The sequence below is a fragment of the Ambystoma mexicanum genome, chromosome 4q (genome assembly GCF_040938575.1).
Source record: "Ambystoma mexicanum isolate Mex_15411 chromosome 4q, UKY_AmexF1_1, whole genome shotgun sequence".
In the NCBI taxonomy this organism is placed as follows: domain Eukaryota; kingdom Metazoa; phylum Chordata; class Amphibia; order Caudata; family Ambystomatidae; genus Ambystoma; species Ambystoma mexicanum.
In genome coordinates this window covers 434,403,713-434,475,801 of record NC_090928.1, presented here as the reverse complement: position 1 = coordinate 434,475,801, position 72,089 = coordinate 434,403,713, and the positions used below count along the sequence as shown (strand labels likewise).

Genomic DNA, 72,089 nt, shown 5'->3' with positions numbered 1-72,089 from the left:
GACATAAACCCTTGAATGCTGAAAACTGCCCTTTTTTAAAAAAGGGATAGAGTGGGTGACTGGATGGAACTTGCAGAACTAATGACATCAGTGCACTTCTGGTCAGCTGTACAAATTAATACATTTCATTAAGGGCATATTATTGGTTTCCACCACAGTTTTATAACATTCATATGAGCTTCCAATGGACTATTTCAAACTGATAATATCACCAGTAGAACTTGGGTGAATGTAAAACACAGCTTGTATCATATGCAGAAATCCTAAACAGCTTAATGGTGTTTACCCTATGTTTCAGGTGATGATCAGGAGTATTTGAAATGTAGAAATGTGTTGCTCATTACATAAAATGCTAAGATTGTAAATGTTTACTTCAATTTATTTAATTAAAAAATATTTCTACATGTAAAACAGTTGGGCAAAGGGGCACCCAGATTTGAACTAGGGATGTCACGATATTGATTTTTTTGACGGTATGATAACCTTCATTTGAAATGACGGTATACCGCGGTTATCGCAGTATAGCGCGCACGTGTGTATAAGCATTGTCTTAAATATTATTTTGACAGGAAGAGTCACATTTTCAACAAGACACCATACACAAACAAGAAAACATCACCAAGATGTTGTCTTAGTTCTTCTTACAAACATTTATTTTAGTTTTAACTCAACGGAGCAGGAGGTCCTATTTAACTTTGTAAACCAATACAACCTTTTTAGAAGTTTAATTAAAGAAGGAGGATGCCAAGACATGTGTGACACTAGGGTCTCAAAGTAGGATAGCTGGAAGGTTTTAAAAGTCAATCAACTGCAGGCATAGCTCTGGGCAATCACCCAGACCAGACTATCGTTTTTCAAGATCTACCTGCCATCACAAAAGGAAGAACGCCCAATTTGCAAATTCAATATGTTTTGTTCCTTCTGAACAATGATGGTCAGAGAAGGGGTGCCCAGGGGTTATGCCAAAACTTTTGGTTTGCTGAATTATGTTTTAGCTACACTACCAAGGTAAAACTGTCAAAAAGATCATATATCTGCTTACTCAAAGTCTGAAAAAATTCTAGGTATTAGAACGCAAGTCTGAGTGACCAGCAAACAAACCACTTCCGTTTTAGAAAAATAAAAAAAAATCACAAATTATGATGCATAAATACCAGCATGTTTACATGCTCTGTAGATAGTCTGCTCCTAAAAGGAGATAATATGTAGCCACTGCTACTGAATACACGTTCAGAAGGAACACTAGTTGCTGGGATGCATAGGTATTTTTGGGCTAGGTGTGACAGAATGGGTAATTCCTTTTGATGTTGTTTCCACCAAATGAGCGGATCCTCATTTCCCTGAAGGATTGGCAGAGCTTTGTAGTGTTTGACTTGAGCAATGATTGCTGCTTCTGGTTCAGAGTCTGCTGCCATAGAAGTGGACTGTTTCACACTTTCTGTGATTTCCCACAGTAAATCATGTAGACCTTTTCTGGGATTAACATCAATTGTTTTTTTGCTTGCTACTACTGGAGTTGGTGATGGAACGCCAAGGCTTTGCAGCTGCTGCTCACTCTGTTGTTCTTCACTACCTTGGGGGGTCCCATTTCTTGTGATGGTGGCAGTGGTAAAATCTGATTCCCGATCCTCACCTTCTTCCAGGCTGTGTTTTTCTTGTAAAGCATTTTCTTTTATTGCTTCTGTTGTATCAGACACATTACTGAGGAAGTGTTCTTTGAACCTTGGATCCAGGAATGAACAGATGTCAAGCAACAATCGTGTTTCAGGTGCCTCGTATCTACTGCTCAGGTCTGCTGCAATAGTTTCTTTCATTTCTCTCGCTAGTGGACGATCAGTGGGAGCACAAACCAGAACATTATTCAATATATGATTTAATATTGGTCTGATTGCTGATGCGGTGACACGTGTGCCACTAGCAAGGGAATCTGTGAACATGTGGACTGATCCAAGTACTAATGAAATGTCCTCAAGGTTCGTCATGTCATTTTGTTTTGGCATCAAATGCCAGAGATTTCTATCTGCCGCAAGAACTGCACACACCGCTTGCTGCTGCTCAGTGAAGCGCTCTATCATGTCGTATGTTGAGCCCCACCTTGTGACTACATCGTGAATCAGGGAATGTTTAGGAACGTTGAGATCAGTTTGTTTTAAGGTTAGCTCTCGTCTTTTCTTCCAGCTGCGGCTGAATGACTCAACCAGCCGTCTGCAACTTTTCACTGCTGTGTCAACGCGCTGAATTTTTAAACACTTTTGAATGCCTAAATTTAAGTTGTGGCCAAAGCAGCTTAAGTGTGGTACTTTAAGTACCTGTTGAAATGCTTTCTTCATGTTTGAGGCGTTATCTGTGCCAATACATGTAAGTCTATTAATGTCTACCTGCCATTGTTGTAACATGCCTTCAAATATTTCAGCTATGTGTTCTGCAGTATGGTCTTCAGGCACATACAGTGTCTCCAAGCAGTGAGACTGCATGACCCACTCTGATGAGATGTGGTGGAGTGTCAGGCTAATGTATGGCTCCCCTTTGCCACCATTGCTTGTCCAAAGATCTGTAGTTGCTGCAAACCACCTGGCTCTGCCAACAGCTTCCTGCACTTCATTTCTCAAAGCTGAATACAATTTTGGGATTTCTTTTCCAGAAAAAAATGTTCGCGATGGAAGTTCGTATTTAGGGTTCAGCTGGTTTACTAAATGCTTGAAACCTGGTCTTTCTACTATGTAATAGGGAACCATATCTTTTGCAATGAAGAAAGCAACAGCAGCATTCATTTGTTTTGCAGATTTAGAGGTACGGTCATATTTCTTTTGCTTCTCAAACATTTTTTCCATTGTATATTGAGTGAGGTTTTCTGGGGATTGGCGGCACCACTGCAAATGCAAATGCAAAAAAATTAACTCAAAAGTAAACTAAGGTAGGTAAGTTAAATTCATCTACATGTGGACAGCCCCACACACCAGCGCCAAGGCAGCAGCACCTCACCAGTTCAAGCTGGGCCTGTGTGATGCAGTGCACTGCACTAGTGCGCAATGCACATGTTAAGCTCCTAATCATGATGATTTTATTTGGTGATGAACGTTAAGTTTAAAACTAAAAATACCTTTGTACTGGATGATGCTTCTGTGGAGTCTGCTGCAGTAGTGAAAGTGGCAGGATGAGCAAGTTGTTTCCTTTTGATGGACGGCTGGGTTTCTAGAAAAAGGGCTGGATGATGCTCTCGATGATGCGTAAACATATTAGATGTGTTTCCACCCTTAGCTGAAATTTTTTTGGCACAGGCACGGCAAATGGGAAAGCCATCTTCTTTTATTTCTCCTCTGATTTTAGCGTAGCCAAAGTAGTTCCACACTGCTGAAGTTCTACGTTTCATGGGAGGGTACAGCAGCATTTCCTCACATGATGGGCCGGCGGTGTCGGTAGTGTCATGGTGTTCATCTACCTCTTCCATCATTGTTGGATTTGGTTGCTTTCACTACTTCGCCTAACAGTTGCTCTAGCTGCACTTGTATAAATCTGCCTCACTATTTGACCCTGAAATTGGAAATAAAATAGCCTTATTGACTTTTGATTCAGTCTGTGGCAGTGATTGTACAGTTACAGTACTATTCAACATCAACAAGTCACTAACTCTGATAGATTCAAGTTATTAGTCTAACTGTGAGGTCAATCCCCTCTCCTTTTAAGTAGAACCATACAAGTGCTTTTAGACTGACACACACCTAATGTGATGTCTGATGTGACATTTTACTTTACATGTCACAGACAGGAAATGGAATACATAAGGGTGAGACAAAGAAATACATACAGGTGGGTGGGCCCGGGGCCGCCGATTGAAGGCTCTTAAATAATCTGTGGCTACTGGCTATAATATAACGAGCCCCACCCACCAGCTGTATTTCTTTTGTCTCCATTATAATGTAAAAAAGAAAAGTGGAGATCCTTTTTTTGTTCCATTATAATGTCTACTCTACTCCAACAGGTGCGTGCCTCTGAATGCCATAGTCAGTCTAGTGACAAAGAAGGATTGGGAATTGGGATAGGCAAATGTGCATTTAGTGTTTCAGATCCCTGCTGGAAATCCATCTTGTGTCTTGAATCAAGAGTCAAAAGAGATGGCCACCCAGCATGGATGTGAAACACTACATGCCCAATTACCGATGGCCTGCGAAATGCCGTAGCTAAGAAGTGGCTGGAACAGATGATTGTTAAGCCAATGACTGAGGTGATAATACAGGAGGAAACTGACAGCCGCAGGGATCAAGCAAAGTCTGCAAACACAGCTATAAGTCGACTCCCAGAATGCAAAATAATGTCGACCTGAAAAATCTATTTAAGACCACTATACTTTCAGTGATTTGAAGAGATGTAATAAAATAAGTTGTGTAATAACAAACAGATATGCAGATTCTTTGCAACAAACCTCTACTATTTGGTGCATGTATACGATCATACGAGGTTAGGTTTTTAATTATTAACATATGACCCGTGAGGTAACTCGCTCACAAAGATCTTTTGTAGGACAGACTCATTTGGATGGGTAGTGGCATAGTAGTGCTGCACCAAACTTACCTTCTAACCACAATGTTAAATCATACCGGTTGGTAAGCCTGCAAGGGTCTTGGACCCTCGCAGATGTTAACACAGGGCAACAGGCCCAATCACAGAGTGTGGTTGGGGAACAAGGGGGGCAAATTGAAGGCAGGGGTGGACTGGACCAAAAGGGGCCCTGGAAATAATGTTCAAAGTGGCCCCATATTACACATTTTCAACAAGCCCAACCCTTTTCCCATGAGAAAATGTGGAAATAAAATATGTTATCACACAAAAGAGGCCCAGAGTGCAGAGGCCTACTGGAAAATCTCCAGAGTTCTCTATAGGCCAGTACACCCCTGATTGAAGGTACTGGGAATGAGTTGGAGGTTGGAATAGGAGTGAGTCTGCAAGTGCTAGAAGCGCGTTTGCAACGACAACAAAAAGTAGCCTACTTGTCCGGCATATAGTGGCAACACAATCAATAGGCCCACACAAGGCCCTTCTCCCGCTAGCAGTAGTCAGCTCATTTCTTCCTCTCTGCCCCACACATCTTACCTCAATTGTAACATGAGATGCGGAAGGCGGCGGCGCTCTGCTTTCCTACAGGCTCTCAGCCAATGCACTCTCCCCTCTGATGTACTACAAGAGGAAAATTAAATTCTTTCACCAAGGCTAGAAAAGAACAAATAGGCAGAATACATTTTACACCTTGCCCAATGAGTGTGTCCTGGTCCTTAAAACCTTCCCCTCCCAAACATGTTCCCTTCCCTCACTGCAATCTTGACATGTGGAGGACCCTTTTTTAAAATACTGGCTGGGCCCATCACTATACAGTCACACACGCATATCAGATTTCATTCTTTTATTGAATAGTACTGGTGTATTCATACATTACTGTAGCTGTAAATCAGTTCATGATATTGGAGTTTATATTTTAATCATCTAACAGAGGTAAAGTGCATACTTGCACCATTTAGTAATATACACGTGCATAATATATACCAACCAATTAATGATGCATGGGTGTATGCATAACGCAGTTCATATGCAAGTGTATGTATGTCCTTTCAAATGATATAGTTGCAACTATTCACACCAGGGTGCATGATATAGCAATCAAGAATATCTCCTAGATGAATTGTAGGGTGTATGCAAATATCAATTAGTAAGATCAGGGGGTTGCATACGAGGAGGTAAGTATATATTCTGTCCTTGTATCCAGAAGACTCGCCTGGTGCAAACATGCAGGTTTGGTTCATGTTTTGCTGTGCACCAACCCCCCTGCACAGAACTGTCGTGCACTCATTTGTGTATCGCTGGATTATATGCGGGCGAGGGCATTTCATCGAAAAAGGGCTAGGCCACCGGTTGAATAGCGCGCTCCCATTTACAACTGGCAGCTTCTCCATTTTTGTGCAATTTGCATTTTTAAAATGCAGAATATGTACATTTTCTAAGGAAAACAGTTCCTTCGTATTCAGTCCATAATAATGTGTTTGTGTGTGTGAGGGTTGCCTCCTTTAATTAACGAATGGACGCTCCGAGGGGCTAAATCAAGGATGTGCAGTAGAAGCAAGCTCACTACCACAAACCTACTCGAACAATCTTTCACATAGTGTCCCCCATCCATGACTAAGAAAATAAAGCAAAGTCTGCTGTGTGCAAATCATTTCAACATTCAACGTCGACTGGCATATATATATATATACTGTAATATATACTATATTTCTTCCAGAAGCGATGGCAACTGATAAGAAAAGATAATTGTTTAATTAGATAAGAGAGACATACATGTTTCCGCCTGGCATTGCGATTAGCAGAAAGCTAATTATGGGCGTTTTGTGATTAGAGGGATTATAAATTAGATATTAATCTGACTCCGGATTGATCCATTCATAGTTTCATCTTTTAGGAAAACACTTAATTGGAAGGCTGCTTGCGCCAGCAGGCGGAAGGTGCATTAATTAACCCCCATTTTGATCTGCTTGAGGTACAATGAAATACATTTCAAATGCGTTAGTTCAAATCAGCTGGTCATTGTTCTTTTGGTACTTCATCCAACTGCTAGGATCACAGTCAGAAAAGAGCAATATATTTGCAGTGAATTCTCACCCTAAGAGCAAATGTAACTTGCAATGTTAAAGTGTACAACCTTTGTATGTGTGCAGGGGCCACAATTGAAGCACTCGTGTTTACACCGTATTGCATGGAGCAACAGTAAACACAAGACGTGATGACGCTCCTTTCCCGTATAATGCGTTTAAACTGCATTTAGTGACCCGAACACATAATTTGAAGCAGAGAGAAGTCTCCACTATCAGATAGTAGGCCCCTAGAACTCCTGGTAGTGGTGTGGGCATAATGTGGCATGAAGGGCAAGGTGCGGGCGCCAGGGGCCAACTTGTTGCTCTTGCAATGGCTCTGCTTTGTACAGAGCTGGTCCTGACAACTTATCATGACAGCGCACATTTCCCTGCTTGATGCACACAAACGGGTTCAATTGTTTAAAAATATAGAGCTTCAAATTTTATGCATAAAAAACGCAATGCCCGTGTCAAAAAATAGCTACAAGCATTTGACTCTCACACAGTCTCTTCATGTCTCCTCTCCATCTTGTAAGTAGTACACTTCATTGGGCAGGAAATTAAGTTGTCCCTTATTAGGAGTGAAATAATCAAGCACTCTTAGCTTTTAGGCTCATATCATACTACATTCTCGACATATTGGCCTTTATTTATAAACTGTACAAGAATGGAACATGATCTATTTCAGCACATTTGTATGAAACAAGAGTGTGATGCAGTAGTTGGGTGAAGTAAGTGGGCACTGCAGTCGGTTGTCTGCAATGCTGGCTTTCCGATTCCCACACTCAGCAGTGATTCTGGATGCAGAATGCTCATGTGCACCAGAAGAAAAAACTTCTAGCTATGTGTGTCTGTATGGAACGTATATAGTACGATCCAAACCAGCACTCAATGGAGCATTGTGTAACAAAAGAAAATACAGAGAGAGAACGCTGGAAAGAACTGGGGAGGGCAGCCAGGGCAAGTAAGACGGTTTGGCCCGTGGTTCCAGTTTCACATGTAGGATCTTTCTGGAAAGTTAACTGCATGCACATGATTGATTGGTTTGAGGTTTTATAGTGTGCAACCTGTAAAGGCACTACATAATTATGAATAATACGTATGGCAGGCAGTGCTCACCTACTGTGTACTTAGGTATTGTAATGCATTGGGCGTGACGCACGTATACAAATGCATTTCAGAACAACCTTAGCACGATGCATGTTCCATATTTACCCACACCTACACATTCAAACGTGTGCGTTTTTACCTACACAAATGCTCTGCGCACGTGCCCATGAATGGCATGTATGCGTTGAGTTCTTCCCCATGGGGGGTGGGTTGCAGAGGGTGTGAGATCTGTGTTGGAGAGTTTGGAGACTCTCAGCCTCCGAACGCCTGGCTGTGAGAGTGGAAGTGGCAGAAGTGAGCGAGGCGCGTGCTATCGGGATCTGCAGAGCTTTAAAAGCACAGCGAGTGAGATTCAGTTTCGATTTCAATAAAGGATATATTGTGAATGCTAAGTGGGTATTTGTAAACGACTGGAGAGCTTTTAAAAGCACAGGGAGTGAGTGGGGTGCAGTTTCGATTTCAATAAAGGATATATTGTGAATGTGAATGCTAAGTGGGTATTTGTAAACGAGTGATTCCGTAATAGGTTACAAACACTTTTGTTTATAGGCGCGTTATAAATGCCATATCATATCATGCGCTCAGTAGCATTTCACCCTCATCTGCCAACAGGTAGATTATCGCGCACCATGCACATTCATTCAGGCTCACAATAACACAGAGAATAAAAACACATTTAATTTGCACTAACACGTGTTAAGGGCACATTCATCACTTGGGCCTAGATTTCAACAAAGGGGGAGAAGCAGGAAAGAAGGCCATGAGACGGGAGGGAAGAAAAAGAGGATAGAGGACCTGGTGTGGGGGCTGCTTACCTTCTTGGAACCTTTGAAATCTGGCACAGCACGTAGCTTTCGGAAGTGTGACAGCAGGGTTTATATGGAGCATAAACGGAGCCTCAACTGTCTCTGACAGTGACACGTGCATTGATTCCGGAATGTTCCAGCCCAGGAAAACTCCACCTCCTCCAGGCTCACTGGAGCCAGCCCAGCCCAGCCTTGGCCCGGGCCCGGGCAAACTCCACCTCCTCCAGGCTCACTGTTGCCAGCCCAGCCTGGGCAAACTCCACCTCCTCTACTCCCAGGCTTGCTGAAGCCAGCCCAGCCTAGCCTAGCCTGGGCCCGGGCCTGGGCAAACTCCACCTCCTCCAGGCTCACTGTTGCCAGCCCAGCATGGGCAAACTCCACCTCCTCCAGATTCACTGTGAACAACACAGCCAGCCCAGCCCTATATGCAATTTGCAATGCATCAGCCGAGCCAAGCCTGGGCCTGGGCAAACTCCACCTCCTCCAGGTTCACTGTGAACAACACAGCCAGCCCAGCCCTATATGCAATTTGCAATGCATTCATTGAAGTGCAGACTTGCAAAACAAAAACAACAGTTCAATCGGTTTACCGTTACAAACAAGGTAACGGTTATTTACACAAAATGAAATTGACAACGGTTTTTGTACCGGTATACCGTTACAACCCTAATTTGAACTAGGGACCTCTTGACCTGCAGTGAAATGCTCTACCCCTGAGCTATAGCCCCATTTCTCAAATGTTCACCTTTATTTATTCAGAAATATGTACAAAGTGGAAGCAACATGCAATCACCATCAAAGCAATGCATTTTCAGCCACCAAACCCTCCTTATAAGTATAAGGGGTACAAATGATGACCTTAATCTGCCTTGGTAAAATACAGTGAGGTTTCCATTGCAAGAATTCATACATTTTGTATCACATGTAGATCTTGGAACATGGAAAAAAAACTTTTGTCAAATGCACAAATTCTGCAAAACGTAACTGCTTCTCTACAGCAGTTTGTTGATTTTGTGCTAAGAGCATAGTTAAACCCAATTGTTCATTGTTTTGTATATGAAATGATGATATATCCTATTGTTTCTTACAGTGCATTGGGTTGAAAAACAGTAGAACATGATCTGTTGAAGAGGGTATATGGGTATGAAACAGGGACTTCTTGAACTACACTCCTACGCTCTACCACTGACATAAACCCTTGAATGTTGAAAACTGCCCTTTTTTAAAAAGGTGATAGAGTGGGTGACTGTATGGAACTTGTAGAACTAATGACATCAGTGCACTTCTGGTCAGCTGTACAAATTAATACATTTCATTAAGGGCATATTATTGGTTTCCACCACAGTTTTATAACATTCATATGAGCTTCCAATGGACTATTTCAAACTGATAATATCACCAGTAGAACTTGGGTGAATGTAAAACACAGCTTGTATCATACTAAGAAATCCTAACAGCTTAATGGTGTTTACCCTATGTTTCAGGTGATGATCAGGAGTATTTCAAATGTAGAAATGTGTTTCTCATTACATAAAATGCTAAGATTGTAAATGTTTTCTTCAATTTATTTAAAAAATATTTCTACAGGTAAATCAGTTGGACAAGGGGGCACCCAGATTTGAACTAGGGACCTCTTGATCTGCAGTGAAATGCTCTACCCCTGAGCTACAGCCCCATTTCTGAAATGTTCACCTTTATTTATTCAGTAATATGTACAAAGTGGAAGCAACATGCAATCACCATCAAAGCAATGCATTTTCAGCCACCCAACCCTCCTTATAACTATAATGGGTACGCAAGATGTCCTTTATCTGCCTTGGTAAAATACAGTGACGTTTCCATTGCAAGAATTCATACATTTCTTATCACATGTAGATCTTGGAACATGGAAAGAAAACTTTTGTCAAATGCACAAATTCTGCAAAACCTAACTGCTTCTCTACTGCAGTTTGTTGATTTTGTGCTAAGAGCATAGTTAAACCCAATTGTTCATTGTTTTTTATATGAAATGATGATATATCATATTTTTACTTACAGTGCATTGGGTTAAAAAACATTTTAACAGGATCTATTGAAGAGGGTATATGGTTATGAAACAGGGACTTCTTGAACTGCACTCGTACGCTCTACCACTGAGTTAAACCCTTGAATGCTGAAAACTGCCCTTTTTAAAAAAGGTGATAGAGTGGGTGACTGTATGGAACTTGTAGAACTAATGACATCAGTGCACTTCTGGTCAGCTCTACAAATTAATATATTTCATTAAGGGCATATTATTGGTTTCCACCACAGTTTTATAACATTCATATGAGCTTCCAATGGACTATTTCAAACTGATAATATCACCAATAGAACTTGGGTGAATGTAAAACACAGCTTGCATCATATGAAGAAATCCTAAACAGCTTAATGGTGTTTGTTTACCCTATGTTTCAGGAGATGATCAGGAGTATTTCAAATGTAGAAATGTGTTGCTCATTACATAAAATGCTAAGATTGTAAATGGTTTCTTCAATTTATTTAATTAAAAAAATATTTCTACAGGTAAAACAGTTGGACAAGGGGGCACCCAGATTTCAACTAGGGACCTTTTGATCTGCAGTCAAATGCTCTACCACTGAATTATATGCCCAGTTCTGAATTTTTCACCTTTATTAATTCAGTAATATGTACAAAGTTAAAGCAACATGCAATCACCATCAAAGCAATGCATTTTCAGCCACCAAACCCTCCTTATAAGTATAAGGGGTACAAAATATGTCCTTTATCTGCCTTGGTAAAATACAGTGAGGTTTCCATTGCAAGAATTCATACATTTCGTATCACATGAAGATCTTGGAACATGGAAAAAAAACGTTTGTCAAATGCACAAATTCTGCAAAACGTCACTGCTTCTCTCCTGCATTTTGTTGATTTTGTGCTAAGAGCATAGCTAAACCCAATTGTTCATTGTTTTGTATATTAAATGATGATATATCTTATATTTTCTTACAGTTCATTGGGTTGAAAAACATTTTAACATGATCTATTGAAGAGGGTATATGGTTATGAAACAGGGACTTCTTGAACTGTTTCCTACCCTCCACCACTGACATAAACCCTTGAATGCTGAAAACTGCCCTTTTTTAAAAAAGGGATAGAGTGGGTGACTGGATGGAACTTGCAGAACTAATGACATCAGTGCACTTCTGGTCAGCTGTACAAATTAATACATTTCATTAAGGGCATATTATTGGTTTCCACCACAGTTTTATAACATTCATATGAGCTTCCAATGGACTATTTGAAACTGATAATATCACCAGTAGAACTTGGGTGAATGGAATACACAGCTTGTATCATACGAAGAAATCCTAAACAGCTTAATGGTGTTTACCCTATGTTTCAGGAGATGGTCAGGAGTATTTCAAATGTAGAAATGTGTTTCTCATTACATAAAATGCTAAGATTGTAAATGTTTTCTTCAATTTAAATAAAACAATATTTCTACAGGTAAAACAGTTGGACAAGGGAGCACCCAGATTTGAACTAGGGATCTCTTGATCTGCAGTCAAATGCTCTACCACTGAGCTATACCCCCAGTTCTGAAATGTTCACTTATATTAATTCAGTATTATGTACAAAGTGGAAGCAATATGCAATCACCATCAAAGCAATGCATTTTCAGCCACCAAACTCTCCTTATAACTATATGGGGTACACAAGATGTCCTTTATCTGCCTTGGTAAAATACAGTGAGGTTTCCATTGCAAGAATTCATACATTTCGTATCACATGTAGATCTTGGAACATGGAAAAAAAATCTTTTGTCAAATGCACAAATTCTGCAAAATGTAACTGCTTCTCTACTGAAGTTTGTTGATTTTGTGCTAAGAGCATAGTTAAACCCAATTGTTCATTGTTTTGTATATGAAATGATGATACATCCTATTGTTTCTTACAGGGCATTGGGTTGAAAAACATTTTAACATGATCTATTGAAAAGGGTATATGTTTATGAAACAGGGACTTCTTGAACTGCACTCCTACGGTCTACCACTGACATAAACCCTTGAATGTTGAAAACTGCCCTTTTTTAAAAAGGTGATAGAGTGGGTGACTGTATGGAACTTGTACAACTAATGACATCATTGCACTTCTGGTCAGCTGTACAAATTAATACATTTCATTAAGGGCATATTATTGGTTTCCACCACAGTTTTATAACATTCATATGAGCTTCCAATGGACTATTTCAAACTGATAATATCACCAGTAGAACTTGGGTGAATGTAAAACACAGCTTGTATCATATGCAGAAATCCTAAACAGCTTAATGATGTTTACCCTATGTTTCAGGTGATAATCAGGAGTATTTCAAATGTAGAAATGTGTTGCTCATTACATAAAATGCTAAGATTGTAAATGTTTACTTCAATTTATTTAATTAAAAAATATTTCTACAGGTAAAACAGTTGGACAAGGGGGCACCCAGATTTGAATTAGGGACCTCTTGATCTGCAGTGAAATGCTCTACCCCTGAGCTATAGCCCCATTACTGAAATGTTCACCTTTATTAATTCAGTAATATGTACAAAGTGCAAGCAACATGCAATCACCATCAAAGCAAAGCATTTTCAGCCACCAAAACCTCCTTATAAGTATATGGGGTGCGAAGGATGTCCTTTATCTGCCATGGTAAAATACAGTGAGGTTTCCATTGCAAGAATTCATACATTTCGTATCACATGTAGATCTTGGAACATGGAAAAAAAATCTTTTGTCAAATGCACAAATTCTGCAAAATGTAGCTGCTTCTCTACTGCAGTTTGTTGATTGTGTGCTAAGAGCATAGTTAAACCCAATGTTCATTGTTTTGTATATGAAATGATGATATATCTTATTGTTTCTTACAGTGCATTGGGTTGAAAAACATTTTAACAGGATCTATTGAAGAGGGTATATGGTTATGAAACAGGGACTTCTTGAACTGCATTCCTATGCTCTACCACTGAGTTAAACCCTTGAATGTTGAAAACTGCTCTTTTTTAAAAAGGTGATAAAGTGGGTGACTGTATGGAACTTGTAGAACTAATCACATCAGTGCACTTCTGGTCAGCTTTACAAATTAATACAGTTCATTAAGGGCATATTATTGGTTTCCACCACAGTTTTATAACATTCATATGAGCTTCCAATTGACTATTTCAAACTGATAATATCACCAGTAGAACTTGGGTGAATGTAAAATACAGCTTGTATCATATGAAGAAATCCTAAACAGTTTCATGGTGTTTACCCTATGTCTCAGGAGATGATCAGGAGTATTTCAAATGTAGAAATGTGTTGCTCATTACATAAAATGCTAACATTGTAAATGTTTTCTTCAATTTATTTAATACAAAAAAATTTCTACAGGTAAAACAGTTGAACAAGGGACACGCAGATTTGAACTAGGGACCTCTTGATCTGTAGTCAAATGCTCTACCACTGAGATATATCCCCAGTTCTAAAAAGTTCACCATTATTAATTCAGTAATATGTACAAAGTGCAAGCAACATGCAATCACCATCAAAGCAATGCATTTTCAGCCACCAAACCCTCCTTATAAGTATAAGGGGTACCAAAATGTCCTTTATCTGCCTTGGTAAAATACAGTGAGGTTTCCATTGCAAGAATTTATACATTTCGTATCACATGTAGATCTTGGAACATGGAAAAAAAACGTTTGTCAAATGCACAAATTCTGCAAAACGTAACTGCTTCTCTACTGCAGTTTGTTGATTGTGTGCTAAGAGTATAGTTAAACACAATTGTTCATTGTTTTTTATATGAAATGATGATATATCCTATTGTTTCTTACAGTGCATTGGGTTGAAAAACATTTTAACAGGATCTATTGACGAGGGTATATGGTTATGAAACAGGGACTTCTTGAACTGCACTCCTATGCTCTACCACTGAGTTAAACCCTTGAATTCTGAAAACTGCCCTTTTTTAAAAAGGTGATAGAGTGGGTAACTGTATGGAACTTGTAGAAGTAATGACATCAGTGCACTACTGGTCAGCTGTACAAATTAATACATTTCATTAAGGGCATATTGTTGGTTTCCACCACAGTTTTATACCATTCATATGAGCTTCCAATGGACTATTTCAAACTTATAATATCACCAGTAGAACTTGGGTGAATGTAAAACACAACTTGTATCATATGAAGAAATCCTAAACAGTTTCAAGGGGTTTACCCTATGTTTCAGGAGATGATCAGGAGTATTTCAAATGTAGAAAGGTGTTGCTCATTATATAAAATGCTAAGATTGTAAATGTTTTCTTCAATTTATTTAATAAAAAAAATATTTCTACAGGTAAAACAGTTGAACAAGGAGGCACCCAGATTTGAACTAGGGACCTCTTGATCTGCAGTCAAATGCTCTACCACTGAGCTTTACCCCCAGTTCTGAAACCTTCACCTTTATTAATTCAGTAATATGTACAAAGTGCAAGCAACATGCAATCACCATCAAAGCAAAGCATTTTCAGCCACCAAACCCTCCTTATAAGTATATGGGGTGCGAAGGATGTCCTTTATCTGCCTTGGTAAAATACAGTGAGGTTTCCATTGTAAGAATTCATACATTTCGTATCACATGTAGATCTTGGAACATGGAAAAAAAATCTTTTGTCAAATGCACAAATTCTGCAAAATGTAGCTGCTTCTCTACTGCAGTTTGTTGATTTTGTGCTAAGAGTATAGTTTAACCCAATTGTTCATTGTTTTTTATATGAAATGATGATATATCCTATTGTTTCTTACAGTGCATTGGGTTGAAAAACATTTTAACAGGATCTATTGATGAGGGTATATGGTTATGAAACAGGGACTTCTTGAACTGCTCTCCTATGCTCTACCACTGAGTTAAACCCTTGAATGCTGAAAACTGCCCTTTTTGAAAAAGGTGTTAGAGTGGGTGACTGTATGGAACTTGTAGAACTAATGACATCAGTGCACTTCTGATCAGCTGTACAAATTAATACATTTCATTAAGGGCATATTATTGGTTTCCACCACAGTTTTATAACATTCATATGAGCTTCCAATTGACCATTTCAAACTGATAATATCACCAGTAGAACTTGGGTGAATGTAAAACACAGCTTGTATCATATGAAGAAATCCTAAACAGTTTCATGGTGTTTACCCTATGTTTCAGGAGATGATCAGGAGTATTTCAAATGTAGAAATGTGTTGCTCATTACATAAAATGCTAACATTGTAAATGTTTTCTTCAATTTATTTAATACAAAAAAATTTCTACAGGTAAAACAGTTGAACAAGGGACACGCAGATTTGAACTAGGGACCTCTTGATCTGTAGTCAAATGCTCTACCACTGAGATATATCCCCAGTTCTAAAAAGTTCACCATTATTAATTAAGTAATATGTACAAAGTGCAAGCAACATGCAATCACCATCAAAGCAATGCATTTTCAGCCACCAAACCCTCCTTATAAGTATAAGGGGTACCAAAATGTCCTTTATCTGCCTTGGTAAAATACAGTGAGGTTTCCATTGCAAGAATTTATACATTTCGTATCACATGTAGATCTTGGAACATGGAAAAAAAACGTTTGTCAAATGCACAAATTCTGCAAAACGTAACTGCTTCTCTACTGCAGTTTGTTGATTGTGTGCTAAGAGTATAGTTAAACACAATTGTTCATTGTTTTTTATATGAAATGATGATATATCCTATTGTTTCTTACAGTGCATTGGGTTGAAAAACATTTTAACAGGATCTATTGACGAGGGTATATGGTTATGAAACAGGGACTTCTTGAACTGCACTCCTATGCTCTACCACTGAGTTAAACCCTTGAATTCTGAAAACTGCCCTTTTTTAAAAAGGTGATAGAGTGGGTAACTGTATGGAACTTGTAGAAGTAATGACATCAGTGCACTACTGGTCAGCTGTACAAATTAATACATTTCATTAAGGGCATATTGTTGGTTTCCACCACAGTTTTATACCATTCATATGAGCTTCCAATGGACTATTTCAAACTTATAATATCACCAGTAGAACTTGGGTGAATGTAAAACACAACTTGTATCATATGAAGAAATCCTAAACAGTTTCAAGGGGTTTACCCTATGTTTCAGGAGATGATCAGGAGTATTTCAAATGTAGAAAGGTGTTGCTCATTATATAAAATGCTAAGATTGTAAATGTTTTCTTCAATTTATTTAATAAAAAAAATATTTCTACAGGTAAAACAGTTGAACAAGGAGGCACCCAGATTTGAACTAGGGACCTCTTGATCTGCAGTCAAATGCTCTACCACTGAGCTTTACCCCCAGTTCTGAAACCTTCACCTTTATTAATTCAGTAATATGTACAAAGTGCAAGCAACATGCAATCACCATCAAAGCAAAGCATTTTCAGCCACCAAACCCTCCTTATAAGTATATGGGGTGCGAAGGATGTCCTTTATCTGCCTTGGTAAAATACAGTGAGGTTTCCATTGTAAGAATTCATACATTTCGTATCACATGTAGATCTTGGAACATGGAAAAAAAATCTTTTGTCAAATGCACAAATTCTGCAAAATGTAGCTGCTTCTCTACTGCAGTTTGTTGATTTTGTGCTAAGAGTATAGTTTAACCCAATTGTTCATTGTTTTTTATATGAAATGATGATATATCCTATTGTTTCTTACAGTGCATTGGGTTGAAAAACATTTTAACAGGATCTATTGATGAGGGTATATGGTTATGAAACAGGGACTTCTTGAACTGCTCTCCTATGCTCTACCACTGAGTTAAACCCTTGAATGCTGAAAACTGCCCTTTTTGAAAAAGGTGTTAGAGTGGGTGACTGTATGGAACTTGTAGAACTAATGACATCAGTGCACTTCTGATCAGCTGTCCAAATTAATACATTTCATTAAGGGCATATTATTGGTTTCCACCACAGTTTTATAACATTCATATGAGCTTCCAATTGACCATTTCAAACTGATAATATCACCAGTAGAACTTGGGTGAATGTAAAAAACAGCTTGTATCATATGAAGAAATCCTAAACAGTTTCATGGTGTTTACCCTATGTTTCAGGAGATGATCAGGAGTATTTCAAATGTAGAAATGTGTTGCTCATTACATAAAATGCTAAGATTGTAAATGTTTTCTTCAATTTATTTAATTAAAAAAATATTTCTACAGGTAAAACAGTTGGACAAGGGGGCACCCAGATTTCAACTAGGGACCTTTTGATCTGCAGTCAAATGCTCTACCACTGAATTATATGCCCAGTTCTGAATTTTCCACCTTTATTAATTCAGTAATATGTACAAAGTTAAAGCAACATGCAATCACCATCAAAGCAATGCATTTTCAGCCACCAAACCCTCCTTATAAGTATAAGGGGTACAAAATATGTCCTTTATCTGCCTTGGTAAAATACAGTGAGGTTTCCATTGCAAGAATTCATACATTTCGTATCACATGAAGATCTTGGAACATGGAAAAAAAACGTTTGTCAAATGCACAAATTCTGCAAAACGTCACTGCTTCTCTCCTGCATTTTGTTGATTTTGTGCTAAGAGCATAGCTAAACCCAATTGTTCATTGTTTTGTATATTAAATGATGATATATCTTATATTTTCTTACAGTTCATTGGGTTGAAAAACATTTTAACATGATCTATTGAAGAGGGTATATGGTTATGAAACAGGGACTTCTTGAACTGTTTCCTACCCTCCACCACTGACATAAACCCTTGAATGCTGAAAACTGCCCTTTTTAAAAAAGGGATAGAGTGGGTGACTGGATGGAACTTGCAGAACTAATGACATCAGTGCACTTCTGGTCAGCTGTACAAATTAATACATTTCATTAAGGGCATATTATTGGTTTCCACCACAGTTTTATAACATTCATATGAGCTTCCAATGGACTATTTCAAACTGATAATATCACCAGTAGAACTTGGGTGAATGGAATACACAGCTTGTATCATACGAAGAAATCCTAAACAGCTTAATGGTGTTTACCCTATGATTCAGGAGATGATCAGGAGTATTTCAAATGTAGAAATGTGTTTCTCATTACATAAAATGCTAAGATTGTAAATGTTTTCTTCAATTTAAATAAAACAATATTTCTACAGGTAAAACAGTTGGACAAGGGAGCACCCAGATTTGAACTAGGGATCTCTTGATCCGCAGTCAAATGCTCTACCACTGAGCTATACCCCCAGTTCTGAAATGTTCACTTATATTAATTCAGTATTATGTACAAAGTGGAAGCAATATGCAATCACCATCAAAGCAATGCATTTTCAGCCACCAAACTCTCCTTATAACTATATGGGGTACACAAGATGTCCTTTATCTGCCTTGGTAAAATACAGTGAGGTTTCCATTGCAAGAATTCATACATTTCGTATCACATGTAGATCTTGGAACATGGAAAAAAAATCTTTTGTCAAATGCACAAATTCTGCAAAATGTAACTGCTTCTCTACTGAAGTTTGTTGATTTTGTGCTAAGAGCATAGTTAAACCCAATTGTTCATTGTTTTGTATATGAAATGATGATATATCCTATTGTTTCTTACAGGGCATTGGGTTGAAAAACATTTTAACATGATCTATTGAAAAGGGTATATGTTTATGAAACAGGGACTTCTTGAACTGCACTCCTACGGTCTACCACTGACATAAACCCTTGAATGTTGAAAACTGCCCTTTTTTAAAAAGGTGATAGAGTGGGTGACTGTATGGAACTTGTACAACTAATGACATCATTGCACTTCTGGTCAGCTGTACAAATTAATACATTTCATTAAGGGCATATTATTGGTTTCCACCACAGTTTTATAACATTCATATGAGCTTCCAATGGACTATTTCAAACTGATAATATCACCAGTAGAACTTGGGTGAATGTAAAACACAGCTTGTATCATATGCAGAAATCCTAAACAGCTTAATGATGTTTACCCTATGTTTCAGGTGATAATCAGGAGTATTTCAAATGTAGAAATGTGTTGCTCATTACATAAAATGCTAAGATTGTAAATGTTTACTTCAATTTATTTAATTAAAAAATATTTCTACAGGTAAAACAGTTGGACAAGGGGGCACCCAGATTTGAATTAGGGACCTCTTGATCTGCAGTGAAATGCTCTACCCCTGAGCTATAGCCCCATTACTGAAATGTTCACCTTTATTAATTCAGTAATATGTACAAAGTGCAAGCAACATGCAATCACCATCAAAGCAAAGCATTTTCAGCCACCAAAACCTCCTTATAAGTATATGGGGTGCGAAGGATGTCCTTTATCTGCCATGGTAAAATACAGTGAGGTTTCCATTGCAAGAATTCATACATTTCGTATCACATGTAGATCTTGGAACATGGAAAAAAAATATTTTGTCAAATGCACAAATTCTGCAAAATGTAGCTGCTTCTCTACTGCAGTTTGTTGATTGTGTGCTAAGAGCATAGTTAAACCCAATGTTCATTGTTTTGTATATGAAATGATGATATATCTTATTGTTTCTTACAGTGCATTGGGTTGAAAAACATTTTAACAGGATCTATTGAAGAGGGTATATGGTTATGAAACAGGGACTTCTTGAACTGCATTCCTATGCTCTACCACTGAGTTAAACCCTTGAATGCTGAAAACTGCTCTTTTTTAAAAAGGTGATAAAGTGGGTGACTGTATGGAACTTGTAGAACTAATCACATCAGTGCACTTCTGGTCAGCTGTACAAATTAATACAGTTCATTAAGGGCATATTATTGGTTTCCACCACAGTTTTATAACATTCATATGAGCTTCCAATTGACTATTTCAAACTGATAATATCACCAGTAGAACTTGGGTGAATGTAAAATACAGCTTGTATCATATGAAGAAATCCTAAACAGTTTCATGGTGTTTACCCTATGTCTCAGGAGATGATCAGGAGTATTTCAAATGTAGAAATGTGTTGCTCATTACATAAAATGCTAACATTGTAAATGTTTTCTTCAATTTATTTAATACAAAAAAATTTCTACAGGTAAAACAGTTGAACAAGGGACACGCAGATTTGAACTAGGGACCTCTTGATCTGTAGTCAAATGCTCTACCACTGAGATATATCCCCAGTTCTAAAAAGTTCACCATTATTAATTCAGTAATATGTACAAAGTGCAAGCAACATGCAATCACCATCAAAGCAATGCATTTTCAGCCACCAAACCCTCCTTATAAGTATAAGGGGTACCAAAATGTCCTTTATCTGCCTTGGTAAAATACAGTGAGGTTTCCATTGCAAGAATTCATACATTTCGTATCACATGTAGATCTTGGAACATGGAAAAAAAATCTTTTGTCAAATGCACAAATTCTGCAAAATGTAACTGCTTCTCTACTGCAGTTTGTTGATTTTGTGCTAAGAGCATAGTTAAACCCAATTGTTCATTGTTTTGTATATTAAATGATGATATATCTTATTGTTTCTTACAGTGCATTGGGTTGAAAAACATTTTAACAGGATCTATTGAAGAGGGTATATGGTTATGAAACAGGGACTTCTTGAACTACACTCCTACGCTCTACCACTGACATAAACCCTTCAATGTTGAAAACTGCCCTTTTTTAAAAAGGTGATAGAGTGGGTGACTCGATGGAACTTGTAGAACTAATGACATCAGTGCACTTCTGGTCAGCTGAACAAATTATTACATTTCATTTAAGGCATATTATTTGTTTCCACCACAGTTTTATAACATTCATATGAGCTTCCAATGGACTATTTCAAACTGATCATATCACCAGTAGAACTTGGGTGAATGTAAAACACAGCTTCTATCATATGAAGAAATCCTAAACAGCTTAATGGTGTTTACCCTATGTTTCAGATGATGATCAGGAGTATTTCAAATGTAGAAATGTGTTGCTCATTACATAAAATGCTAAGATTGTAAATGTTTACTTCAATTTATTTAATTAAAAAAATATTTCTACAGGTAAAACAGTTGGACAAGGGGGCACCCATATTTGAGCTAGGGACCGTTTGACTTGTAGTGAAATGCTCTACCCCTGAGCTATACCCCCATTTCTGAATTGTTCACCTTTATTTATTCAGTAATATGTACAAAGTGGAAGCAACATGCAATCACTATCAAAGCAATGCATGTTAAGCCACCAAACCCTCCTTCTAAGTATAAGGGGTGCGAAGGATGTCCTTTATCTGCCTTGGTAAAATACAGTGAGGTTTCCATTGCAAGAATTCATACATTTCGTATCACATGTAGATCTTGGAACATGGAAAAAAAATCTTTTGTCAAATGCACAAATTCTGCAAAATGTAACTGCTTCTCTACTGCAGTTTGTTGATTTTGTGCTAAGAGCACATTTAAACCCAATCGTTCATTGTTTTGTATATGAAATGATGATATCCTATTGTTTCTTACAGTGCATTGGGTTGAAAAACATGTTAACAGGATCTATTGAAGAGGGTATATGGTTATGAAACAGGGACTTCTTGAACTACACTCCTACGCTCTACCACTGACATAAACCCTTCAATGTTGAAAACTGCCCTTTTTTAAAAAGGTGATAGAGTGGGTGACTCGATGAAACTTGTAGAACTAATGACATCAGTGCACTTCTGGTCAGCTGTACAAATTAATACTTTTCATTAAGGGCATATTATTGGTTTCCACCACAGTTTTATAACATTCATATGAGCTTCCAATGGACTATTTCAAACTAATCATATCACCAGTAGAACTTGGGTGAATGTAAAACACAGCTTGTATCATATGAAGAAATCCTAAACAGCTTAATGGTGTTTACCCTATGTTTCAGGTGATGATCAGGAGTATTTCAAATGTAGAAATGTGTTGCTCATTACATAAAATGCTAAGATTGTAAATGTTTACTTAAATTTCTTTAGTTAAAAAAATATTTCTACAGGTAAAAGAGTTGGACAAGGGGCCACCCATATTTGAACTAGGGACCTTTTGATCTGCAGTGAAATGCTCTACCCCTGAGCTAACCCCCATTTCTGAATTGTTCACCTTTATTTATTCAGTAATATGTACAAAGTGGAAGCAACATGCAATCACTATCAAAGCAATGCATGTTCAGCCGCCAAACCCTCCTTATAAGTATAAGGGGTGCGAAGGATGTCCTTTATCTGCCTTGGTAAAATACAGTGAGGTTTCCATTGCAAGAATTCATACATTTCGTATCACATGTAGATCTTGGAACATGGAAAAAAAATCTTTTGTCAAATGCACAAATTCTGCAAAATGTAACTGCTTCTCTACTGCAGTTTGTTGATTTTGTGCTAAGAGCATATTTAAACCCAATCGTTCATTGTTTTGTATATGAAATAATGATATACCCTATTGTTTCTTACAGTGCATTGGGTTGAAAAACATGTTAACAGGATCTATTGAAGAGGGTATATGGTTATGAAACAGGGACTTCTTGAACTACACTCCTACGCTCTACCACTGACATAAACCCTTCAATGTTGAAAACTGCCCTTTTTTAAAAAGGTGATAGAGTGGGTGACTCGATGGAACTTGTAGAACTAATGATATCAGTGCACTTCTGGTCAGCTGTACAAATGATTACATTTCATTTAAGGCATATTATTGGTTTCCACCACAGTTTTATAACATTCATATGAGCTTCCAATGGACTATTTCAAACTGATCATATCACCAGTAGAACTTGGGTGAATGTAAAACACAGCTTGTATCATATGAAGAAATCCTAAACAGCTTAATGGTGTTTACCCTATGTTTCAGGTGATGATCAGGAGTATTTCAAATGTAGAAATGCGTTGCTAATTACATAAAATGCTAAGATTGTAAATGTTTACTTCAATTTTTTTAGTTAAAAAAATATTTCTACAGGTAAAACAGTTGGACAAGGGGGCACCCAGATTTGAACTAGGGACCTTTTGATCTGCAGTGAAATCCTCTACCCCTGAGCTACACCCCCATTTCTGACATTTTCACCTTTATTTATTCAGTAATACGTACAAAGTGGAAGCAGCATGCAATCACCATCAAAGAAATGCATTTTCAGCCACCAAACCCTCCTTATAAGTATAAGGGGTACAAAAGGTGTCTTTTATCTGCCTTGGTAAAATACAGTGAAGTTTCCATTGCAAGAATTCATGCATTTCATATCACATGTAGATCTTGGAACATGGAAAAAAAATCTTTTGTCAAATGCACAAATTCTGCAAAATGTAACTGCTTCTCTACTGCAGTTTGTTGATTTTGTGCTAAGAACATAGTTAAACCCAATTGTTCAGTGTTTTGTAAATGAAATGATGATATATCCTATTGTTTCTTACAGTGCATTGGGTTGAAATACATTTTAACAGGATCTATTGAAGAGGGTATATGGTTATGAAACAGGGACTTCTTGAACTACACTCCTACGCTCTACCACTGACATAAACCCTTCAATGTTGAAAACTGCCCTTTTTTAAAAAGGTGATAGAGTGGGTGACTCTATGGAACTTGTAGAACTAATGACATCAGTGCACTTCTGGTCAGCTGTACAAATTAATACATTTCATTAAGGGCATATTATTGGTTTCCACCACAGTTTTATAACATTCATATGAGCTTCCAATGGACTATTTCAAACTGATCATATCACCAGTAGAACTTGGGTGAATGTAAAACACAGCTTGTATCATATGAAGAAATCCTAAACAGCTTAATGGTGTTTACCCTATGTTTCTGGTGTTGATCAGGAGTATTTCAAATGTAGAAATGTGTTGCTCATTACATAAAATGCTAAGATTGTAAATGTTTACTTCAATTGATTTAGTTAAAAAAATATTTCTACAGGTAAAACAGTTGGACAAGGGGGCACCCAGATTTGAACTAGGGACCTTTTAATCTGCAGTGAAATCCTCTACCCGTGAGCTATAGCCCCATTTCTGAAATGTTCACCTTTATTCATTCAGAAAATATGTACAAAGTGGAAGCAACAAGCAATCACCATCAAAGCAATGCATTTTCAGCCACCAAACCCTCCTTATAAGTATAAGGGGCACAAAAGATGTCCTTTATCTGCCTTGGTAAAATACAGTGAGGCTTCCATTGCAAGAATTCATACATTTCATATCACATGTAGATCTTGGAACATGGAAAAAAACTTTTGTCAAATGCACAAATTCTGCAAAACGTAACTGCTTCTCTACTGCAGTTTGTTGATTTTGTGCTAAGAGCATAGTTAAACCCAATTGCTCATTGTTTTTTATATGAAATGATGATATATCCTTTTGTTTCTTACAGTACATTGGGTTGAAAAACATTTTAACAGGATCTATTGACAAGGGTATATGGTTATGAAACAGGGACTTCTTGAATTGCACTCCTACGCTCTACCACTGAGTTAAACCCTTGAATGTTGAAAACTGCCCTTTTTTAAAAAGGTGATAGAGTGGGTGACTGTATGGAACGTGTAGAACTAATGACATCAGTGCACTTCTGGTCAGCTGTACAAATTAATACATTTCGTTAAGGGCATATTATTGGTTTCCACCACAGTTTTATAACATTCACATGAGCTTCCAATTGACTATTTCAAACTGATAATATGACCAGTAGAACTTGGATGAATGTAATACATAGCTTGTATCATACAAAGAAATCCGAAACAGCTTAATAGTGTTTACCCTATGTTTCAGGAGATGATCAGGAGTATTTCAAATGTAGAAATGTGTTGCACATTACATAAAATGCTAAGATTGTAAATGTTTTCTTCAATTTATTTAATTAAAAACATATTTCTACAGGTAAAACAGTTGGAGAAAGGGGCAGCCAGATTTGAACTAGGGACCTCTTGATCTGCAGTCAAATGCTCTACCACGGAGCTATCCCCCCAATTCTGAATTGTTCACCTATATAAATTCAGTAATATGTACAATGTGGAAGCAACATGCAATCACCATCAAAGCAATGCATTTTCAGCCACCAAACCCTCCTTATAACTATAAGGGGTACACAAGATGTCCTTTATCTGTCTTGGTAAAATACAGTGAGGTTTCCAGTGCAAGAATTCATACATTTCGTATCACATGTGGATCTTGGAACATGGAAAAAAAAACTTTTGTCAAATGCACAAATTCTGCAAAACGTAACTGCTTCTCTACTGCAGTTTGTTGATTTTGTGCTAAGAGCATAGTTAAACCCAATTGTTCATTGTTTTTTTATATGAAATGATAATATATCCTATTGTCTCTTACAGTGCATTGGGTTGAAAAACATTTGAACAGGATCTATTGAAGAGGGTATATGGTTATGAAACAGGGACTTCTTGAACTGCACTCCTACGCTCTACCACTGACATAAACCTTTGAATGCTGAAAACTGCCCTTTTTAAAAAAAGTGATAGAATGGGTGACTGTATGGAACTTGTAGAACTAATGACATCAGCGCACTTCTGGGCAGCTGTACAAATTAATACATTTCATTAAGGGCATATTATTGGTTTCCACCACAGTTTTATAACATTCATATGCCCTTCCAATGGACTATTTCAAACTGATAATATCACCAGTAGAACTTGGGTGAATGTAATACACAGCTTGTATCATACGAAGAATTCCGAAACAGCTTAATGGTGTATACCCTATGTTTCCGAAGATGATCAGGAGTATTTCAAATGTAGAAATGTGTTGCTCATTACATAAAATGCTAAGATTGTAAATGTTTACTTCAATTTATTTAATTAAAAAAATATTTCTACAGGTAAAACAGTTGGACAAGGGGGCACCCAGATTTGAACTAGGGACCGCTTGATCTGCAGTCAAATGCTCTACCACTGAGCTATACTCCCCGTTCTAAAATGTTCACCTTTATTAATTCAGTAATATGTACAAAGTGGAAGCAACATGCAATCACCATCAAAGCAATGCATTTTCAGCCACCAAACCCTCCTTATAAGTATATGGGGTGCGAAGGATGTCCTTTATCTGCCTTGGTAAAATACAGTGAGGTTTCCATGCAAGAATTCATACATTTCGTATCACATGTAGATCTTGGAACATGGAAAAAAAAACTTTTGTCAAATGCACACATTCTGCAAAACTTAACTGCTTCTCTACTGCAGTTTGTTGATTTTGTGCTAAGAGCATAGTTAAACCCAATTGTTCATTGTTTTTTTTATATGAAATGATGATATATCCTATTGTTTCTTACAGTGCATTGGGTTGAAAAACATTTGAACAGGATCTATTGAAGAGGGGATATGGTTATGAAACAGGGACTCCTTGAACTGCACTCCTACCCTCTACCACTGACATAAACCCTTGAATGCTGAAAACTGCTCTTTTTAAAAAGGTGATAGAGTGAGTGACTGTATGGAACTTGTAGAACTAATGACATCAGTGCACTTCTGGTCAGCTGTACAAATTAATACATTTCATTAAGGGCATATTATTGGTTTCCACCACAGTTTTATAACATTCATATGCGCTTCCAATGGACTATTTCAAACTGATAATATCACCAGTAGAACTTGGGTGAATGTGATACACAGCTTGTATCATATGAAGAAATCCGAAACAGCTTAATGGTGTTTACCCTATGTTTCCGGAGATGATCAGGAGTATTTCAAATGTAGAAATGTGTTGCTCATTACATAAAATGCTAAGATTGTAAATGTTTTCTTCAATTTATTTAATTAAAAAAATATTTCTACAAGTAAAACAGTTGGACAAGGGGGCACCCAGATTTGAACTAGGGACCTCTTAATCTGCAGTCAAATGCTCTACCACTGAGCTATATCCCCAGTCCTGAAATGTTCACCTTTATTTACTCAGTAATATGTACAAAGTGGAAGCAACATGCAATCACCATCAAAGCAATGCATTTTCAGCCACCAAACCCTCCTTATAAGTATAAGGGGTACAAAAGATGTCCTTTATCTGCCTTCGTAAAATACAGTGAGGTTTCCAGTGCAAGAATTCATACATTTCGTATCACATGTGGATCTTGGAACATGGAAAAAAAAACTTTTGTCAAATGCACAAATTCTGCAAAACGTAACTGCTTCTCTACTGCAGTTTGTTGATTTTTTGCTAAGAGCATAGTTAAACCCAATTGTTCATTGTTTTGTATAACAAATGATGATATATCTTATTGTTTCTTACAGTGCATTGGGTTGAAAAGCATTTTAACAGGATCTATTGAAGAGGGTATATGGTTATGAAACAGGGACTTCTTGAACTGCACTCCTACCCTCTACCACTCACATAAACCCTTGAATGCTGAAAACTGCCCTTTTTTAAAAAAGTGATAGAGTGGGTGACTGTATGGAACTTGTAGAACTAATGACATCAGTGCACTTCTGGTCAGCTGTACAAATTAATACGTTTCATTAAGGGCATATTATTGGTTTCCACCACAGTTTCATAACATTCATATAAGCTTCCAATGGACTATTTCAAACTGATAATATCACCAGTAGAACTTGGCTGAATGTAATACACAGCTTGTATCATAAGAAGAAATCCGAAACAGCTTAATGGTGTTTACCCTATGTTTCAGGAGATGATCAGGAGTATTTCAAATGTAGAAATGTGTTGCTCATTACATAAAATGCTAAGATTGTATGTTTTCTTCAATTTATTTAATTAAAAAATATTTCTACAGGTACAACAGTTGGACAAGGGGGCACCCAGATTTGAACTAGGGACCTCTGAATCTGCAGTCAAATGCTCTACCACTGAGCTATATCCCCAGTTCTGAAATGTTCACCTTTATTTACTCAGTAATATGTACAAAGTGGAAGCAACATGCAATCACCATCAAAGCAATGCATTTTCAGCCACCAAACCCTCCTTATAAGTATAAGGGGTACAAAAGATGTTCTTTATCTGCCTTCGTAAAATACAGTGAGGTTTCCAGTGCAAGAATTCATACATTTCGTATCACATGTAGATCTTGGAACATGGAAAAAAAAACTGTTGTCAAATGCACAAATTCTGCAAAATGTAACTGCTTCTCTAGTGCAGTTTGTTGATTTTGTGCTAAGAGCATAGTTAAACCCAATTGTTCATTGTTTTGTATAAGAAATGATGATATATCTTATTGTTTCTTACAGTGCATTGGGTTGAAAATCATTTTAACAGGATCTATTGAAGAGGGTATATGGTTATGAAACAGGGACTTCTTGAACTGCACTCTTACCCTCTACCACTCACATAAACCCTTGAATGCTGAAAACTGCCCTTTTTTAAAAAAGTGATAGAGTGGGTGACTGTATGGAACTTGTAGAACTAATGACATCAGTGCACTTCTGGTCAGCTGTACAAATTAATACATTGCATTAAGGGCATATTATTGGTTTCCACCACAGTTTCATAACATTCATATAAGCTTCCAATGGACTATTTCAAACTGATAATATCACCAGTAGAACTTGGCTTAATGTAATACACAGCTTGTATCATACGAAGAAATCCGAAACAGCTTAATGGTGTTTACTCTATGTTTCAGGAGATGATCAGGAGTATTTCAAATGTAGAAATGTGTTGCTCATTACATAAAATGCTAAGATTGTATGTTTTCTTCAATTTATTTAATTAAAAAAAATATTTCTACAGGTACAACAGTTGGACCAGGGGACACCCAGAGTTCAACTAGGGACCTCTTGATCTGCAGTCAAATGCTCTACCACCAAGCTATACCCGCAGTTCTAAAATGTTCACCTTTTTTAATTCAGTAATATGTACAAAGCCAAATCTTGGCTCTTTGACCAGCAATAGCTGTGTCAGACATCGGTCCTACTTACCCAACCCGCCTGTTCCCCTGCATGATTTCCGGTCTGCTACCTTTCCCAACTACCTCAGGGATACTTCCTCTGCAGAGCCTAGGGTCACTGTACCATGGGTAAGATATGTAATTTTTAAGTTTGTTTATTATGCTGTATTGTTATACTTTTTTGTAATTTATCTCCCTGTATGTTCTTTTATTGCAACCCTGTACAAATTGCGCCCTGATGCCCCCGGGCCTGATGGTCTGCGCATTATAAACAAATACAAATGCAAGCAACATGCAATCACCATCAAAGCAATGCATTTTCAGCCACCAAACCCTCCTTATAAGGATATGGGGTGCGAAGGATGTCCCCTTTATCTGCCTTAGTAAAATACAGTGAGGTTTCCATTGCAAGAATTCATACATTTCGTATCACATGTAGATCTTGGAACATGGAAAAAAAACGTTTGTCAAATGCACAAATTCTGCAAAACGTAACTGCTTCTCTACAGCAGTTTGTTGATTTTGTGCTAAGAGCATAGTTAAACCCAATTGTTCATTGTTTTTTATATGAAATGATGATATATCCTATTGTTTCTTACAGTGCATTGGGTTGAAAAACATTTTAACAGGATCTATTGATGAGGGTATATGGTTATGAAACAGGGACTTCTTGAATTGCACTCCTACGCTCTACCACTGACATAAACCCTTGAATGCTGAAAACTGCCCTTTTTAAAAAAAAAGTGATAGAGTGGATGACTATATGAAACTTGTAGAACTAATGACATCAGTGCACTTCTGGGCAGCTGTACAAATTAATACATTTCATTAAGGGCATATTATTGGTTTCCGCCACAGTTTTATAACATTCATATGAGCTTGCAATGGACTATTTCAAACTGATAATATCACCAGTAGAACTTGGGTGAATGTAAAACACAGCTTGTATCATACGAAGAAATCCTAAACAGTTTCATGGTGTTTACCCTATGTTTCAGGAGATGATCAGGAGTATTTCAAATGTAGAAATGTGTTGTTCATTTCATAAAATGCTAAGATTGTAAATGTGTTCTTCAATTTATTTAATTAAAAAAATATTTCTACAGGTAAAACAGTTGGACAAGGGGGCACCCAGATTTGAACTGGGGACCTTTTGATCAGCAGTCAATTGCTCTACCACTGAGATATACCCCCAGGTCTGAAATGTTCACCTTTATTAATGTAGTAATATGTACAAAGTGCAAGCAACATGCAATCACCATCAAAGCAATGCATTTTCAGCCACCAAACCCTCCTTATAAGTATATGGGGTACAAAAGATGTCCTTTATCTGCCTTCGTAAAATACAGTGAGGTTTCCAGTGCAAGAATTTATACATTTCGTATCACATGTAGATCTTGGAACATGGAAAAAAAAACTGTTGTCAAATGCACAAATTCTGCAAAACGTAACTGCTTCTCTAGTGCAGTTTGTTGATTTTGTGCTAAGAGCATAGTTAAACCCAATTGTTCATTGTTTTGTATATGAAATGATGATATATCTTATTGTTTCTTAAAGTGCATTGGGTTGAAAAACATTTTAACAGGATCTATTGAAGAGGGTATATGGTTATGAAACAGGGACTTCCTGAACTGCACTCCTACCCTCTACCACTCACATAAACCCTTGAATGCTGAAAACTGCCCTTTTTTAAAAAAAGTGATAGAGTGGGTGACTGTATGGAACTTGTAGAACTAATGACATCAGTGCACTTCTGGTCAGCTGTACAAATTAATACATTTCATTAAGGGCATATTATTGGTTTCCGCCACAGTTTTATAACATTCATATGCGCTTCCAATGGACTATTTCAAACTGATAATATCACCAGTAGAACTTGGGTGAATGTAAAACACAGCTTGTATCATACGAAGAAATCCTAAACAGCTTAATGGTGTTTACCCTATGTTTCAGGAGATGATCAGGAGTATTTCAAATGTAGAAATGTGTTGCTCATTACATAAAATGCTAAGATTGTAAATGTTTTCTTCAATTTAAAAAATATTTCTACAGGTAAAACAGTTGGACAAGGGGGCACCCAGATTTGAACTAGGGACCTCTTGATCTGCAGTCAAATGCTCTACCACGGAGCTATACCCCCAATTCTGAAATGACCACCTATATTAATTCAGTAATATGTACAAAGTGGAAGCAACATGCAATCACCATCAAAGCAATGCATTTTCAGCCACCAAACCCTCCTTATAACTATAAGGGGTACAAAAGATGTCCTTTATCTGTCTTGGTAAAATACAGTGAGGTTTCCTTTGCAAGAATTCATATATTTCGTATCACACGTAGATCTTGGAACATGGAAAAAAAAACTTTTGTCAAATGTTCAAATTCTGCAAAACGTAACTGCTTCTCTAGTGCAGTTTGTTGATTTTGTGCTAAGAGCATAGTTAAACCCAATTGTTCATTGTTTTTTATATGAAATGATGATATATCCTATTGTTTCTTACAGTGCATTGGGTTGAAAAACATTTTAACAGGATCTATTGAAGAGGGTATATGGTTATGAACAGGGACTCCTTGAACTGCACTCCTACCCTCTACCACTGACATAAACCCTTGAATGCTGAAAACTGCTCTTTTTAAAAAGGTGATAGAGTGGGTGACTGTATGGAACTTGTAGAACTAATGACATCAGTGCACTTCTGGTCAGCTGTACAAATTAATACATTTCATTAAGGGCATATTATTGGTTTCCACCACAGTTTTATAACATTCATATGCGCTTCCAATGGACTATTTCAAACTGATAATATCACCAGTAGAACTTGGGTGAATGTGATACACAGCTTGTATCATATGAAGAAATCCGAAACAGCTTAATGGTGTTTACCCTATGTTTCCGGAGATGATCAGGAGTATTTCAAATGTAGAAATGTGTTGCTCATTACATAAAATGCTAAGATTGTAAATGTTTTCTTCAATTTATTTAATTAAAAAAATATTTCTACAAGTAAAACAGTTGGACAAGGGGGCACCCAGATTTGAACTAGGGATTTCTTGAGCTGTAGTCAAATGCTCTACCAATGAGCTAAACCCCCAGGTCTGAAATGTTTACCTTTATTTATTCAGTAATATGTACAAAGTGCAAGCAACATGCAATCACCATCAAAGCAATGCATTTTCAGCCACCAAACCCTCCTTATAAGTATAAGGGGTACAAAAGATGTCCTTTATCTGCCTGTGTAAAATACAGTGAGGTTTCCAGTGCAAGAATTCATACATTTCGTATCACATGTAGATCTTGGAAAATGGAAAAAAAAAACTTTTGTCAAATGCACAAATTCTGCAAAACGTAACTGCTACTCTACTGCAGTTTGTTGATTTTGTGCTAAGAGCATAGTTAAACCCAATTGTTCATTGTTTTGTATATGAAATGATGATATATCTTATTGTTTCTTACAGTGCATTGGGTTGAAAAACATTTTAACAGGATCTATTGAAGAGGGTTTATGGTTATGAAACAGGGACTTCTTGAACTGCACTCCTACCCTCTACCACTGACATAAACCCTTGAATGCTGAAAACTGCCCTTTTATAAAAAAGTGATTTACTAGGTGGCTGTATGGAACTTGTAGAACTAATGACATCAGTGCACTTCTGGTCAGCTGTACAAATTAATACATTTCATTAAGGGCATATTATTGGTTTCCACCACAGTTTTATAACATTCATATGCGCTTCCAATGGACTATTTCAAACTGATAATATCACCAGTAGAACTTGGGTGAATGTAATACACAGCTTGTATCATACGAAGAAATCCGAAACAGCTTAATGGTGTTTACCCTATGTTTCCAGAGATGATCAGGAGTATTTCAAATGTAGAAATGTGTTGCTCATTACATAAAATGCTAAGATTGTAAATGTTTTCTTGAATTTATTTAATTAAAAAAATATTTGTACAGGTAAAACAGTTGGACAAGGGGGCACCCAGATTTGAACTAAGGATTTCTTGATCTGCAGTCAAATGCTCTACCACTGAGCTATACCCCCAGTTCTAAAATGTTCACCTTTATTCATTCAGTAATATGTACAAAGTGCAAGCAACTTGCAATCACCATCAAAGCAATGCATTTTCAGCCACCAAACCCTCCTTATAAGTATAAGGGGTACAAAAGATGTCCTTTATCTGCCTTGGTAAAATACAGTGAGGTTTCTATTGCAAGAATTCATACATTTCGTATCACATGTAGATCTTGGAACATGGAAAAAAAACTTTTGTCAAATGCACAAATTCTGCAAAACGTAACTGCTTCTCTTCTGCAGTTTGTTGATTTTGTGCTAAGAGCATAGTTAAACCCAATTTTTCATTGTTTTTTATATGAAATGATTATATATCCTATTGTTTCTTACAGTGCATTGGGTTGAAAAACATTTTAACAGGATCTATTGAAGAGGATATATGGTTATGAATTAGGGACTTCTTGAACTGCATTCCTACGCAATCCACTGAGTTAAACCCTTGATTGCTGAAAACCGCCCTTTTTTAAAAAGGTGATAGAGTGGGTGACTGTATGGAACTTGTAGAACTAATGACATCAGTGCACTTCTGGTCAGCTGTACAAATGAATACATTTCATTAAGGGCATATTATTGGTTTCCACCACAGGTTTATAACATTCATATGAGCTTCCAATGGACTATTTCAAACTGATAATATCACCAGTAGAACTTGGGTGAATGTAATACACAGCTTGTATCATATGAAGAAATCCGAAACAGCTTAATGGTGTTTACCCTATGTTTCAGGAGATGATCAGGAGTATTTCAAATGTAGAAATGCGTTGCTCATTACATAAAATGCTAAGATTGTAAATGTTTTCTTCAATTTATTTAAAAACAATATTTCTACAGGTACAACAGTTGGACCAGGGGGCACCCAGATTCGAACTAGGGACCTCTTGAACTGCAGTCAAATGCTCTACCACTTAGCTATACCCCCAGTTCTGAAATGTTCACCTTTACTAATTCAGTAATATGTACAAAGTGCAAGCAACATGCAATCACCATGAAAGCAAAGCATTTTCAGCCACCAAACCCTCCTTATAGGTATATGGGGTGCGAAGGATGTCCTTTATCTGCCTTGGTAAAATACAGTGAGGTTTCTATTGCAAGAATTCATACATTTCGTATCACATGTAGATCTTGGAACATGGAAAAAAAACTTTTGTCAAATGCACAAATTCTGCAAAACGTAACTGCTTCTCTACTGCAGTTTGTTGATTTTGTGCTAAGAGCATAGTTAAAGCCAATTGTTCATTGTTTTTTATATGAAATGATTATATATCGTATTGTTTCTTACAGTGCATTGGGTTGAAAAACATTTTAACAGGATCTATTGAAGAGGATATATGGTTATGAATTAGGGACTTCTTGAACTGCATTCCTACGCTCTACCACTGAGTTAAACCCTTGATTGCTGAAAACCGCCCTTTTTGAAAAAGGTGATAGAGTGGGTGACTGTATGGAACTTGTAGAACTAATGACATCAGTGCACTTCTGGTCAGCTGTACAAATGAATACATTTCATTAAGGGCATATTATTGGTTTCCACCACAGGTTTATAACATTCATATGAGCTTCCAATGGACTATTTCAAACTGATAATATCACCAGTAGAACTTGGGTGAATGTAATACACAGCTTGTATCATACGAAGAAATCCAAAACAGCTTAATGGTGTTTACCCTATGTTTCAGGAGATGATCAGGAGTATTTCAAATATAGAAACGTGTTGCTCATTACATAAAATGCTAAGATTGTAAATATTTTCTTCAATTAAAAAAATATTTCTACAGGTGCAACAGTTGGACCAGGGGGCACTCAGATTTGAACGAGGGACCTCTTGATCTGCAGTCAAATGCTCTACCACTGAGCTATACCTGCAGTTCTCAAATGTTTACCTTTACTAATTCAGTAATATGTACAAAGTGCAAGCAACTTGCAATCACCATCAAAGCAATGCATTTTCAGCCACCAAACCCTCCTTATAAGTATAAGGGGTACAAAAGATGTCCTTTATCTGCCTTCGTAAAATACAGTGAGGTTTCCAGTGCAAGAATTCATACATTTCGTATCACATGTAGATCTTGGAACATGGAAAAAAAACTTTTGTCAAATGCACAAATTCTGCAAAATGTAACTGCTTCTCTACTGCAGTTTGTTGATTTTGTGCTAAGATCATAGTTAAACCCAGTTGTTCATTGTTTTATATATGAAATGATGATATATCCTATTGTTTCTTACAGTGCATTGGGTTAACAAACATTTTAACAGGATCTATTGAAGAGGGTATATGGTTATGAAACAGGGACTTCTTGAACTACACTCCTACGCTCTACCACTGACATACACCCTTGAATGTTGAAAACTGCCCTTTTTTAAAAAAAAGTGATAGAGTGCGTGACTGTATGGAACTTGTAGAACTAATGATATCAGTGCACTTCTGGTCAGCTGTACAAATTAATACATTTCATTAAGGGCATATTATTGGTTTCCACCACAGTTTTATAACATTCATATGAGCTTCCAGTGGACTATTTCAAACTGATAATATCACCAGTAGAACTTGGGTGAATGTAATACACAGCTTGTATCATATGAAGAAATCCGAAACAGCTTAATGGTGTTTACCCTATGTTTCAGGAGATGATCAGGAGTATTTCAAATGTAGAAATGTGTTGCTCATTACATAAAATGCTAAGATTGTAAATGTTTTCTTCAATTTATTTAATTAAAAAAATATTTCTACAGGTGCAACAGTTGGACCAGGGGGCACTCAGATTTGAACTAGGGACCTCTTGATCTGCAGTCAAATGCTCTACCACTGAGCTATACCCGCACTTCTAAAATGTTCACCTTTATTAATTCAGTAATATGTACAAAGTGCAAGCAACATGCAATCACCATCAAAGCAATGCATTTTCAGCCACCAAACCCTCCATATAAGTATATGGGGAGCGAAGGATGTCCTTTATCTGCCTTGGTAAAATACAGTGAGGTTTCCATTGCAAGAATTCATACATTTCGTATCACATGTAGATCTTGGAACATGGAAAAAAAAACTTTTGTCAAATGCACAAATTCTGCAAAACGTAACTGCTTCTCTACTGCAGTTTGTTGATTTTGTGCTAAGAGCATAGTTAAACCCAATTGTTCATTGTTTTTTACACAAAATGATGATATATCCTATCGTTTCTTACAGTGCATTGGGTTCAAAAACATTTTACAGGATCTATTGAAGAGGGTACATGGTTATGAAACAGGGACTTCTTGAACTGCACTCCTACGCTCTACCACTGACATAAACCCTTGAATGCTGAAAATTGCCCTTTTTAAAAAAAGTGATAGAGTGGGTGACTGTATGGAACTGGTAGAACTAATGACATCAGTGCACTTGTGGGCAGCTGTACAATTTATTAAGGGCATATTATTGGTTTCTACCACAGTTTTATAACTTTCATATGAGCTTCCAATGAACTATTTCAAACTGATAATATTACCAGTAGAACTTGGGTGAAGGTAATACACAGCTTGTATCATACGAAGAAAGCAGAAACAGCTTAATGGTGTTTACACTATGTTTCAGAAGATGATCAGGAGTATTTCAAATGTAGAAATGCGTTGCTCATTACATAAAATGCTAAGATTGTAAATGTTTTCTTCAATTTATTTAAAAACAAAATTTCTACAGGTACAACAGTTGGACCAGGGGGCACCCAGATTCGAACTAGGGACCTCTTGAACTGCAGTCAAATGCTCTACCACTTAGCTATACCCCCAGTTCTGAAATGTTCACCTTTACTAATTCAGTAATATGTACAAAGTGCAAGCAACATGCAATCACCATGAAAGCAAAGCATTTTCAGCCACCAAACCCTCCTTATAGGTATATGGGGTGCGAAGGATGTCCTTTATCTGCCTTGGTAAAATACAGTGAGGTTTCTATTGCAAGAATTCATACATTTCGTATCACATGTAGATCTTGGAACATGGAAAAAAAACTTTTGTCAAATGCACAAATTCTGCAAAACGTAACTGCTTCTCTACTGCAGTTTGTTGATTTTGTGCTAAGAGCATAGTTAAACCCAATTGTTCATTGTTTTTTATATGAAATGATTATATATCCTATTGTTTCTTACAGTGCATTGGGTTGAAAAACATTTTAACAGGATCTATTGAAGAGGATATATGGTTATGAATTAGGGACTTCTTGAACTGCATTCCTACGCTCTACCACTGAGTTAAACCCTTGATTGCTGAAAACCGCCCTTTTTTAAAAAGGTGATAGAGTGGGTGACTGTATGGAACTTGTAGAACTAATGACATCAGTGCACTTCTGGTCAGCTGTACAAATGAATACATTTCATTAAGGGCATATTATTGGTTTCCACCACAGGTTTATAACATTCATATGAGCTTCCAATGGACTATTTCAAACTGATAATATCACCAGTAGAACTTGGGTGAATGTAATACACAGCTTGTATCATACGAAGAAATCCGAAACAGCTTAATGGTGTTTACCCTATGTTTCAGGAGATGATCAGGAGTATTTCAAATATAGAAACGTGTTGCTTATTACATAAAATGCTAAGATTGTAAATATTTTCTTCAATTAAAAAAATATTTCTACAGGTGTCAAATGCACAAATTCTGCAAAACGTAACTGCTTCTCTACTGCAGTTTGTTGATTTTGTGCTAAGAGCATAGTTAAACCCAATTGTTCATTGTTTTTTATATGAAATGATGATATATCCTATTGTTTCTTACAGTGCATTGGGTTGAAAAACATTTTAACAGGATCTATTGATGAGGGTATATGGTTATGAAACAGGGACTTCTTGAACTGTACTCCTACGCTCTACCACTGAGTTAAACCCTTGAATGCTGAAAACTGCCCTTTTTTAAAAAGGTGATCGAGTGGGTGACTGTATGGAACTTGTACAACTAATGACATCAGTGCACTTCTGGTCAGCTGTACAAATTAATACATTTCATTAAGGGCATATTATTGGTTTCCACCACAGTTTTATAACATTCATATGCGCTTCCAATGGACTATTTCAAACTGATAATATCACCAGTAGAACTTGGGTGAATGTAAAACACAGCTTGTATCATATGAAGAAATCCTAAACAGCTTAATGGTGTTTACCCCATGTTTCAGGAGATGATCAGCCAGATTTTAATTAGGGACCTTTTGATCTGCAGTCAAATGCTCTACCACTGAACTATACGCCCAGTTCTGAAATTTTCACCTTTATTAATTCAGTAAAAAGTACAAAGTTAAAGCAACATGCAATCACCATCAAGGCAATGCATTTTCAGCCACCAAACCCTCCTTATAAGTATAAGGGGTACAAAAGATGTCCTTTATCTGCCTTCATAAAATACAGTGAGGTTTCCAGTGCAAGAATTCATACATTTCGTATCACATGTAGATCTTGGAACATGGAAAAAAAACTTTTGTCAAATGCACAAATTCTGCAAAACGTAACTGCTTCTCTACTGCAGTTTGTTGATTTTGTGCTAAGAGCATAGTTAAACACAATTGTTCATTGTTTTTTATATGAAATGATTATATATCCTATTGTTTCTTACAGTGCATTGGGTTGAAAAACATTTTAACCGGATCTATTGAAGAGGGTATATGGTTATGAAACAGGGACTTCTTGAACTGCACTCCTACCCTCTACCACTGACATAAACCCTTGAATGCTGAAAACTGCTCTTTTTTAAAAAGGTGATAGAGTTGGTGACTGTATGGAACTTGTAGAACTAATGACATCAGTGCACTTCTGGTCAGCTGTACAAATTAATACATTTCATTAAGGGCATATTATTGGTTTCCACCACAGTTTTATAACATTCATATGCGCTTCCAATGGACTATTTCAAACTGATAATATCACCAGTAGAACTTGGGTGAATGTAATACACAGCTTGTATCATACGAAGAAATCCGAAACAGCTTAATGGTTTTTACCCTATGTTTCCAGAGATGATCAGGAGTATTTCAAATGTAGAAATGTGTTGCTCATTACATAAAATGCTAAGATTGTAAATGTTTTTTTCAATTTATTTAATTAAAAAAAAATTTCCACAGGTTAAACAGTTGAACAAGGGGGCACCCAGATTTGAACTAGGGATCTCTTGATCTGCAGTCAAATGCTCTACCACTGAGCTGTACCCCCAGTTCTAAAATGTTCACCTGTATTCATTCAGTAATATGTACAAAGTGCAAGCAACATGCAATCACCATCAAAGCAATGCATTTTCAGCCACCAAACCCTCCTTATAAGTATAAGGGGTACAAAAGATGTCCTTTATCTGCCTTGGTAAAATACAGTGAGGTTTCCATTGCAAGAATTCATACATTTCGTATCACATGTAGATCTTGGAACATGGAAAAAAAAACTTTTGTCAAATGCACAAATTCTGCAAAACGTAACTGCTTCTCTACTGCAGTTTGTTGATTTTGTGCTAAGAGCATAGTTAAACCCAATTGTTCATTGTTTTTTTATATGAAATGATGATATATCCTATTGTTTCTTACAGTGCATTGGGTTGAAAAACATTTTAACAGGATCTATTGATGAGGGTATATGGTTATGAAACAGGAACTTCTTGAACTGTACTCCTACGCTCTACCACTGAGTTAAACCCTTGAATGCTGAAAACTGCCCTTTTTTAAAAAGGTGATAGAGTGGGTGACTGTATGGAACTTGTAGAACTAATGACATCAGTGCACTTCTGGTCAGCTGTACAAATTAATACATTTCATTAAGGGCATATTATTGGTTTCCACCACAGTTTTATAACATTCATATGAGCTTCCAATGGACTATTTCAAACTGATAATATCACCAGTAGAACTTGGGTGAATGTAAAACACAGCTTGTATCATATGCAGAAATCCTAAACAGCTTAATGGTGTTTACCCTATGTTTCAGGTGATGATCAGGAGTATTTGAAATGTAGAAATGTGTTGCTCATTACATAAAATGCTAAGATTGTAAATGTTTTCTTCAATTTATTTAATTAAAAAAATATTTCTACAGGTAAAACAGTTGAACAAGGGGGCACCCAGATTTGAACTAGAGACCTCTTGATCTGCAGTCAAATGCTCTACCACTGAGCTATACCCCCAGATCTGAAAAGTTCACCTTTATTAATTCTGCAATATGTACAAAGTGCAAGCAACATGCAATCACCATCAAAGCAATGTATTTTCAGCCACCAAACCCTCCTTATAAGTATATGGGGTGCGAAGGATGTCCTTTATCTGCCTTGGTAAAATACTGTGAGGTTTCCATTGCAAGAATTCATACATTTCGTATCACATGTAGATCTTGGAACATGGAAAAAAAAAATCTTTTGTCAAATGCACAAATTCTGCAAAATGTAACTGCTTCTCTACTGCAGTTTGTTGATGTTGTGCTAAGAGCATAGTTAAACCCAATTGTTCATTGTTTTGTACATGAAATGATGATATATCCTATTGTTTCTTACAGTGCATTGGGTTGAAAAACATTTTAACAGTATCAATTGAAGAGGGTACATGGTTATGAAATAGGGACTTCTTGAACTACACTCCTACGCTCTATCAATGACATAAACCGTTCAATGCTGAAAACTGCCCTTTTTTAAAAAGGTGATAGAGTGGGTGACTCTATGGAACTTGTAGAACTAATGACATCAGTGCACTTCTGGTCAGCTGTACAAATTAATACAGTTCATTAAGGGCACATTATTGGTTTCCACCACAGTTTTGTAACATTCATATGAGCTTCCAATGCACTATTTCAAACTGATCATATCACCAGTAGAACTTGGGTGAATGTAAAACACAGCTTGTATCATATGAAGAAATCCTAAACAGCTTAATGGTGTTTACCCTATGTTTCAGGTGATGATCAGGAGTATTTCAAATGTAGAAAAGTGTTGCTCATTACATAAAATGCTAAGATTGTAAATGTTTACTTCAATTTATTTAATTGATAAATATTTCTACAGGTAAAACAGTTGGACAAGGGGGCACCCAGATTTGAAGTAGGGACTACTTGATATGCAGTGAAATGCTCGACCCCTGAGCTATAACCCCATTTCTGAAATGTTCACCTTTATTTATTCAGTAATATGTACAAAGTGGAAGCAACATGCAATCACCATCAAAGCAATTCATTTTCAGCCACCAAACCCTCATTATATGTATAAGGGGTACAAAATATGTCCTTTATCTGCCTTGGTAAAATACAGTGAGGTTTCCATTGCAAGAATTCATACATTTCGTATCACATGTAGATCTTGGAACATGGAAAAAAAAAACTTTTGTCAAATGCACAAATTCTGCAAAACGTAACTGCTTCTCTACTGCAGTTTGTTGATTTTGTGCTAAGAGCATAGTTAAACCCAATTGTTCATTGTTTTTTATATGAAATGATGATATATCCTATTGTTTCTTACAGTGCATTGGGTTGAAAAACATTTTAACAGGATCTATTGATGAGGGTATATGGTTATGAAACAGGAACTTCTTGAACTGTACTCCTACGCTCTACCACTGAGTTAAACCCTTGAACGCTGAAAACTGCACTTTTTTAAAAAGGTGATAGAGTGGGTGACTGTATGGAACTTGTAGAACTAATGACATCAGTGCACTTCTTGTCAGCTGTACAAATTAATACATTTCATTAAGGGCATATTATTGGTTTCCACCACAGTTTTATAACATTCATATGAGCTTCCAATGGACTATTTCAAACTGATAATATCGCCAGTAGAACTTGGGTGAATGTAAAACACAGCTTGTATCATATGAAGAAATCCTAAACAGATTAATGGTGTTTACCCTATGTTTCAGGTGATGATCAGGAGTATTTCAAATGTGGAAATGTGTTGCTCATTACATCAAATGCTAAGATTGTAAATGTTTTTTTCTATAGGTAAAACAGTTGAACAAGGGGCACCCAGATTTGAACTAGGGACCTCTTGATTTGCAGTCAAATGCTCTACCACTGAGCTATACTCCCAGTTCTGAAAATTTCACCTTTATTAATTCAGTAATATGTACAAAGTGCAAGCAACATGCAATCACCATCAAAGCAATGCATTTTCAGCCACCAAACCCTCCTTATAAGTATATGGGATGCGAAGGATGTCCTTTATCTACCTTGGTAAAATACAGTGAGGTTTCCATTGCAAGAATTCATACATTGCGTATCACATGTAGATCTTGGAACATGGAAAAAAAATCTTTTGTCAAATGCACAAATTCTGCAAAATGTAACTGCTTCTCTACTGCAGTTTGTTGATTTTGTGCTAAGCGCATAGTTAAACCCAATTGTTCATTGTTTTGTATATGAAATGATGATATATCCTATTGTTTCTTACAGTGCATTGGGTTGAAAAACATTTTAACAGGATCTATTGAAGAGGGTATATGGTTATGAAACAGGGACTTCATGAAAAGCACTCCTACGCTCTACCACTGACATAAACCCTTGAATGCTGAAAACTGCCCTTTTTTAAAAAGGTGATAGAGTGGGTGACTCTATGGAACTTGTAGAACTAATGACATCAGTGCACTTCTGGTCAGCTGTACAAATTAATACAGTTCATTAAGGGCACATTATTGGTTTCCACCACAGTTTTGTAACATTCATATGAGCTTCCAATGCACTATTTCAAACTGATCATATCACCAGTAGAACTTGGGTGAATGTAAAACACAGCTTGTATCATATGAAGAAATCCTAAACAGCTTAATGGTGTTTACCCTATGTTTCAGGTGATGATCAGGAGTATTTCAAATGTAGAAAAGTGTTGCTCATTACATAAAATGCTAAGATTGTAAATGTTTACTTCAATTTATTTAATTGATAAATATTTCTACAGGTAAAACAGTTGGACAAGGGGGCACCCAGATTTGAAGTAGGGACTACTTGATATGCAGTGAAATGCTCGACCCCTGAGCTATAACCCCATTTCTGAAATGTTCACCTTTATTTATTCAGTAATGTGTACAAAGTGGAAGCAACATGCAATCACCATCAAAGCAATTCATTTTCAGCCACCAAACCCTCATTATATGTATAAGGGGTACAAAATATGTCCTTTATCTGCCTTGGTAAAATACAGTGAGGTTTCCATTGCAAGAATTCATACATTTCGTATCACATGTAGATCTTGGAACATGGAAAAAAAAAACTTTTGTCAAATGCACAAATTCTGCAAAACGTAACTGCTTCTCTACTGCAGTTTGTTGATTTTGTGCTAAGAGCATAGTTAAACCCAATTGTTCATTGTTTTTTATATGAAATGATGATATATCCTATTGTTTCTTACAGTGCATTGGGTTGAAAAACATTTTAACAGGATCTATTGATGAGGGTATATGGTTATGAAACAGGAACTTCTTGAACTGTACTCCTACGCTCTACCACTGAGTTAAACCCTTGAACGCTGAAAACTGCACTTTTTTAAAAAGGTGATAGAGTGGGTGACTGTATGGAACTTGTAGAACTAATGACATCAGTGCACTTCTTGTCAGCTGTACAAATTAATACATTTCATTAAGGGCATATTATTGGTTTCCACCACAGTTTTATATCATTCATATGAGCTTCCAATGGACTATTTCAAACTGATAATATCGCCAGTAGAACTTGGGTGAATGTAAAACACAGCTTGTATCATATGAAGAAATCCTAAACAGATTAATGGTGTTTACCCTATGTTTCAGGTGATGATCAGGAGTATTTCAAATGTGGAAATGTGTTGCTCATTACATCAAATGCTAAGATTGTAAATGTTTTTTTCTATAGGTAAAACAGTTGAACAAGGGGCACCCAGATTTGAACTAGGGACCTCTTGATTTGCAGTCAAATGCTCTACCACTGAGCTATACTCCCAGTTCTGAAAATTTCACCTTTATTAATTCAGTAATATGTACAAAGTGCAAGCAACATGCAATCACCATCAAAGCAATGCATTTTCAGCCACCAAACCCTCCTTATAAGTATATGGGATGCGAAGGATGTCCTTTATCTACCTTGGTAAAATACAGTGAGGTTTCCATTGCAAGAATTCATACATTGCGTATCACATGTAGATCTTGGAACATGGAAAAAAAATCTTTTGTCAAATGCACAAATTCTGCAAAATGTAACTGCTTCTCTACTGCAGTTTGTTGATTTTGTGCTAAGCGCATAGTTAAACCCAATTGTTCATTGTTTTGTATATGAAATGATGATATATCCTATTGTTTCTTACAGTGCATTGGGTTGAAAAACATTTTAACAGGATCTATTGAAGAGGGTATATGGTTATGAAACAGGGACTTCATGAAAAGCACTCCTACGCTCTACCACTGACATAATCCCTTGAATGCTGAAAACTGCCCTTTTTTAAAAAGGTGATAGAGTGGGTGACTGTATGGAACTTGTAGAACTAATGACATCAGTGCACCTCTGGTCATTTGTACAAATTAATACATTTCATTAAGGGCATATTATTGGTTTCCACCACAGTTTTATAACATTCATATGAGCTTCCAATGGACTATTTCAAACTGATAATATCACCAGTAGAACTTGGGTGAATGTAAAACACAGCTTGTATCATATGACGAAATCCTAAACAGTTTCATGGTGTTTACCCTATGTTTCAGGAGATGATCAGGAGTATTTCAAATGTAGAAATGTGTTGCTCATTACATCAAATGCTAAGATTGTAAATGTTTTTTTTCTACAGGTAAAATAGTTGAACAAAGGGGCACCCAGATTTGAACTAGAGACCACTTGATCTGCAGTCAAATGCTCTACCACTGAGCTATACCCCCCGTTCTGAAAAGTTCACCTTTATTAATTCAGGAATATGTACAAAGTGGAAGCAACATGCAATCACCCTCAAAGCAATGCATTTTCAGCCACCAAACCCTCCTTATAAGTGTAAGGGGTACAAAAGATGTCCTTTATCTGCCTTGGTAAAATACAGTGAGGTTTCCATTGCAAGAATTCATACATTTCGTATCACATGTAGATCTTGGAACATGGAAAAAAAAACTTTTGTCAAATGCACAAATTCTGCAAAACGTAACTGCTTCTCTACTGCAGTTTGTTGATTTTGTGCTAAGAGCATAGTTAAACCCAATTGTTCATTGTTTTTTATATGAAATGATGATATATCCTATTGTTTCTTATAGTACATTGGGTTGAAAAACATTTTAACAGGATGTATTGACGAGGGTATATGGTTATGAAACAGGGACTTCTTGAACTGCACTCCTACGCTCTACCATTGAGTTAAACCCTTGAATGCTGAAAACTGCCCTTTTTTAAAAAGGTGATAGAGTGGGTGACTGTATGGAACTTGTAGAACTAATGACATCAGTGCACTTCTGGTCAGCTGTACAAATTAATACATGTCATTAAGAGCATATCATTGGTTTCCACCACAGTTTTATAACATTCATATGAGCTTCCAATGGACTATTTCAAACTGATAATATCACCAGTAGAACTTGGGTGAATGTAAAACACAGCTTGTATCATATGAAGAAATCCTAAACAGTTTCATGGTGTTTACCCTATGTTTCAGGAGATGATCAGGAGTATTTCAAATGTAGAAATGTGTTGCTCATTACATTAAATGCAAAGATTGTAAATGTTTTCTTCAATTTATTTAATTAAACTAATATTTCTACAGGTAAAACAGTTGAACAAGGGGGCACCCAGATTTGAAATAGGGACCTCTTGATCTGCAGTCAAATGCTCTACCACTGAGCTATACCCCACCTCTGAAAAGTTCACCTTTATTAATTCAGTAATATGTACAAAGTGCAAGCAACATGCAATCACCCTCAAAGCAATGCATTTTCAGCCACCAAACCCTCCTTATAAGTATAAGGGGTACAAAAGATGTCCTTTATCTGCCTTGGTAAAATACAGTGAGGTTTCCATTGCAAGAATTCATACATTTCGTATCACATGTAGATCTTGGAACATGGAAAAAAAAACTTTTGTCAAATGCACAAATTCTGCAAAACGTAACTGCTTCTCTACTGCAGTTTGTTGATTTTGTGCTAAGAGCATAGTTAAACCCAATTGTTCATTGTTTTTATATGAAATGATGATATATCCTATTGTTTCTTACAGTACATTGGGTTGAAAAACATTTTAACAGGATGTATTGACGAGGGTATATGGTTATGAAACAGGGACTTCTTGAAAAGCACTCCTACGCTCTACCACTGATATAAACCCTTGAATGCTGAAAACTGCCCTTTTTTAAAAAGGTGATAGAGTGGGTGACTGTATGGAACTTGTAGAACTAATGACATCAGTGCACTTCTGGTCAGGTGTACAAATTAATACATTTCATTAAGGGCATATTATTGGTTTCCACCACAGTTTTATAACATTCATATGAGCTTCCAATGGACTATTTCAAACTAATCATATCACCAGTAGAACTTGGGTGAATGTAAAACACAGCTTGTATCATATGAAGAAATCCTAAACAGCTTAATGGTGTTTACCCTATGTTTCAGGTGATGATCAGGAGTATTTCAAATGTAGAAATGTGTTGCTCATTACATAAAATGCTAAGATTGTAAATGTTTACTTCAATTTATTTAATTAAAAAAATATTTCTACAGGTAAAACAGTTGGACAAGGGGGCACCCAGATTTGAACTAGAGACCTCTTGATCTGCAGTCAAATGTTCTACCACTGAGCTATACCCCCAGTTCTGAAAAGTTCACCTTTATTAATTCAGTAATATGTACAAAGTGCAAGCAAGATGCAATCACCATCAAAGCAAAGCATTTTCAGCCACCAAACCCTCCTTATAAGTATATGCGGTGCGGAGGATGTCCTTTATCTGCCTTGGTAAAATACAGTGAGGTTTCCATTGCAAGAATTCATACATTTCGTATCACATGTAGATCTTGGAACATGGAAAAAAAAACTTTTGTCAAATGCAAAAATTCTGCAAAATGTAACTGCTTCTCTACTGCAGTTTGTTGATTTTGTGCTAAGAGCATAGTTAAACCCAATTGTTCATTGTTTTGTATATGAAATGATGATATATCCTATTGTTTCTTACAATGCATTGGGTTGAAAAACATTTTAACAGGATCTATTGAAAAGGGTATATGGTTATGAAACAGGGACTTCTTGAAAAGCACTCCTACGCTCTACCACTGACATAAACCCTTGAATGCTGAAAACTGCCCTTTTTTAAAAAGGTGATAGAGTGGGTGACTGTATGGAACTTGTAGAACTAATGACATCAGTGCACTTCTGGTCAGGTGTACAAATTAATACATTTCATTAAGGGCATATTATTGGTTTCCACCACAGTTTTATAACATTCATATGAGCTTCCAATGGACTATTTCAAACTAATCATATCACCAGTAGAATTTGGGTGAATGTAAAACACAGCTTGTATCATATGAAGAAATCCTAAACAGCTTAATGGTGTTTACCCTATGTTTCAGGAGATGATCAGGAGTATTTCAAATGTAGAAATGTGTTCCTCATTACATCAAATGCTAAGATTGTAAATGTTTTTTTTCTACAGGTAAAACAGTTGAACAAGGGGGCACCCAGATTTGAACTAGAGACCACTTGTTCTGCAGTCAAATGCTGTACCACTGAGCTATACCCCCAGTTCTGAAAAGTTCACCTTTATTAATTCAGGAATATGAACAAAGTGGAAGCAACATGCAATCACCCTCAAAGCAATGCATTTTCAGCCACCAAACCCTCCTTATAAGTATAAGGGGTACAAAAGATGTCCTTTATCTGCCTTGGTAAAATACAGTGAGGTTTCCATTGCAAGAATTCATACATTTCGTATCACATGTAGATCTTGGAACATGGAAAAAAAACTTTTGTCAAATGCACAAATTCTGCAAAACGTAACTGCTTCTCTACTGCAGTTTGTTGATTTTGTGCTAAGAGCATAGTTAAACCCAATTGTTCATTGTTTTTTATATGAAATGATATATCCTATTGTTTCTTACAGTACATTGGGTTGAAAAACATTTTAACAGGATGTATTGACGAGGGTATATGGTTATGAAACAGGGACTTCTTGAACTGCACTCCTACGCTCTACCATTGAGTTAAACCCTTGAATGCTGAAAACTGCCCTTTTTTAAAAAGGTGATAGAGTGGGTGACTGTATGGAACTTGTAGAACTAATGACATCAGTGCACTTCTGGTCAGCTGTACAAATTAATACATTTCATTAAGGGCATATTATTGGTTTCCACCACAGTTTTATAACATTCATATGAGCTTCCAATGGACTATTTCAAACTGATAATATCACCAGTAGAACTTGGGTGAATGTAAAACACAGCTTGTATCATATGAAGAAATCCTAAACAGCTTAATGGTGTTTACCCTATGTTTCAGGTGATGATCAGGAGTATTTCAAATGTGGAAATGTGTTGCTCATTACATCAAATGCTAAGATTGTAAATGTTTTTTTCAATTTATTTAATTAAAAAAAAATTTCCACAGGTTAAACAGTTGAACAAGGGGGCACCCAGATTTGAACTAGGGAACTCTTGATCTGCAGTCAAATGCTCTACCACTGAGCTATACCCCCAGATCTGAAAAGTTCACCTTTATTAATTCTGCAATATGTACAAAGTGCAAGCAACATGCAATCACCATCAAAGCAATGTATTTTCAGCCACCAAACCCTCCTTATAAGTATATGGGGTGCGAAGGATGTCCTTTATCTGCCTTGGTAAAATACTGTGAGGTTTCCATTGCAAGAATTCATACATTTCGTATCACATGTAGATCTTGGAACATGGAAAAAAAAAATCTTTTGTCAAATGCACAAATTCTGCAAAATGTAACTGCTTCTCTACTGCAGTTTGTTGATGTTGTGCTAAGAGCATAGTTAAACCCAATTGTTCATTGTTTTGTACATGAAATGATGATATATCCTATTGTTTCTTACAGTGCATTGGGTTGAAAAACATTTTAACAGTATCAATTGAAGAGGGTACATGGTTATGAAATAGGGACTTCTTGAACTACACTCCTACGCTCTATCAATGACATAAACCGTTCAATGCTGAAAACTGCCCTTTTTTAAAAAGGTGATAGAGTGGGTGACTCTATGGAACTTGTAGAACTAATGACATCAGTGCACTTCTGGTCAGCTGTACAAATTAATACAGTTCATTAAGGGCACATTATTGGTTTCCACCACAGTTTTGTAACATTCATATGAGCTTCCAATGCACTATTTCAAACTGATCATATCACCAGTAGAACTTGGGTGAATGTAAAACACAGCTTGTATCATATGAAGAAATCCTAAACAGCTTAATGGTGTTTACCCTATGTTTCAGGTGATGATCAGGAGTATTTCAAATGTAGAAAAGTGTTGCTCATTACATAAAATGCTAAGATTGTAAATGTTTACTTCAATTTATTTAATTGATAAATATTTCTACAGGTAAAACAGTTGGACAAGGGGGCACCCAGATTTGAAGTAGGGACTACTTGATATGCAGTGAAATGCTCGACCCCTGAGCTATAACCCCATTTCTGAAATGTTCACCTTTATTTATTCAGTAATATGTACAAAGTGGAAGCAACATGCAATCACCATCAAAGCAATTCATTTTCAGCCACCAAACCCTCATTATATGTATAAGGGGTACAAAATATGTCCTTTATCTGCCTTGGTAAAATACAGTGAGGTTTCCATTGCAAGAATTCATACATTTCGTATCACATGTAGATCTTGGAACATGGAAAAAAAAAACTTTTGTCAAATGCACAAATTCTGCAAAACGTAACTGCTTCTCTACTGCAGTTTGTTGATTTTGTGCTAAGAGCATAGTTAAACCCAATTGTTCATTGTTTTTTATATGAAATGATGATATATCCTATTGTTTCTTACAGTGCATTGGGTTGAAAAACATTTTAACAGGATCTATTGATGAGGGTATATGGTTATGAAACAGGAACTTCTTGAACTGTACTCCTACGCTCTACCACTGAGTTAAACCCTTGAATGCTGAAAACTGCCCTTTTTTAAAAAGGTGATAGAGTGGGTGACTGTATGGAACTTGTAGAACTAATGACATCAGTGCACTTCTGGTCAGCTGTACAAATTAATACATTTCATTAAGGGCATATTATTGGTTTCCACCACAGTTTTATAACATTCATATGAGCTTCCAATGGACTATTTCAAACTGATAATATCACCAGTAGAACTTGGGTGAATGTAAAACACAGCTTGTATCATATGAAGAAATCCTAAACAGCTTAATGGTGTTTACCCTATGTTTCAGGTGATGATCAGGAGTATTTCAAATGTGGAAATGTGTTGCTCATTACATCAAATGCTAAGATTGTAAATGTTTTTTTCAATTTATTTAATTAAAAAAAAATTTCCACAGGTTAAACAGTTGAACAAGGGGGCACTCAGATTTGAACGAGGGACCTCTTGATCTGCAGTCAAATGCTCTACCACTGAGCTATACCTGCAGTTCTCAAATGTTTACCTTTACTAATTCAGTAATATGTACAAAGTGCAAGCAACATGCAATCACCATCAAAGCAAAGCATTTTCAGCCACCAAACCCTCCTTATAGGTATATGGGGTGTGAAGGATGTCCTTTATCTGCCTTGGTAAAATACAGTGAGGTTTCTATTGCAAGAATTCATACATTTCGTATCACATGTAGATCTTGCAACATGGAAAAAAAAATTTTGTCAAATGCACAAATTCTGCAAAATGTAACTGCTTCTCTACTGCAGTTTGTTGATGTTGTGCTAAGAGCATAGTTAAACCCAATTGTTCATGAAATGATGTTTTGTACATGAAATGATGATATATCCTATTGTTTCTTACAGTGCATTGGGTTGAAAAACATTTTAACAGTATCAATTGAAGAGGGTACATGGTTATGAAATAGGGACTTCTTGAACTACACTCCTACGCTCTATCAATGACATAAACCGTTCAATGCTGAAAACTGCCCTTTTTTAAAAAGGTGATAGAGTGGGTGACTCTATGGAACTTGTAGAACTAATGAAATCAGTGCACTTCTGGTCAGCTGTACAAATTAATACAGTTCATTAAGGGCACATTATTGGTTTCCACCACAGTTTTGTAACATTCATATGAGCTTCCAATGCACTATTTCAAACTGATCATATCACCAGTAGAACTTGGGTGAATGTAAAACACAGCTTGTATCATATGAAGAAATCCTAAACAGCTTAATGGTGTTTACCCTATGTTTCAGGTGATGATCAGGAGTATTTCAAATGTAGAAAAGTGTTGCTCATTACATAAAATGCTAAGATTGTAAATGTTTACTTCAATTTATTTAATTGATAAATATTTCTACAGGTAAAACAGTTGGACAAGGGGGCACCCAGATTTGAAGTAGGGACTACTTGATATGCAGTGAAATGCTCGACCCCTGAGCTATAACCCCATTTCTGAAATGTTCACCTTTATTTATTCAGTAATATGTACAAAGTGGAAGCAACATGCAATCACCATCAAAGCAATTCATTTTCAGCCACCAAACCCTCATTATATGTATAAGGGGTACAAAATATGTCCTTTATCTGCCTTGGTAAAATACAGTGAGGTTTCCATTGCAAGAATTCATACATTTCGTATCACATGTAGATCTTGGAACATGGAAAAAAAAAACTTTTGTCAAATGCACAAATTCTGCAAAACGTAACTGCTTCTCTACTGCAGTTTGTTGATTTTGTGCTAAGAGCATAGTTAAACCCAATTGTTCATTGTTTTTTATATGAAATGATGATATATCCTATTGTTTCTTACAGTGCATTGGGTTGAAAAACATTTTAACAGGATCTATTGATGAGGGTATATGGTTATGAAACAGGAACTTCTTGAACTGTACTCCTACGCTCTACCACTGAGTTAAACCGTTGAACGCTGAAAACTGCACTTTTTTAAAAAGGTGATAGAGTGGGTGACTGTATGGAACTTGTAGAACTAATGACATCAGTGCACTTCTTGTCAGCTGTACAAATTAATACATTTCATTAAGGGCATATTATTGGTTTCCACCACAGTTTTATAACATTCATATGAGCTTCCAATGGACTATTTCAAACTGATAATATCGCCAGTAGAACTTGGGTGAATGTAAAACACAGCTTGTATCATATGAAGAAATCCTAAACAGATTAATGGTGTTTACCCTATGTTTCAGGTGATGATCAGGAGTATTTCAAATGTGGAAATGTGTTGCTCATTACATCAAATGCTAAGATTGTAAATGTTTTTTTCTATAGGTAAAACAGTTGAACAAGGGGCACCCAGATTTGAACTAGGGACCTCTTGATTTGCAGTCAAATGCTCTACCACTGAGCTATACTCCCAGTTCTGAAAATTTCACCTTTATTAATTCAGTAATATGTACAAAGTGCAAGCAACATGCAATCACCATCAAAGCAATGCATTTTCAGCAACCAAACCCTCCTTATAAGTATATGGGATGCGAAGGATGTCCTTTATCTACCTTGGTAAAATACAGTGAGGTTTCCATTGCAAGAATTCATACATTGCGTATCACATGTAGATCTTGGAACATGGAAAAAAAATCTTTTGTCAAATGCACAAATTCTGCAAAATGTAACTGCTTCTCTACTGCAGTTTGTTGATTTTGTGCTAAGCGCATAGTTAAACCCAATTGTTCATTGTTTTGTATATGAAATGATGATATATCCTATTGTTTCTTACAGTGCATTGGGTTGAAAAACATTTTAACAGGATCTATTGAAGAGGGTATATGGTTATGAAACAGGGACTTCATGAAAAGCACTCCTACGCTCTACCACTGACATAAACCCTTGAATGCTGAAAACTGCCCTTTTTTAAAAAGGTGATAGAGTGGGTGACTCTATGGAACTTGTAGAACTAATGACATCAGTGCACTTCTGGTCAGCTGTACAAATTAATACAGTTCATTACGGGCACATTATTGGTTTCCACCACAGTTTTGTAACATTCATATGAGCTTCCAATGCACTATTTCAAACTGATCATATCACCAGTAGAACTTGGGTGAATGTAAAACACAGCTTGTATCATATGAAGAAATCCTAAACAGCTTAATGGTGTTTACCCTATGTTTCAGGTGATGATCAGGAGTATTTCAAATGTAGAAAAGTGTTGCTCATTACATAAAATGCTAAGATTGTAAATGTTTACTTCAATTTATTTAATTGATAAATATTTCTACAGGTAAAACAGTTGGACAAGGGGGCACCCAGATTTGAAGTAGGGACTACTTGATATGCAGTGAAATGCTCGACCCCTGAGCTATAACCCCATTTCTGAAATGTTCACCTTTATTTATTCAGTAATGTGTACAAAGTGGAAGCAACATGCAATCACCATCAAAGCAATTCATTTTCAGCCACCAAACCCTCATTATATGTATAAGGGGTACAAAATATGTCCTTTATCTGCCTTGGTAAAATACAGTGAGGTTTCCATTGCAAGAATTCATACATTTTGTATCACATGTAGATCTTGGAACATGGAAAAAAAAAACTTTTGTCAAATGCACAAATTCTGCAAAACGTAACTGCTTCTCTACTGCAGTTTGTTGATTTTGTGCTAAGAGCATAGTTAAACCCAATTGTTCATTGTTTTTTATATGAAATGATGATATATCCTATTGTTTCTTACAGTGCATTGGGTTGAAAAACATTTTAACAGGATCTATTGATGAGGGTATATGGTTATGAAACAGGAACTTCTTGAACTGTACTCCTACGCTCTACCACTGAGTTAAACCCTTGAACGCTGAAAACTGCACTTTTTTAAAAAGGTGATAGAGTGGGTGACTGTATGGAACTTGTAGAACTAATGACATCAGTGCACTTCTTGTCAGCTGTACAAATTAATACATTTCATTAAGGGCATATTATTGGTTTCCACCACAGTTTTATATCATTCATATGAGCTTCCAATGGACTATTTCAAACTGATAATATCGCCAGTAGAACTTGGGTGAATGTAAAACACAGCTTGTATCATATGAAGAAATCCTAAACAGATTAATGGTGTTTACCCTATGTTTCAGGTGATGATCAGGAGTATTTCAAATGTGGAAATGTGTTGCTCATTACATCAAATGCTAAGATTGTAAATGTTTTTTTCTATAGGTAAAACAGTTGAACAAGGGGCACCCAGATTTGAACTAGGGACCTCTTGATTTGCAGTCAAATGCTCTACCACTGAGCTATACTCCCAGTTCTGAAAATTTCACCTTTATTAATTCAGTAATATGTACAAAGTGCAAGCAACATGCAATCACCATCAAAGCAATGCATTTTCAGCCACCAAACCCTCCTTATAAGTATATGGGATGCGAAGGATGTCCTTTATCTAGCTTGGTAAAATACAGTGAGGTTTCCATTGCAAGAATTCATACATTGCGTATCACATGTAGATCTTGGAACATGGAAAAAAAATCTTTTGTCAAATGCACAAATTCTGCAAAATGTAACTGCTTCTCTACTGCAGTTTGTTGATTTTGTGCTAAGCGCATAGTTAAACCCAATTGTTCATTGTTTTGTATATGAAATGATGATATATCCTATTGTTTCTTACAGTGCATTGGGTTGAAAAACATTTTAACAGGATCTATTGAAGAGGGTATATGGTTATGAAACAGGGACTTCATGAAAAGCACTCCTACGCTCTACCACTGACATAAACCCTTGAATGCTGAAAACTGCCCTTTTTTAAAAAGGTGATAGAGTGGGTGACTGTATGGAACTTGTAGAACTAATGACATCAGTGCACCTCTGGTCATTTGTACAAATTAATACATTTCATTAAGGGCATATTATTGGTTTCCACCACAGTTTTATAACATTCATATGAGCTTCCAATGGACTATTTCAAACTGATAATATCACCAGTAGAACTTGGGTGAATGTAAAACACAGCTTGTATCATATGACGAAATCCTAAACAGTTTCATGGTGTTTACCCTATGTTTCAGGAGATGATCAGGAGTATTTCAAATGTAGAAATGTGTTGCTCATTACATCAAATGCTAAGATTGTAAATGTTTTTTTTCTACAGGTAAAATAGTTGAACAAAGGGGCACCCAGATTTGAACTAGAGACCACTTGATCTGCAGTCAAATGCTCTACCACTGAGCTATACCCCCCGTTCTGAAAAGTTCACCTTTATTAATTCAGGAATATGTACAAAGTGGAAGCAACATGCAATCACCCTCAAAGCAATGCATTTTCAGCCACCAAACCCTCCTTATAAGTGTAAGGGGTACAAAAGATGTCCTTTATCTGCCTTGGTAAAATACAGTGAGGTTTCCATTGCAAGAATTCATACATTTCGTATCACATGTAGATCTTGGAACATGGAAAAAAAAACTTTTGTCAAATGCACAAATTCTGCAAAACGTAACTGCTTCTCTACTGCAGTTTGTTGATTTTGTGCTAAGAGCATAGTTAAACCCAATTGTTCATTGTTTTTTATATGAAATGATGATATATCCTATTGTTTCTTATAGTACATTGGGTTGAAAAACATTTTAACAGGATGTATTGACGAGGGTATATGGTTATGAAACAGGGACTTCTTGAACTGCACTCCTACGCTCTACCATTGAGTTAAACCCTTGAATGCTGAAAACTGCCCTTTTTTAAAAAGGTGATAGAGTGGGTGACTGTATGGAACTTGTAGAACTAATGACATCAGTGCACTTCTGGTCAGCTGTACAAATTAATACATGTCATTAAGAGCATATCATTGGTTTCCACCACAGTTTTATAACATTCATATGAGCTTCCAATGGACTATTTCAAACTGATAATATCACCAGTAGAACTTGGGTGAATGTAAAACACAGCTTGTATCATATGAAGAAATCCTAAACAGTTTCATGGTGTTTACCCTATGTTTCAGGAGATGATCAGGAGTATTTCAAATGTAGAAATGTGTTGCTCATTACATTAAATGCAAAGATTGTAAATGTTTTCTTCAATTTATTTAATTAAAATAATATTTCTACAGGTAAAACAGTTGAACAAGGGGGCACCCAGATTTGAAATAGGGACCTCTTGATCTGCAGTCAAATGCTCTACCACTGAGCTATACCCCACCTCTGAAAAGTTCACCTTTATTAATTCAGTAATATGTACAAAGTGCAAGCAACATGCAATCACCATCAAAGCAAACCATTTTCAGCCACCAAACCCTCCTTATAAGTATATGCGGTGTGAAGGATGCCCTTTATCTGCCTTGGTAAAATACAGTGAGGTTTACATTGCAAGAATTCATACATTTCGTATCACATGTAGATCTTGGAACATGGAAAAAAAAACTTTTGTCAAATGCACAAATTCTGCAAAACGTAACTGCTTCTCTACTGCAGTTTGTTGATTTTGTGCTAAGAGCATAGTTAAACCCAATTGTTCATTGTTTTTTATATGAAATGATGATATATCCTATTGTTTCTTACAGTGCATTGGGTTGAAAAACATTTTAACAGGATCTATTGATGAGGGTATATGGTTATGAAACAGGAACTTCTTGAACTGTACTCCTACGCTCTACCACTGAGTTAAACCCTTGAATGCTGAAAACTGCCCTTTTTTAAAAAGGTGATAGAGTGGGTGACTGTATGGAACTTGTAGAACTAATGACATCAGTGCACTTCTGGTCAGCTGTACAAATTAATACATTTCATTAAGGGCATATTATTGGTTTCCACCACAGTTTTATAACATTCATATGAGCTTCCAATGGACTATTTCAAACTGATAATATCACCAGTAGAACTTGGGTGAATGTAAAATACAGCTTGTATCATATGAAGAAATCCTAAACAGCTTAATGGTGTTTACCCTAGGTTTCAGGTGATGATAAGGAGTATTTCAAATGTGGAAATGTGTTGCTCATTACATCAAATGCTAAGATTGTAAATGTTTTTTTCTATAGGTAAAACAGTTGAACAAGGGGGCACCCAGATTTGAACTAAGGACCTCTTGATCTGCAGTCACATGCTCTACCACTGAGCTATACTCCCAGTTCTGAAAACTTTACCTTTATTAATTCAGTAATATGTACAAAGTGCAAGCAACATGCAATCACCCTCAAAGCAATGCATTTTCAGCCACCAAACCCTCCTTATAAGTATAAGGGGTACAAAAGATGTCCTTTATCTGCCTTGGTAAAATACAGTGAGGTTTCCATTGCAAGAATTCATACATTTCGTATCACATGTAGATCTTGGAACATGGAAAAAAAAACTTTTGTCAAATGCACAAATTCTGCAAAACATAACTGCTTCTCTACTGCAGTTTGTTGATTTTGTGCTAAGAGCATAGTTAAACCCAATTGTTCATTGTTTTTATATGAAATGATGATATATCCTATTGTTTCTTACAGTACATTGGGTTGAAAAACATTTTAACAGGATGTATTGACGAGGGTATATGGTTATGAAACAGGGACTTCTTGAAAAGCACTCCTACGCTCTACCACTGATATAAACCCTTGAATGCTGAAAACTGCCCTTTTTTAAAAAGGTGATAGAGTGGGTGACTGTATGGAACTTGTAGAACTAATGACATCAGTGCACTTCTGGTCAGGTGTACAAATTAATACATTTCATTAAGGGCATATTATTGGTTTCCACCACAGTTTTATAACATTCATATGAGCTTCCAATGGACTATTTCAAACTAATCATATCACCAGTAGAACTTGGGTGAATGTAAAACACAGCTTGTATCATATGAAGAAATCCTAAACAGCTTAATGGTGTTTACCCTATGTTTCAGGTGATGATCAGGAGTATTTCAAATGTAGAAATGTGTTGCTCATTACATAAAATGCTAAGATTGTAAATGTTTACTTCAATTTATTTAATTAAAAAAATATTTCTACAGGTAAAACAGTTGGACAAGGGGGCACCCAGATTTGAACTAGAGACCTCTTGATCTGCAGTCAAATGTTCTACCACTGAGCTATACCCCCAGTTCTGAAAAGTTCACCTTTATTAATTCAGTAATATGTACAAAGTGCAAGCAAGATGCAATCACCATCAAAGCAAAGCATTTTCAGCCACCAAACCCTCCTTATAAGTATATGCGGTGCGGAGGATGTCCTTTATCTGCCTTGGTAAAATACAGTGAGGTTTCCATTGCAAGAATTCATACATTTCGTATCACATGTAGATCTTGGAACATGGAAAAAAAAACTTTTGTCAAATGCAAAAATTCTGCAAAATGTAACTGCTTCTCTACTGCAGTTTGTTGATTTTGTGCTAAGAGCATAGTTAAACCCAATTGTTCATTGTTTTGTATATGAAATGATGATATATCCTATTGTTTCTTACAGTGCATTGGGTTGAAAAACATTTTAACAGGATCTATTGAAAAGGGTATATGGTTATGAAACAGGGACTTCTTGAAAAGCACTCCTACGCTCTACCACTGACATAAACCCTTGAATGCTGAAAACTGCCCTTTTTTAAAAAGGTGATAGAGTGGGTGACTGTATGGAACTTGTAGAACTAATGACATCAGTGCACTTCTGGTCAGGTGTACAAATTAATACATTTCATTAAGGGCATATTATTGGTTTCCACCACAGTTTTATAACATTCATATGAGCTTCCAATGGACTATTTCAAACTAATCATATCACCAGTAGAATTTGGGTGAATGTAAAACACAGCTTGATTCATATGAAGAAATCCTAAACAGCTTAATGGTGTTTACCCTATGTTTCAGGAGATGATCAGGAGTATTTCAAATGTAGAAATGTGTTCCTCATTACATCAAATGCTAAGATTGTAAATGTTTTTTTTCTACAGGTAAAACAGTTGAACAAGGGGGCACCCAGATTTGAACTAGAGACCACTTGATCTGCAGTCAAATGCTGTACCACTGAGCTATACCCCCAGTTCTGAAAAGTTCACCTTTATTAATTCAGGAATATGAACAAAGTGGAAGCAACATGCAATCACCCTCAAAGCAATGCATTTTCAGCCACCAAACCCTCCTTATAAGTATAAGGGGTACAAAAGATGTCCTTTATCTGCCTTGGTAAAATACAGTGAGGTTTCCATTGCAAGAATTCATACATTTCGTATCACATGTAGATCTTGGAACATGGAAAAAAAACTTTTGTCAAATGCACAAATTCTGCAAAACGTAACTGCTTCTCTACTGCAGTTTGTTGATTTTGTGCTAAGAGCATAGTTAAACCCAATTGTTCATTGTTTTTTATATGAAATGATGATATATCCTATTGTTTCTTACAGTACATTGGGTTGAAAAACATTTTAACAGGATGTATTGACGAGGGTATATGGTTATGAAACAGGGACTTCTTGAACTGCACTCCTACGCTCTACCATTGAGTTAAACCCTTGAATGCTGAAAACTGCCCTTTTTTAAAAAGGTGATAGAGTGGGTGACTGTATGGAACTTGTAGAACTAATGACATCAGTGCACTTCTGGTCAGCTGTACAAATTAATACATTTCATTAAGAGCATATTATTGGTTTCCACCACAGTTTTATAACATTCATATGAGCTTCCAATGGACTATTTCAAACTAATCATATCACCAGTAGAACTTGGGTGAATGTAAAACACAGCTTGTATCATATGAAGAAATCCTAAACAGTTTCATGGTGTTTACCCTATGTTTCAGGAGATGATCAGGAGTATTTCAAATGTAGAAATGTGTTGGTCATTACATAAAATGCTAAGATTGTAAATGTTTTCTTCAATTTATTTAATTAAAATAATATTTCTACAGGTAAAACAGTTGAACAAGGGGGCACCCAGATTTAAACTAGGGACCTCTTGATCTGCAGTCAAATGCTCTACCACTGAGCTATACCCCTGGTTCTGAAAAGGTCACCTTTATTAATTCAGTAATATGTACAAAGTGCAAGCAACCATCAAAGCAAAGCATTTTCAGCCACCAAACCCTCCTTATAAGTATATGCAGTGCGAAGGATGTCCTTTATCTGCCTTGGTAAAATACAGTGAGGTTTCCATTGCAAGAATTCATACATTTCGTATCACATGTAGATCTTGGAACATGGAAAAAAAATCTTTTGTCAAATGCAAAAATTCTGCAAAATGTAACTGCTTCTCTACTGCAGTTTGTTGATTTTGTGCTAAGAGCATAGTTAAACCCAATTGTTCATTGTTTTGTATATGAAATGATGATATATCCTATTGTTTCTTACAGTGCATTGGGCTGAAAAACATTTTAACAGGATCTATTGAAAAGGGTATATGGTTATGAAACAGGGACTTCTTGAAAAGCACTCCTACACTCTACCACTGACATAAACCCTTGAATGCTGAAAACTGCCCTTTTTTAAAAAGGTGATAGAGTGGGTGACTGTATGGAACTTGTAGAACTAATGACATCAGTGCACTTCTGGTCAGGTGTACAAATTAATACATTTCATTAAGGGCATATTATTGGTTTCCACCACAGTTTTATAACATTCATATGAGCTTCCAATGGACTATTTCAAACTGATAATATCACCAGTAGAACTTGGGTGAATGTAAAACACAGCTTGTATCATATGACGAAATCCTAAACAGTTTCATGGTGTTTACCCTATGTTTCAGGAGATGATCAGGAGTATTTCAAATGTAGAAATGTGTTGCTCATTACATCAAATGCTAAGATTGTAAATGTTTTTTTTCTACAGGTAAAATAGTTGAACAAAGGGGCACCCAGATTTGAACTAGAGACCACTTGATCTGCAGTCAAATGCTCTACCACTGAGCTATACCCCCGTTCTGAAAAGTTCACCTTTATTAATTCAGGAATATGTACAAAGTGGAAGCAACATGCAATCACCCTCAAAGCAATGCATTTTCAGCCACCAAACCCTCCTTATAAGTATAAGGGGTACAAAAGATGTCCTTTATCTGCCTTGGTAAAATACAGTGAGGTTTCCATTGCAAGAATTCATACATTTCGTATCACATGTAGATCTTGGAACTGGAAAAAAAAACTTTTGTCAAATGCACAAATTCTGCAAAACGTAACTGCTTCTCTACTGCAGTTTGTTGATTTTGTGCTAACAGCATAGTTAAACCCAATTGTTCATTGTTTTTTATATGAAATGATGATATATCCTATTGTTTCTTACAGTACATTGGGTTGAAAAACATTTTAACAGGATGTATTGACGAGGGTATATGGTTATGAAACAGGGACTTCTTGAACTGCACTCCTACGTTCTACCATTGAGTTAAACCCTTGAATGCTGAAAACTGCCCTTTTTTAAAAAGGTGATAGAGTGGGTGACTGTATGGAACTTGTAGAACTAATGACATCAGTGCACTTCTGGTCAGCTGTACAAATTAATACATTTCATTAAGAGCATATCATTGGTTTCCACCACAGTTTTATAACATTCATATGAGCTTCCAATGGACTATTTCAAACTGATCATATCACCAGTAGAACTTGGGTGAATGTAAAACACAGCTTGTATCATATGAAGAAATCCTAAACAGTTTCATGGTGTTTACCCTATGTTTCAGGAGATGATCAGGAGTATTTCAAATGTAGAAATGTGTTGCTCATTACATTAAATGCTAAGATTGTAAATGTTTTCTTCAATTTATTTAATTAAAATAATATTTCTACAGGTAAAACAGTTGAACAAGGGGGCACCCAGATTTGAACTAGGGACCTCTTGATCTGCAGTCAAATGCTCTACCACTGAGCTATACCCCACCTCTGAAAAGTTCACCTTTATTAATTCAGTAATATGTACAAAGTACAAGCAACATGCAATCACCATCAAAGCAAACCATTTTCAGCCACCAAACCCTCCTTATAAGTATATGCGGTGCGAAGGATGCCCTTTATCTGCCTTGGTAAAATACAGTGAGGTTTCCATTGCAAGAATTCATACATTTCGTATCACATGTAGATCTTGGAACATGGAAAAAAAAACTTTTGTCAAATGCACAAATTCTGCAAAACGTAACTGCTTCTCTACTGCAGTTTGTTGATTTTGTGCTAAGAGCATAGTTAAACCCAATTGTTCATTGTTTTTTATATGAAATGATGATATATCCTATTGTTTCTTAATGTGCATTGGGTTGAAAAACATTTTAACAGGATCTATTGATGAGGGTATATGGTTATGAAACAGGAACTTCTTGAACTGTACTCCTACGCTCTACCACTGAGTTAAACCCTTGAATGCTGAAAACTGCCCTTTTTTAAAAAGGTGATAGAGTGGGTGACTGTATGGAACTTGTAGAACTAATGACATCAGTGCACTTCTGGTCAGCTGTACAAATTAATACATTTCATTAAGGGCATATTATTGGTTTCCACCACAGTTTTATAACATTCATATGAGCTTCCAATGGACTATTTCAAACTGATAATATCACCAGTAGAACTTGGGTGAATGTAAAACACAGCTTGTATCATATGAAGAAATCCCAAACAGTTTCATGGTGTTTACCCTATGTTTCAGGAGATGATCAGGAGTATTTCAAATGTAGAAATGTGTTGCTCATTACATCAAATGCTAAGATTGTAAATGTTTTTTTCTATAGGTAAAACAGTTGAACAAGGGGGCACCCAGATTTGAACTAGGGACTTCTTGACCTGCAGTCAAATGCTCTACCACTGAGCTATACCCCACCTCTGAAAAGTTCACCTTTATTAATTCAGTAATATGTACAAAGTACAAGCAACATGCAATCACCATCAAAGCAAACCATTTTCAGCCACCAAACCCTCCTTATAAGTATATGCGGTGCGAACGATGCCCTTTATCTGCCTTGGTAAAATACAGTGAGGTTTCCATTGCAAGAATTCATACATTTCGTATCACATGTAGATCTTGGAACATGGAAAAAAAAACTTTTGTCAAATGCACAAATTCTGCAAAATGTAACTGCTTCTCTACTGCAGTTTGTTGATTTTGTGCTAAGGGCATAGTTAAACCCAATTGTTCATTGTTTTGTATATGAAATGATGATATATCCTATTGTTTCTTACAGTGCATTGGGTTGAAAAACATATTAACAGGATCTATTGAAGAGGGTATATGGTTATGAAACAGGGACTTCTTGAAAATCACTCCTACGCTCTACCACTGACATAAACCCTTGAATGCTGAAAACTGCCCTTTTTTAAAAAGGTGATAGAGTGGGTGACTGTATGGAACTTGTAGAACTAATGACATCAGTGCACCTCTGGTCATTTGTACAAATTAATACATTTCATTAAGGCCATATTATTGGTTTCCACCACAGTTTTATAACATTCATATGAGCTTCCAATGGACTATTTCAAACTGATAATATCACCAGTAGAACTTGGGTGAATGTAAAACACACCTTGTATCATATGACGAAATCCTAAACAGTTTCATGGTGTTTACCCTATGTTTCAGGAGATGATCAGGAGTATTTCAAATGTAGAAATGTGTTGCTCATTACATGAAATGCTAAGATTGTAAATGTTTACTTCAATTTATTTAATTAAAAAAATATTTCTACAGGTAAAACAGTTGGACAAGGGGGCACCCAGATTTGAACTAGGGACCTTTTGATCTACAGTGAAATGCTCTACCACTGAGCTATGCCCCCATTTCTGAAATGTTCACCTTTATTTATTCAGTAATATGTACAAAGTGGAAGCAGCATGCAATCACCATCAAAGCAATGCATGTTCAGCCACCAAACCCTCCTTATAAGTATCAGGGGTGCGAAGGATGTCCTTTATCTGCCTTGGTAAAATACAGTGAGGTTTCCATTGCAAGAATTCATACATTTCGTATCACATGTAGATCTTGGAACATGGAAAAAAAATCTTTTGTCAAATGCACAAATTCTGCAAAATGTAACTGCTTCTCTACTGCAGTTTGTTTAGTTTGTGCTAAGAGCATAGTTAAACCCAATTGTTCATTGTTTTGTATATGAAATGATGATATATCCTATTGTTTCTTACAGTGCATTGGGTTGAAAAACATTTTAACAGGATTTATTGAAGAGGGTATATGGCTATGAAACAGGGACTTCTTGAACTACACTCTTACGCTCTACCACTGACATAAACCCTTGAATGTTGAAAACTGCCCCTTTTAAAAAGGTGATAGAGTGGGTGACTCTATGGAACTTGTAGAACTAATGACATCAGTGCACTTCTGGTCAGCTGTACAAATTAATACATTTCATTAAGGGCATATTATTGGTTTCCACCACAGTTTTATAACATTCATATGAGCTTCCAATGGACTATTTCAAACTGATCATATCACCAGTAGAACTTGGGTGAATGTAAAACACAGCTTGTATCATATGAAGAAATCCTAAACAGCTTAATGGTGTTTACCCTATGTTTCAGGTGATGATCAGGAGTATTTGAAATATAGAAATGTGTTGCTCATTACATAAAATGCTAAGATTGTAAATGTTTACTTCAATTTATTTCATTAAAAAAATATTTCTACAGGTAAAACAGTTGGACAAGGGAGCACCCAGATTTGAACTAGGGACTTTTTGATCTGCAGTGAAATGCTCTACCCCTGCCCTATATCCCCATTTCCGAAATATTCACCTTTATTTATTCAGTAATATGTACAAAGTGGAAGCAACATGCAATCACCATCAAAGCAATGCATTTTCAGCCACCAAACCCTCCTTATAAGTATAAGGGTTACAAAAGATGTCCTTTATCTGCCTTGGTAAAATACAGTGAGGTTTCCATTGCAAGAATTCATACATTTCGTATCACATGTAGATCTTGGAACATGGAAAACAATCTTTTGTCAAATGCACAAATTCTGCAAAATGTAACTGCTTCTCTACTGCAGTTTGTTGATTTTGTGCTAAGAGTATAGTTAAACCCAATTGTTCATTGTTTTGTATATGAAATGATGATATATCCTATTGTTTCTTACAGTGCATTGGGTTGAAAAACATTTTAGCAGGATCTATTGAAGAGGGTATATGGTTATGAAACAGGGACTTCTTGAACTACACTACTACGCTCTACCACTGAGTTAAACCCTTGAATGCTGAAAACTGCCCTTTTTTAAAAAGGTGATAGAGTGGGTGACTGTATGGAACTTGTAGAACGAATGACATCAGTGCACTTCTGGTCAGCTGTACAAATTAATACATTTCATTAAGGGCATATTATTGGTTTCCACCACAGTTTTATAACATTCATATGAGCTTCCAATGGACTATTTCAAACTGATAATATCACCAGTAGAATTTGGGTGAATGTAAAACACAGCTTGTATCATATGAAGAAATCCTAAACAGCTTAATGGTGTTTACCCTATGTTTCAGGTGATGATCAGGAGTATTTCAAATGTGGAAATGTGTTGCTCATTACATCAAATGCTAAGATTGTAAATGTTTTTTTCTATAGGTAAAACAGTTGAACAAGTGGGCACCCAGATTTGAACTAGGAACCTCTTGATCTGCAGTCAAATGCTCTACCACTGAGCTATACTCCCCGTTCTGAAAAGATCACCTTTATTAATTCAGTAATATGTACAAAGTGCAAGCAACATGCAATCACCATCAAAGCAATGCATTTTCAGCCACCAAACCCTCCTTATAAGTATATGGGATGCGAAGGATGTCCTTTATCTACCTTGGTAAAATACAGTGAGGTTTCCATTGCAAGAATTCATAAATATCGTATCACATGTAGATCTTGGAACATGGAAAAAAAATCTTTTGTCAAATGCACAAATTCTGCAAAATGTAACTGCTTCTCTACTGCAGTTTGTTGATTTTGTGCTAAGCGCATAGTTAAACCCAATTGTTCATTGTTTTGTATATGAAATGATGATATATCCTATTGTTTCTTACAGTGCATTGGGTTGAAAAACATTTTAACAGGATCTATTGAAGATGGTATATGGTTATGAAACAGGGACTTCTTGAAAAGCACTCCTATGCTCTACCACTGACATAAACCCTTGAATGCTGAAAACTGCCCTTTTTTAAAAAGGTGATAGAGTGGGTGACTGTATGGAACTTGTAGAACTAATGACATCAGTGCACCTCTGGTCATTTGTACAAATTAATACATTTCATTAAGGGCACATTATTGGTTTCCACCACAGTTTTATAACATTCATATGAGCTTCCAATGGACTATTTCAAACTGATAATATCCCCAGTAGAACTTGGGTGAATGTAAAACACAGCTTGTATCATATGACGAAATCCTAAACAGTTTCATGGTGTTTACCCTATGTTTCAGGAGATGATCAGGAGTATTTGAAATGTAGAAATGTGTTCCTCATTACATCAAATGCTAAGATTGTAAATGTGTTTTTCTACAGGTAAAACAGTTGAACAAGGGGGCACCCAGATTTGAACTAGAGACCACTTGATCTGCAGTCAACTGCTGTACCACTGAGCTATACCCCCAGTTCTGAAAAGTTCACCTTTATTAATTCAGGAATATGAACAAAGTGGAAGCAACATGCAATCACCCTCAAAGCAATGAATTTTCAGCCACCAAACCCTCCTTATAAGTATAAGGGGTAGAAAAGATGTCCTTTATCTGCCTTGGTAAAATACTGTGAGGTTTCCATTGCAAGAATTCATACATTTCGTATCACATGTAGATCTTGGAACATGGAAAAAAAATGTTTGTCAAATGCACCAATTCTGCAAAACGTAACTACTTCTCTACTGCAGTTTGTTGATTTTGTGCTAAGAGCATAGTTAAACCCAATTGTTCATTGTTTTTTATATGAAATGATGATATATCCTATTGTTTCTTACAGTACATTGGGTTGAAAAACATTTTAACAGGATGTATTGATGAGGGTATATGGTTATGAAACAGGGACTTCTTGAACTGCACTCCTACGCTCTACCACTGACATAAACCCTTGAATGTTGAAAACTGCCCTTTTTTAAAAAGGTGATAGAGTGGGTGACTGTATGGAACTTGTAGAACTAATGACATCAGTGCACTTCTGGTCATCTCTACAAATTAATACATTTCATTAAGGGCATATTATTGGTTTCCAACACAGTTTTATAACCTTCATATGAGCTTCCAATGGACTATTTCAAACTGATAATATCACCAGTAGAACTTGGGTGAAAGTAAAACACAGCTTGTATCATATGAAGAAATCCTAAACAGTTTCATGGTGTTTCCCCTGTGTTTCAGGAGATGATCAGGAGTATTTCAAATGTAGAAATGTGTTGCTCATTACATCAAATGCTAAGATTGTAAATGTTTTTTTCTACAGGTAAAACAGTTGAACAAGAGGGCACCCAGATTTCAACTAGGGACCTCTTGATTTGCAGTCAAATGCTCTACCACTGAGATATACCCCCAATTTTGAAAAGTTCACCTTTATTAATTCAGTAATATGTACAAAGTGCAAGCAACATGCAATCACCATCAAAGCAATGCATTTTCAGCCACCAAACCCTCCTTATAAGTATATGGGGTGCGATGGATGTCCTTTATCTGCCTTGGTAAAATACAGTGAGGTTTCCATTGCAAGAATTCATACATTTCGTATCACATGTAGATCTTGCAACATGGAAAAAAATCTTTTGTCAAATGCACAAATTCTGCAAAATGTAACTGCTTCTCTACTGCAGTTTGTTGATTTTGTGCTAAGAGCATAGTTAAACCCAATTGTTCATTGTTTTGTATTTGAAATGATGATATATCCTATTGTTTCTTAAAATGCATTGGGTTGAAAAACATTTTAACAGGATCTATTGAAGAGGGTATATGGTTATGAAACAGGGACTTCTTGAAAAGCACTCCTACGCTCAACCACTGACATATACCCTTGAATGCTGAAAACTGCCCTTTTTTAAAAAGGTGATAGAGTGGGTGACTGTATGGAACTTGTAGAACTAATGACATCAGTGCACTTCTGGTCAGCTGTACAAATTAATACATTTCATTAAGGGCATATTATTGGTTTCCACCACAGTTTTATAACATTCATATGAGCTTCCAATGGACTATTTCAAACTGATCATATCACCAGTAGAACTTGGGTGAATGTAAAACACAGCTTGTATCATATGAAGAAATCCTAAACAGCTTAATGGTGTTTACCCTATGTTTCAGGTGATGATCAGGAGTATTTGAAATATAGAAATGTGTTGCTCATTACATAAAATGCTAAGATTGTAAATGTTTACTTCAATTTATTTCATTAAAAAAATATTTCTACAGGTAAAACAGTTGAACAAGGGGGCACCCAGATTTGAACTAGGGACCTCTTGATCTGCAGTCAAATGCTCTACCACTGAGCTATACCCCCAGTTCTGAAAAGTTCATCTTTATTAATTCAGTAATATGTACAAAGTGCAAGCAACATGCAATCACCATCAAAGCAAAGCATTTTCAGCCACCAAACCCTCCTTATAAGTATATGCGGTGCGAAGGATGTCCTTTATCTGCCTTGGTAAAATACAGTGAGGTTTCCATTGCAAGAATTCATACATTTCGTATCACATGTAGATCTTGGAACATGGAAAAAAAATCTTTTGTCAAATGCAAAAATTCTGCAAAATGTAACTGCTTCTCTACTGCAGTTTGTTGATTTTGTGCAAAGAGCATAGTTAAACCCAATTGTTCATTGTTTTGTATATGAAATGATGATATATCCTATTGTTTCTTACAGTGCATTGGGTTGAAAAACATTTTAACAGGATCTATTGAAAAGGGTATATGGTTATGAAACAGGGACTTCTTGAAAAGCACTCCTACGCTCTACCACTGACATAAACCCTTGAATGCTGAAAACTGCCCTTTTTGAAAAAGGTGATAGAGTGGGTGACTGTATGGAACTTGTAGAACTAATGACATCAGTGCACTTCTGGTCAGGTGTACAAATTAATACATTTCATTAAGGGCATATTATTGGTTTCCACCACAGTTTTATAAGATTCATATGAGCTTCCAATGGACTATTTCAAACTAATCATATCACCAGTAGAACTTGGGTGAATGTAAAACACAGCTTGTATCATATGAAGAAATCCTAAACAGCTTAATGGTGTTTACCCTATGTTTCAGATGATGATCAGGAGTATTTGAAATATAGAAATGTGTTGCTCATTACATAAAATGCTAAGATTGTAAATGTTTACTTCAATTTATTTCATTAAAAAAATATTTCTACAGGTAAAACAGTTGGACAAGGGGGCACCCAGATTTGAACTAGGGACCTTTTGATCTGCAGTGAAATGCTCTACCCCTGCCCTATACCCCCATTTCTGAAATATTCACCTTTATTTATTCAGTAATATGTACAAAGTGGAAGCAACATGCAATCACCATCAAAGCAATGCATTTTCAGCCACCAAACCCTCCTTATAAGTATATGCGGTGCGAAGGATGTCCTTTATCTGCCTTGGTAAAATACAGTGAGGTTTCCATTGCAAGAATTCATACATTTCGTATCACATGTAGATCTTGGAACATGGAAAAAAATCTTTTGTCAAATGCACAAATTCTGCAAAATGTAACTGCTTCTCTACTGCCGTTTGTTGATTTTGTGCTAAGAGTATAGTTAAACCCAATTGTTCATTGTTTTGTATATGAAATGATGATATATCCTATTGTTTCTTACAGTGCATTGGGTTGAAAAACATTTTAACAGGATCTATTGAAGAGGGTATATGGTTATGAAACAGGGACTTCTTGAACTACACTCCTACGCTCTACCACTGACAAAAACCCTTGAATGTTGAAAAGTGCCCTTTTTAAAAAGGTGATAGAGTGGGTGGCTGTATGGAACTTGTAGAACTAATGACATCAGTGCACTTCTGGTCAGCTGTACAAATTAATACATTTCATTAAGGGCATATTATTGGTTTCCACCACAGTTTTATAACATTCATATGAGCTTCCAATGGACTATTTCAAACTGATAATATAACCAGTAGAACTTGGGTGAATGTAAAACACAGCTTGTATCATATGAAGAAATCCTAAACAGTTTCATGGTGTTTACCCTATGTTTCAGGAGATGATCAGGAGTATTTCAAATGTAGAAATGTGTTGCTCATTACATGAAATGCTAAGATTGTAAATGTTTACTTCAATTTTTTTAATTGATAAATATTTCTACAGGTAAAACATTTGGACAAGGGGGCACCCAGATTTGAACTAGGGACCTCTTGATCTGCAGTCAAATGCTCTACCACTGAGCTATACTCCCAGTTCTGAAAAGTTCACCTTTATTAATTCAGTAATATGTACAAAGTGCAAGCAACATGCAATCACCATCAAAGCAATGCATTTTCAGCCACCAAACCCTCCTTATAAGTATATGGGATCCGAAGGATGTCCTTTATCTACCTTGGTAAAATACAGTGAGGTTTCCATTGCAAGAATTCATACATTTCGTATCACATGTAGATCTTGGAACATGGAAAAAAAAATCTTTTGTCAAATGCACAAATTCTGCAAAATGTAACTGCTTCTCTACTGCAGTTTGTTGATTTTGTGCTAAGCGCATAGTTAAACCCAATTGTTCATTGTTTTGTATATGAAATGATGATATATCCTATTGTTTCTTACAGTGCATTGTGTTGAAAAACATTTTAACAGGATCTATTGAAAAGGGTATATGGTTATGAAACAGGGACTTCTTGAAAAGCACTCCTACGCTCTACTACTGACATAAACCCTTGAATGCTGAAAACTGCCCTTTTTGAAAAAGGTGATAGAGTGGGTGACTGTATGGAACTTGTAGAACTAATGACATCAGTGCACTTCTGGTCAGGTGTACAAATTAATACATTTCATTAAGGGCATATTATTGGTTTCCACCACAGTTTTATAACATTCATATGAGCTTCCAATGGACTATTTCAAACTAATCATATCACCAGTAGAACTTGGGTGAATGTAAAACACAGCTTGTATCATATGAAGAAATCCTAAACAGCTTAATGGTGTTTACCCTATGTTTCAGATGATGATCAGGAGTATTTGAAATATAGAAATGTGTTGCTCATTACATAAAATGCTAAGATTGTAAATGTTTACTTCAATTTATTTCATTAAAAAAATATTTCTACAGGTAAAACATTTGGACAAGGGGGCACCCAGATTTGAACTAGGGACCTCTTGATCTGCAGTCAAATGCTCTACCACTGAGCTATACTCCCAGTTCAGAAAAGTTCACCTTTATTAATTCAGTAATATGTACAATGTGCAAGCAACATGCAATCACCATCAAAGCAATGCATTTTCAGCCACCAAACCCTCCTTATAAGTATATGGGATCCGAAGGATGTCCTTTATCTACCTTGGTAAAATACAGTGAGGTTTCCATTGCAAGAATTCATACATTTCGTATCACATGTAGATCTTGGAACATGGAAAAAAAATCTTTTGTCAAATGCACAAATTCTGAAAAATGTAACTGCTTCTCTACTGCAGTTTGTTGATTTTGTGCTAAGCGCATAGTTAAACCCAATTGTTCATTGTTTTGTATATGAAATGATGATATATCCTATTGTTTCTTACAGTGCATTGGGTTGAAAAACATTTTAACAGGATCTATTGAAGAGGGTATATGGTTATGAAACAGGGACTTCTTGAAAAGCACTCCTACGCTCTACCAC

The 72,089-nt window shown here is 36.4% G+C and overlaps 14 non-coding genes across 14 annotated transcripts; all 14 read right to left on the bottom strand.

Moving 5' to 3' along the window:
- Window positions 1–12,041: 12,041 nt before the first annotated feature.
- On the bottom strand, window positions 12,042–12,113 carry TRNAC-GCA (transfer RNA cysteine (anticodon GCA)). The gene has a single exon. It is a non-coding gene; the product is annotated as a tRNA-Cys (tRNA).
- A 6,589-nt stretch (window positions 12,114–18,702) lies between these two features.
- TRNAR-GCG (transfer RNA arginine (anticodon GCG)) lies at window positions 18,703–18,774 on the bottom strand. Its single transcript has one exon. It is a non-coding gene; the product is annotated as a tRNA-Arg (tRNA).
- A 7,552-nt stretch (window positions 18,775–26,326) lies between these two features.
- On the bottom strand, window positions 26,327–26,398 carry TRNAC-GCA (transfer RNA cysteine (anticodon GCA)). Its single transcript has one exon. It is a non-coding gene; the product is annotated as a tRNA-Cys (tRNA).
- An 882-nt stretch (window positions 26,399–27,280) lies between these two features.
- TRNAC-GCA (transfer RNA cysteine (anticodon GCA)) lies at window positions 27,281–27,352 on the bottom strand. Its single transcript has one exon. It is a non-coding gene; the product is annotated as a tRNA-Cys (tRNA).
- Window positions 27,353–30,447: 3,095 nt separating this feature from the next.
- On the bottom strand, window positions 30,448–30,519 carry TRNAS-GCU (transfer RNA serine (anticodon GCU)). Its single transcript has one exon. It is a non-coding gene; the product is annotated as a tRNA-Ser (tRNA).
- A 9,939-nt stretch (window positions 30,520–40,458) lies between these two features.
- Window positions 40,459–40,530, bottom strand: TRNAC-GCA (transfer RNA cysteine (anticodon GCA)). The gene has a single exon. It is a non-coding gene; the product is annotated as a tRNA-Cys (tRNA).
- Window positions 40,531–42,341: 1,811 nt separating this feature from the next.
- On the bottom strand, window positions 42,342–42,413 carry TRNAC-GCA (transfer RNA cysteine (anticodon GCA)). The gene has a single exon. It is a non-coding gene; the product is annotated as a tRNA-Cys (tRNA).
- A 1,809-nt stretch (window positions 42,414–44,222) lies between these two features.
- Window positions 44,223–44,294, bottom strand: TRNAC-GCA (transfer RNA cysteine (anticodon GCA)). Its single transcript has one exon. It is a non-coding gene; the product is annotated as a tRNA-Cys (tRNA).
- A 4,642-nt stretch (window positions 44,295–48,936) lies between these two features.
- Window positions 48,937–49,008, bottom strand: TRNAC-GCA (transfer RNA cysteine (anticodon GCA)). Its single transcript has one exon. It is a non-coding gene; the product is annotated as a tRNA-Cys (tRNA).
- A 3,725-nt stretch (window positions 49,009–52,733) lies between these two features.
- Window positions 52,734–52,805, bottom strand: TRNAC-GCA (transfer RNA cysteine (anticodon GCA)). Its single transcript has one exon. It is a non-coding gene; the product is annotated as a tRNA-Cys (tRNA).
- A 1,809-nt stretch (window positions 52,806–54,614) lies between these two features.
- Window positions 54,615–54,686, bottom strand: TRNAC-GCA (transfer RNA cysteine (anticodon GCA)). The gene has a single exon. It is a non-coding gene; the product is annotated as a tRNA-Cys (tRNA).
- A 14,012-nt stretch (window positions 54,687–68,698) lies between these two features.
- Window positions 68,699–68,770, bottom strand: TRNAC-GCA (transfer RNA cysteine (anticodon GCA)). The gene has a single exon. It is a non-coding gene; the product is annotated as a tRNA-Cys (tRNA).
- Window positions 68,771–70,603: 1,833 nt separating this feature from the next.
- TRNAC-GCA (transfer RNA cysteine (anticodon GCA)) lies at window positions 70,604–70,675 on the bottom strand. Its single transcript has one exon. It is a non-coding gene; the product is annotated as a tRNA-Cys (tRNA).
- Window positions 70,676–71,558: 883 nt separating this feature from the next.
- Window positions 71,559–71,630, bottom strand: TRNAC-GCA (transfer RNA cysteine (anticodon GCA)). The gene has a single exon. It is a non-coding gene; the product is annotated as a tRNA-Cys (tRNA).
- Between the last annotated feature and the right edge of the window lie 459 nt (window positions 71,631–72,089).